The 71,115-nt window shown below is 41.3% G+C and overlaps 5 protein-coding genes and 3 long non-coding RNA genes across 11 annotated transcripts; 6 read left to right on the top strand and 2 right to left on the bottom strand.

Annotated features, from left to right (window-relative positions):
- Positions 1-2,381: 2,381 nt before the first annotated feature.
- LOC138407230 (uncharacterized) lies at positions 2,382-10,319 on the bottom strand. The gene is made up of 2 exons (XR_011240647.1): positions 6,734-10,319; positions 2,382-2,830 (listed from the first exon to the last, which is right to left on the bottom strand). It is a non-coding gene; the product is annotated as an uncharacterized lncRNA (long non-coding RNA).
- Positions 7,172-12,500, top strand: LOC138407232 (uncharacterized). Its single transcript, XR_011240649.1, has 2 exons — positions 7,172-7,312; positions 10,331-12,500. It is a non-coding gene; the product is annotated as an uncharacterized lncRNA (long non-coding RNA).
- A 9,998-nt stretch (positions 12,501-22,498) lies between these two features.
- On the top strand, positions 22,499-27,309 carry LOC138407229 (uncharacterized). Its single transcript, XM_069522322.1, has 5 exons — positions 22,499-23,058; positions 23,784-24,772; positions 24,880-25,041; positions 25,134-25,229; positions 26,462-27,309. Exons 2-5 carry the CDS (start codon positions 23,804-23,806, stop codon positions 26,771-26,773), a joined length of 1,539 nt encoding a protein of 512 aa, XP_069378423.1. The 5' UTR covers positions 22,499-23,058; positions 23,784-23,803; the 3' UTR covers positions 26,774-27,309.
- Positions 27,310-32,202: 4,893 nt separating this feature from the next.
- On the bottom strand, positions 32,203-57,966 carry LOC138407231 (uncharacterized). Its single transcript, XR_011240648.1, has 4 exons — positions 56,727-57,966; positions 53,971-54,089; positions 43,537-43,594; positions 32,203-32,361 (listed from the first exon to the last, which is right to left on the bottom strand). It is a non-coding gene; the product is annotated as an uncharacterized lncRNA (long non-coding RNA).
- On the top strand, positions 45,268-47,326 carry jun (Jun proto-oncogene, AP-1 transcription factor subunit). 3 transcript variants are annotated; one of them, XM_069522323.1, is made up of 2 exons: positions 45,268-45,450; positions 45,687-47,326. In XM_069522323.1, exons 1-2 carry the CDS (start codon positions 45,306-45,308, stop codon positions 46,601-46,603), a joined length of 1,062 nt encoding a protein of 353 aa, XP_069378424.1. In that variant the 5' UTR covers positions 45,268-45,305; the 3' UTR covers positions 46,604-47,326. The 3 variants fall into 3 exon arrangements, with proteins under 3 accessions (XP_069378424.1, XP_069378425.1, XP_019936937.1); XM_069522324.1 differs by having other exon boundaries at positions 45,340-45,450; positions 45,683-47,326; XM_020081378.2 differs by having other exon boundaries at positions 45,362-47,326.
- On the top strand, positions 48,983-53,940 carry caiap (CARD- and ANK-containing Inflammasome Adaptor Protein). Its single transcript, XM_020080596.2, has 4 exons — positions 48,983-50,950; positions 51,078-51,261; positions 52,261-52,483; positions 52,813-53,940. The coding sequence occupies exons 1-4, from the start codon at positions 49,774-49,776 to the stop codon at positions 53,557-53,559; spliced, it is 2,331 nt and encodes a 776-aa protein (XP_019936155.2). The 5' UTR covers positions 48,983-49,773; the 3' UTR covers positions 53,560-53,940.
- A 789-nt stretch (positions 57,967-58,755) lies between the features above and the next one.
- On the top strand, positions 58,756-61,296 carry LOC109625495 (uncharacterized). Of its 2 annotated transcripts, none has more exons than XM_020080732.2 (5): positions 58,756-58,913; positions 59,036-59,076; positions 59,171-59,245; positions 59,339-59,528; positions 59,834-60,184. In XM_020080732.2, the coding sequence occupies exons 1-5, from the start codon at positions 58,847-58,849 to the stop codon at positions 59,899-59,901; spliced, it is 441 nt and encodes a 146-aa protein (XP_019936291.1). In that variant the 5' UTR covers positions 58,756-58,846; the 3' UTR covers positions 59,902-60,184. The 2 variants fall into 2 exon arrangements, with proteins under 2 accessions (XP_019936291.1, XP_019936290.2); XM_020080731.2 differs by lacking the exon at positions 59,834-60,184 and adding an exon at positions 60,413-61,296 and having other exon boundaries at positions 58,757-58,913.
- A 1,243-nt stretch (positions 61,297-62,539) lies between these two features.
- On the top strand, positions 62,540-64,478 carry faslg (Fas ligand (TNF superfamily, member 6)). Its single transcript, XM_020080837.2, has 4 exons — positions 62,540-63,035; positions 63,574-63,616; positions 63,692-63,754; positions 63,843-64,478. Exons 1-4 carry the CDS (start codon positions 62,652-62,654, stop codon positions 64,259-64,261), a joined length of 909 nt encoding a protein of 302 aa, XP_019936396.2. The 5' UTR covers positions 62,540-62,651; the 3' UTR covers positions 64,262-64,478.
- The last annotated feature ends 6,637 nt before the right edge of the window (positions 64,479-71,115 follow it).

The raw sequence follows: 71,115 nt of genomic DNA, 5'->3' as shown, positions 1-71,115 counted from the left end.
AGAAAATAACAAAAAAGGGAACACATTGTGCCCATTCTGTTGAACAATGCTTCACAAATGTGCATTCAGGCAGCAGCACAGTAAAAGCAGTATTCAGGAAAGAGGCGGGCGGCAGAAGGAGGCCTGTGAGGCCATTCAAACCAGCAGTGTGTGGCTGTGGGCCTAGAAACAGTCTGAAGTACATTTCCATAACAGGAAAGGTCAGTGTTGTGGTTTTAGGGCCTTTAGAGACACAAAGACAATCCATTCTGGGAGTCTGCTGCTCTGTAGCTCTACCTGTGTACTACATGTACTATGCTATCTAATATTACACACTGTATTGTATATCATCAGCTAGACTCAAATGTGTATTTAAATTAAATATAGTGCACATTAATCTTAAGGGAACTTGTCACAGATCTGTATTCTCAAGTTGCTGTATCTTAACAATAAAATTTACATACATAAAAATAAGAGTTCTTTTTTTTTTACTACACTACATTCAATTGACACAAGTCTTTACTAGAACCTTACAGATTATGGAAAACATGGACATTTTATTAAATGGGGCACATTTTTTAAATCAGCAGTAAAAATTATAGCTCAACTCTGACCAGACACAACATTAAAATGTGCTTATTCATTATGATCTAATGATACTTAATACTACTTATAATAAAACTACATAATAATAAAACGTTTACTTTACTTGTTCTTACTTTTATATGTACCTCCACGCTTTTAATTGGGTAATTAAAATTTACAGCACAATATAAATAAAGTATGATAATATTATACTACAAATTAGTACCAAAAGTAGTAAAAGAGTGTCATACTTTTTCCACCACTGGGAGATGAGACACTGCAGCACACACACAACCGTCAACCCATTTTCACAAACCAAACACTTGACTCTAGTGAATCAAATAAAAAAAGCTAATGCATTCCAAGCCTTCTGTTCTCTGCACAACCTGCAAACACAATACACGTTCATGTCTGTACTTTAGAAAGCCCAGCAGAAAACGTTTTCAGGTTTGTGGGTAACCTTGTGTAAGAAAATTAGAGAGAAACACAGTGTGCACATGTTGTGTGGTTGTCTCTGTGTGTGTGCGCGCACCATAGCTGTGGTCGCATGTGCACTCTGACGCACAGTGTTTGAAGTCATGTTCCATACAAAACAACAGTGGAGGAAGTTGAAGCAGCTTCTGGTCTTTCTCTTGGACCAGGCCCCGTGGCCTCAGGGGGCCCATAGGAATAAAAGTCTCCTTAGCGCAGCCTCATATACCTCAACACCTGCAGCACACAAAAGCCCTCTGTGAGCAGAACAGTCACTCAAAAGTCAGAAACGCTCATGGACGACAAGGAAACAGGGAATGTTGGGAAACAAAATGTCACTGGTAATAAGACTGACTAGGTTTATCTTCAACCAATGACAGATAAAACAGTTAAATCTATACATTCATTTATTATAAACTCTGTTGACGAGAATATATTTTCATTGCTTTTTGTCATGTGAGCAGAATTATGTTAAAACAATTAATTCATTTTGATAAAACTTGGTGGAAGGGTGGAGTAAAGACCAAGAAGGAGCCCATTAACCTTTGGAGCACAAGAGATGGATTTAGTGTTGATCTGGCCATTCATCCAGATGTATCTGATCTCAATATATATATATATATATATATATATATATAGTGATAGAGTGGCCAATCAGCTTTGGAGGAGGTATGTGCTCTCTGTATATGTATATGTATATTCATGTGTCTCATTTCAGAGGCTGCATCCTTCATAGGCTGTATTTGAAGACTGATTGTGTCACAGCAGCACGACTAGGCTGTCCCAGTTCAACGGGTCGTTCCCTCTCAGGCCAACCTATCCCAGGATTCACTGTGCTTTGGTGACAAACCGTTTTTCAAAGAGGTATTGGCACCAGCAAGCAACGAGATATAAGATGCTCGAGTATCACGCTTCATCTCAATTGAACAACTGAAAAACTGGTAGAGATTAGAACTTCCTTTCTGAGTCCTGCAACAGCTCTGTTGCTAGGTGACAGCAATGAGGGCGGGACAAGCTGGTGGAGCAGAAATCCTCTGTAACACATATATAACTTCAACTTTATTTATATAGCACTTTAAAACCCAACATTGTTGATCCAAATACTTTACAATAAAAAAATTACAGCAAAATAAGAATAAATGCAAATTATTATCACTACTATCACCAATAATACAAGACCATTTCAGTTTGGTTCAGCCTTTGTGGTCCAAGTGGCCCAGAAAGATCTGCCTCCTTCATGGGCCGCACAGACCACTTCCTGTGAAGGGGGTGGCCCCAGAACTGAGACACAGTCACTGACTGTATACTTGAATACTTCAGGTTAACAAACACAGACAACAACCTGAAATCTTCAAGTGTCTTTTTTATTTTGGCAAACAAAATTCATACATCTCACACACAACGCTTTACAGCAAGTCTATCTCACATCCACAGTGCAGGGGCTACAGAGCTTTCAGAGACTGAAACAATATTGACATTGGAGCACCTGAAGAGAAACCACAGCTAATAGATATAATTATCTGACACAATTATCTCCAGTAAGAACAATACTGCTCTTTCTGGGCGAGCGTTATTTTGTTTTGTCTCAAAAGATGGGCAGTGCCACCTCTCCACCCACTGAGCCCAGCCAGGCCTCACCTTCTCTGGGTGTGGGAGAGTCTGATCGCAGCCTGTTTGGACCAGGTAAGGCTGAGGTTTGCTGCGAAGGTGCATTCCACATTTGGCATGAGCATCTGTCGACTCTGCTCTTTCCTAAACTGTGGATACTTCACCTCGTCATAGGCCGAGTGCAGAGCTAAGAAACCAAAAACAAAAAGAGCACTGGGTAAGTATGTATAATCCGCAGCACAGTGAGATTTTAATAACATTGAGCTGAACCTCATTAATTTAAGAAATTGTTATGACAGTGCTGGAGTCCAGAGAGTGGTTTCTCTGTCTGGTCCAGCAGACTCAAGTCCATTTACCTAATTAAAAAAACAAACCAGCCGTCTTGTGTTTACTGCTGTGTGATGGAGGGGATAAAATATAAGCAGCGGTAGAAATGCAACTAGAAGAGAGGGGGATATTAGAGTAGCTGAAGGAAAAAAGGCAGAGGACAAAGAGGACACATAAAGTCATGACAGAGAAGAGAATGCCGCTGTAGACTGATAAGTTTAATTTATATTTGGTGATAAATGAATGTTTTAATTTTTAGATTAAATTGCTGTTCGCCATTTTCAGTCTTTATGCTATAAGTCAAGCTAGTTGACTAGTGGCTCCTGGACAGGCATCAGATTTAGTTGGATATGTACAGGTAAATGGAAACCGGCAGAGTATTCTATCCCTATTTTTCTTTTTGTAGATGAAGGCAGCATGAATGAGCCTTAAGTCTCAGCAAGGCAACAAGTGACTGCAATTCTCAAAATGTTAAACAGTTCCTTTAATTTGAATTTAGTTTCTAATGAAAGCAAATAAAAGGAAATCTTGTGAAGCTGTTCGTTTCTGCCTTTATCAAAGGTCTTCTTGTGGCTGTATTAATGTGCTGTTGTGTCTTTCCCTAGGAATTTTTTTTATTGGATTCATAAAATACTTTTATGATTTTCATCTTATGAGAAGAATTTAAGGATCAAATGACGGATCGAACAAACAGCCACTGTCTGGAAAGGTTACAAAGAAGGAGAAATGTGACAGTATCTGCAAAAGAGGTCTGAGAAAAGATGTGAGTCGATGGTGAGGAAAGTGATGAGGAAGAGAGTAGTAGAACGAGATAAGGCTGAGGGAGGGAGGGAGGACAGGGGCGATGACGCTGCAGTAAGTACAGCAGTTAAGCTCCAGGGGAGATGATCTGAGCGTGTCTCGATTCCAGTAAGAGGCATCACAGCATCGCCTGGTGACTCACCTGCTTTAAGACTGCATCAGCCACAGTATGAGATCATCAGGTTAATCTCACCCCCAAGATCAGCACAGGCACAATGACAGAGAGATATGAGAGATACAACCAAACAACTGTTCACTTTGGCCATTTTCATTGCTAGTGTAATATTATTATGGTATTACTACCAGCAAAATGAACGTCCCCTCGTTGACTGTAAGAAAGTGATATTGTCTTTGTTTTTCTTCTCCTATTACTAAATGCTGACTCAACTTTCTACTATTGGCCAAAAGTCAGAAATATTAAAAAACTGTAAACGATCTGAACCATTGTTCAGTTTGACCCGTACCGAGGCCAACTCTTTTAGTCAGGTTAATTTTGTTCCGTTGGTCCAGGGCATTTTTCACACCACCTTTTTTTGTTTCAAACTTTAACGTCAGAAGATCGAGACCAAACAAGGTGGATGTGAAAGTTATCTTTAATCCCAAATCCTTAGACACAGATGGGCACAAACACAGCTCGTAGCATTGGTCTGAACAGGGTCCGTAAGTCTTAGAGGATTCATTACAGTCTTGTACCACGAACTGCATTTACAGCAATAAACTGAATAATTCATTTGTCTAATCTGGGTTTCTGCTGATCTGCATGGGTTAGAGCGAGGCACAGAGCACAGAGTACTTAAGCTGCAGCCCAAATGACACTTTAGAGCTCTAGGACAAGTATTGGGTTACATGGGAGCGGAGAAGCACTTCAATTATGTTAGAGGGAGAAATGAAGCAGGCTGGAGGAGGAGGAGCAAATGAGGAAAGCAGGTATGAAAGTGAAATATACGCTGCAGTTTAATAAAATGAATCACTGCCAGATGTCTGTCTGATTGATCATGGACACAACAGAGCTGTTCTTTTTTTTATTAGTCATTGCAGTGATGCTGGCTCACAACTGTTCATGGCAGGCCAGCGTTTTAAGAGGTCTGCATCTGTTCAATTACTCTTTATTACTGTTGCTCTGAAAAAAACCCATGTCCTACTGTGGTTACATGTATTTCAGTAAACCCTCAAGGAATATTTACCTAACCTAAACTTATCGAGAACCAGGGGATACTTTTCCATAATTCTAATTATTTTACTGAAACGTGTTAGATATGAGAGCAGCAACAGCTACAGAGCTTCCTTTTAAAAACACTGTAAGTTTGCCCGGATGCTGGTTTCTGGAGCTACTGGCCTGAAAACACAGACCCACAAACCCAGAACCCAATCCACCCGGAACTAAAGCAAACACCAGATTCCCACCGGGGACGTATAAACTAACGTGCGGACATCCTCCAGGGAACACAAACCAACGAGCTTCCATGGAAAGTATTTAACGTCTCTTCATGCCGAGTGCATTTTTCCTCCCGCTCTACAAAGCTCGAAGGCGCTGCGCTCGGAGAAGGGCCATAAAGTCCATCAACGAACTGTGCAGTTATGGTTGCAATGTGTTTATTTAGTCACACTCCCAGGCTGCCCAGGCCTTTGGATGCTGCTCGATCAGCCTCAGCATGAACTGTGTCCACTGGGGATGAACTGGATATGTATGACTGTATAACTTCCAAACCCGATAATGTCTTTCTCATAATAATAATAATTCACATGAAAAGAAGGAATGATCTCAGATGGGATTGTGGCGGAGTCCATCACTACTTCTTTTCTCAATAAAGAATTTAACTGAATTCATTTTCACTGATCTACTGTGTTTTCAACAGCTGTTATACAGTGTTATAATATTGCTCCTCTCTTTTCTACAGGCATATTATAGTTTTATCATCCATCCATCATCTATACCACTTATCCTTTGAGGGTATTGGGGGGAGCTGGAACCAATCCTAGCAGACAAGTGATCCGAGCGGGGTTCACTCTGGTCCCCAGCGTATCACAGGGACAACTTACAGGGACAACCACTCATACTCACATCAACACCTACGGTCACTTTAGAGTCTCCAATTAACATAACCCCAATCTCCATGTTTTAAGAATGTAGGAGGAAGCCAGAGGAGAAAACCCTCAATGAGAAAATGCCCAACAGACCCCTGGATTTCTAAACACTATGAATCTTGCATCTTTTGGACTTTTGAGTGGTTTTATTATTAAAAAGTGAGATTCAGAAAATACTGACTTTCTGAAGTGAAAAAATCTTGGACCACAAAAGAGTTCAAACAAACATGAAACTGGAATGACTGAACTCTCCTGATCCCACACCCACACACAACCACTGGATGGTTAGTCACTGACCACAGTGGCCTCAGTCTGCAGAAGACCATAGAAAACGAAGTAAGAGTGGAGTCAGGTTAAATGATCACCTTCAGTGTAGAGGTCATTATTTCATTAGATTTTATATTGAGTAGAAATCTTGCTATCTTAGGAAATCACTTTGAATCCCCCTGATTCTCTGAACAGGCTGGTATGTAAATGGTGCTCTGGCAGTGTGGGTGTGTGACTGAGTGGGCGAGAGACAGCTGGGCTAGAAGTTCATATCTTGGTATTAAATCTGTGATCAGTCAAACTAACTCAAAACTCAGTGCACCTCTGGTTTTAAACACACAACTGTCTGATTCTACAACATCATCTAGGCTGACAATATTCAAACACAGGCAGATGACTGAAGGCCGTCTTACACAAGGACCTCTGCTGTCACAGTTAGGGTCTGAATGTCATTTAAATTACATGGTTAATTTATATAATCTTAATTATGCAACAAACCATCATTTTTGAAAGTAAAAGAGAGAAAATGGGCCCACTTTGTGATGTATTAACATTGCACGTATTCTATCTGTATTAAGGACAAGGAAGGGAGGGATGGTTTCACACTCACTTCTGGGAATTGCTCTCATGCAGCAGGGTGCGTTTCCAGTCAGTCAGGTGACCAGCTCAGCTCAGGGATCTCCCGATGATCACGTGACGCGATGCCTTCCCACTCTCTCGCCCTCCCTCTCCTCCCTTTCTTTTTCATTTCTGACAGCCATCTCTTCTTTCCACGCAGGCGCCCCACCGATGTAACACTGCTGCCCACCCCTCTGCCTCGTCAATGAATTCTCCCTCAGCTCCTCACATCTAATGGACTTAACCCCCCTCATGTCCCTTCATCCCGCTACCTCCTCCTCCTCCTCCTCCTCCTCTACAGGCACTTAATCCACATATGTCCCTGCCAGCTCTTTGAATTATTCAGTGGAGTGCTGCTGCTCGCCACAAAGAACCCGTCTCTGAGTAGACAGAAAGAGGGCAAATCGCAGATAGGAGGCGTGATGGTGGAGCGGGAATGAGGTGGCAGCGGTGGCGGTGCTGATAGAGTGACGGCAGCAGATGTCTGGCAGGGAGCTTCCCAGGAAACCCCACACTCTTCTTCCTCGTGCTCCTCTTCCTCCGCCCTGGCAGCCTTAATCGCATAACCCAGGTATAACGAGCTGTCACACCAGGTCAACTGGAAATAGACAGCATCCTTGACGGCGAGTTTGACCTGATACAGAAACCAGCGGGGTGCAGGGTGCTGGGTGCGGAGGGGATCGTGTGTCCTGGGCAGCCATCATGACAAAGCAAAATTGACCTGCTGAAAGTGAAGCAATGGCAGTGTAACACCCACCTATTTCATCTGAATTGATTCTATCTGGACGAGATCAATAAATAGACCAACATTTTGGGAAATAGGCTTTGTGGTTTTCTTATGAGAAGAAGGTTACAGCTGGGAAAGAGTCATCTTAAAGTATAGCATAAGGACTGGAAACAGCTAGCTGTCCGTCTCTGATGATCCTCGCGTGTCTTTTCACAAACACCATCCAACACCAGCCGAACACGAGAGTTTCTCTGCTGCTGACTCTGTTACGCTTGTGTAAATGTGTACTGATCAAAACCAAGTTTTAATCTCTTTAATAATAACACTTATGTGACCACTCACATTTGGTTGTTAGTTGAAGAAAGAGCGAGGCTACAAACAAGTAAACAAACAAATAACAGCACTCCCGCTCCCCACCTCCCCATTTGGTGTCTGTGAAGTCTGTCACGTCAGGACTGTGTATCTTTAGACAGTTTATATGTAGTCCAACGGTTTCTAGCTTGAGAGGGAGCTCACATTTACAAATGTGACATTATTGCCTTCATGTGATCAACAAGAGAAAATATAACCTGCTTTCAGACATGCACTGAACTCCAGACATGTTTCTGAAATTTTTCGAAGGGGCTGTGAGTAAGAACACAGATGCCTGAGTTACTTGCTCCTGATATTTTACTGCCAGGCCCCGAGTAAGATATCTGGAACATAGCAGCAAAATTCACAGCAAGCGAGAAGGTGTATCGATAATGTTTACAACATGTGACACAAAACTTGTAGTATAGAATTATCTCAGGATGAAAAAGAGATGTCTTAAAATAAGAAGATGCAGACAAAGATGTCAACTAAGCTTTTGATGATGATGGCCGAAGCCAGTGTAGATGTGCTGTAAACATAAACACCTGAATTTATACGTCATGTCCCGTCTCCTGCAAGCTCTACCCAGGTGCCACCCTTCCTAAATATTCCGTTTATTTTCCTGGTATGAACACGTCTGATCTGGATAATCTCCTGCTGCGTTTTTTATATGTGAAAGGGAAACTCTGGAAAACATCTCGAGAGTCTGAGTATGTGCCTGAATATCTGGTTACCAGCCATGGTGATATAAATTAAGTTTAAATGTTGTCAGTGTATGTGTTGTTCTGTTTTTCAGGAAATACCCCAAATTGTCAAATGTTGAGGGGAAAAGGTTGAAGAAAACCCCTTGTTGTCAATGAGGTGCTTCAATGAGCACAGAGGGGAACTATAAACACATTGGCTCTGCTGTGGGAGGTGCTGCAATGTCAGGAACTAGAGGCTGAGGAACTCCTGACCTTTCCTCTCAAACTACACTTTCTGTCACTCAGACGTCTGTGCATCACCCTGTGTCATTGTGAAATGTTGCAGGGCCGGCAAAATGTAAACTGAATAATAAACGTTGAGGGAGAAAATGCTTTCAGGAACCAAAGCATTGCATTACGGTCTGGATCTGTGTATTCATGTAAACGCCTGTGCAAGTGAGATAAAGAACGAAAGAGAAATTGAAACAGAAAGGAAAGTGGGGGACAACAGAAAAAGAAAGATGCCTGCTTACAAATAAGATAAAAGACAAGTGGAGGTTGAAAAAAAGTGACGTAAACACAACTGAGTGGAAAATATCAGCAGGAATACCAAAAAGAGCAAATTTTCTTTGTAACTAATGGCATATGCTAAAACTATATCGTGCTGCAGTGTGATATAAGTGGATGAGGTGATGTTTTTGGGCAGAGAGAGTGTATGGTAATACCCCAGACTGGGGTTATTCCTGTACTGTCTGTAAGCCTACTTGCGTGAATGTCCCACAGCGTGTGTGTGTGCGTGTGTGTGTGTGTGCGCGTGTGTTTGTGTGCGTGTGTGTGATGTCGACCATGCAGAGTCAGTCAGTCTGCCGTGGGGCTATGGGGGATTCCTGTTTTGTCCTCCAGTGCATGTCTGGGGCCTCACTGCAGGGACCAGCTTGGGGGTGGAGGGGATGACTATCAGCTGGCCTCACTGATGTGTCCAATTCCTGTCGTTTATAGTTCCTGTCACCTCACTCCACCTCTCTCCTCCTCTGTCATCCCTCCTTTAGCCTTTGTTGTTAATAACAACACATAAACCGCACCTCGTCAACAGCTCTGCCAAATATGTGCCCATGCACTTCACGCTCCGTCCTGATTGTTTTACCACTTTCATCCATGTCTTGCTGCTCATGTCTCGTCTTGTGAGAAACTGTAAACCCAAACCTTGTATATCAGTGAGGGTTGTGTGATTGCTGTCCAAACAAAACAAGGATATTATTTTCCTCCAAACACAATGTTTGTACGATATTGCTGACTTTTCATTTGTAATTTTAAACTATAAAGATAAATCAATTTGAATTCCAAATGCTAAATAAGAAAAGCTGCATTCCTGGATAAAACAGGATGTGCCTTCAGTTACAGTTTTACCCTCAGTTGGGAGAAGCTGGGCCTGGGAGGGGGGGTGTGTTCTTAAATTAGCATTAAATGCTAACATTAGCATTTCTTGCCATGTGTTGACTGCTGCTCTCCTCACCCTTCACTGCCACCTTCTTAAATTAGTAGCAAAGTTGCCTCCAGTGTATTTAGAAGTGTATTTCAAGATACTGCAGACATTGAAAGAGTCCTGATGTAATTCAGAGATGTTCAGGCCTGTGTTAGTTGTCCTGTGCTAATCAGATAATGTTGTCATCTCTACCTACCAAACAAAATATCAATAAAAAGTCATTTGGTGCACAGTTCCTATCATACCCATTGTAACTTCTGCTATTCTGCAGCCACATCCTCTACACATCACTTTGTTCCTGAATGCTAACATCAGTTATTTTTCTATTCTTTATCTCCACTGCAGATGCTCTGACCTCCACAAGGACACGCTGAAACCCTCCCTACATTGATCTGTGCCCTCCTCTGTCTGAACGCTGAAATCTCAGATATACACATGTTGTGTGTCTGCAGTCCCCATGACCTCGAGGGACCGCTGCGAGGTCAGAGGTGAGGCAGCTACTTCTGCTCTTCACAACCTGACACTCCAGAAACATGACAGCTGAGACTGGGATGTGTGTGTGTGTGTTCACGGGGAGCTATTTGACCTGCTCAATAAATAAAGAGCGATATGTTCTGTGGAGAGATTGTTTATTTGAAAGGAAGCCGAGTAGGTCTGTGTGAGTTGCGTGAAAGCGTTTGTGTTCCTTTGTGTGTGTGTGAAGTGGGTGTGATATTGTGAACGGAAAAAAAAGACTAGATAAATGCATTGTTAAATAAACAATATGAGAGGAGAAAGGGTTTCGTTTCCCTGTGTGGATGGTGACTTCTTTATATTCTCGTTTATGTGGTGTGTGTGGTTGTGTTCAGTACGATACATACTCACTCTCACACATACACACACACACTCACGCACACACACAAAGAAGCCATGCTGTCAATCAGAGTTCAGTAAGAGGTAGTAAACAGACAGGCTATTCTGTCCATTGGCACATGTCCCTAAACCGTGGCCTGGCTGCTGCAGCAGAGAGAGCACTGTGTCACACGCTACAGATACAGGCAGCCCTCTGTCACACACAAATAAAACCTCTCTCCCTCCACCACCATTCTATGTGGGTGTGTGTCTCCCGCTCTCTTTATCTTTCTGCCACAAATCCAGCATTCACTTGTGCATACACACACACATTCACAACATCCATTCATACACAAAGAAATAAGCTGGAAAACCTGATTCTGGGATTTTAACAACAGCTCAACCCAAAGGTGCTGGAGCTCTGTAAAAGCCAGTCAGGTTCTTCCTCCAAAACTAGGTAAGCTCTTCCTTTGAGGCCCTCACTCACTACATGCGGGTACTATCATGCAGGAAAGGGCACAGAAGTGTGTGTAACATAGTTCTCTTCAGATTCTTCTCTTTACCTCAGTTTCTCTTTTCCTTATATGCTCCAGTTCCTTGATTTAGACTGTCCATGAAATTTGCATCAGCTGAGGTCATATGAGTTGCACTTCTGGAGCGGTGGTGCTCTGGCAGCAAGAAGAGTGGCTCCGACAGACATTACATCATTCAAAAACACACATTTAGTCAAACAAACCCACAAACAGACACATGCGTGCAGCTCAGCTGAATGAAATGAAAAGTCAATGCTTCCATATGAATACACAGATGTGTGCACAGGGGGATGAAGCACCGCTTTCAGTCTCATCCCTGAGTGATGTGTGTTTTTTGGATTTGAACAACTCTGCATGCATGCGTGGCTTTGGAAGACTGACGCTGCACTGACCAGCAGGGAGAGGCTGGTGATGGGAAACAACTGCACATGGAAGGATCAGGTAAACATGAAGACAGGTGGTCAATGCTGCACTTGTGTTAACGCTTGATTGAGGCCGTGCCCAACGTTTGGTGCTGGCACAAAAAACAATCAGAGTTGTAGGCTTCGGACACTCTACATTGCTATCTTCCATGATAACGTGCCATGCTAGCTATCAATGCAATGCTAGAGAGAAGTACACAGGAAAAAATATCCACGAGCACCTGCGGCAGCACCTGCACTTGAGTTTGATTGGCTGATACCTAAGGTGCCGCATGACAAGTTGAGCTCTTCCCGACTGCTCTTCTTCTGCTGTACACAGCGCGAGCAATACAACACAATGGAATTGAACAATGCAGTTCAGCAGGGAATGAGCAACACACTGGTTGAAGCCTCTAAAGAATATGTGTGATTCCATGGTTAAGCTTTTGGTCTTTTACACTTTGATTCAGTGAAAGAAATTAGTAACTATGTCAGTAAAAATATTATTTAACAACCACATCATCAATATAGTTCGCTGGCAAATGAATCGTAAGAAACATCTCAACAGGTTGTATTGTGTTCATCTAGAACACAGATCCCACGTCAGATTTTTCCTTCTTATCGGCGACCTTTTCCCCAAAAATTCATTCTCACAAAGGGAAACTACAGCGGTCAGACTGGCACTGACCCACAAGTCAAGTCTTCCAACTTACACTGAAGCCATAATGAGGCTTTTCCTTCTAGAGGCTTCTCTACAGTCACTCCCCAAACCACCGCAGGAAATGGAATTTTCTGAAGGGATCAAAACAAGTCGAGAGTTGTAAATGGTTTGAGTTTCCGACAAAGACAATGTGCCAGATTCCAGAGCCTTAAGGGACACGACCAGATCACAATGAATCCTCTGTCTGCCTCGAACGTGTGCACATGCAGGAACACACCCACTTGTTCACACACATGCACACACACACACACGGTTTATATTTTTAGTTGGGAGATGCTGTGAAACAGAACAGTACTCCAGTGGTTTTCCAGTGGAACCGTATACATACCTGTCTGTCAGGGCTTAGTGAAGTGCATGCCTTTGCATATCATGCATATCATCCTGGTCTAAGTGTGTGTTGTCCTATGAGCCTGAAGGCAGCCTTACAGTTGACAGCACTCTGATTTTTGTTTGGGGCAAGGTTCATGCGAGTAATGGAGAATTCAGTTTCTTCATGTGTGTGTGTGTGTGTCCGGGGTCAGGCAGCCCATTAGCAAGACATCCCCTTGTCTAATTGCCTCCTTCCAGCAGCCAGTTTGACAGCTCCGCAATCTACAGTTACTCACAGCACTCACCATGTTAGGTGCATGTGTTTGTGTATGGGCGTAGACGTGTGTATGTGCACCTTTGGACTTTGTGCATGTGTTTGTGTGTGTGTGTGTGTTTGTGCATGCTTGCGCCTCGTCATAACCTCTTTAAGACCTATTCCAGCATAAACAGGAGCAGTAGACCTCATGGGGAGCAAAGCCTGGTCCTAATGAGTTAAAACATTTTTTCTGAGCTCCTGGTTAACGATGAATTGATTATGATTAAGGATAAGGTTTTGATTAGGCTGACAATGAATGGAAGTTAATGCAAATGCCAATGAGCAGTGCAAACCTGTGTGTGTGTGTGTGTGTGTATTTTCGGGAAAGAGAAAGACAGTGATGGTGGATGTCTAACAACCTGTCCATCCCATGCATTCTGTGTTTTGTCATCCGCCTCTCTCTATCTTTCTGTCTCTTTGGTATTTTGGCCTCTTTGGCTTCAGCTGTGTTACCTTCATGGCTGTTAAATGTGTGCACATTTTACTGTTCTCTTTGTATTATCTGCGTCCTAACCCTGGTCAGACAGACGGTCTGCCGGAATGTTTATTTCCCTGTTCCCCAGAACAGGTGCTATCTTCTTGGAAATCTCCTGATGGCTGTAAGCACTCACACCACACACACTGTCTTATTCCACTATCCCCGTGGGGACACTCATTGACCTAATGCTTTCCCTTAATCTCAACCTTAACCATAACAACTGAATGCCTAACACCAACCCTGAACTAATGCTTTCACTAACCTGAACCCTCAAATCAAGTCTGGACCCTCAAAAACCTTTTTTGTCCCTGTGGGTTAGTGTGCATTGACTGTAAAGTCCCCACTGGGATACAACAGCAAGAACACCACACATACATACACGAAGCCAAGGGGGATTCCTGGGACTAATGTTTAACTGGGAGATTTTGGACTGCACCATCAATTTTAGCTCTTTCTGCAGACACTGTGGTTTACTCTAGATAGCAGGGCCAAGCCTCAGAGATAAGACAACTCTCAGCCTGCCTGTGGGAAAGATGAAAGCATTCTCTTCAGCACTGACTGCTCTTTCTGTTTCTTTTCCATCCCCTCTCGCTGTGCGTCTGTGAATGTGTCTGTGAGAGAGCAAAACTGTGTGGCCTGAAAACCTTGAGAGAACCAGTCAGTTGCAACCGTTGAGGTGCAGAGGGTTTTCTGCAGGTACATTAACACTCGTGTAAAGATCCTTCTAAACATTTCAGAGATTATCATCAGACATGATGAAAACATCTGCATGAAATGAAACATTTCCACAGTGATTTAGTGTCAGCTGTAAATTGTGCAGCTGCAGGACACAATTACATTTTGTATATTTGCTCACATAACCAGTGACTCAGAGGATGTGGAGGAGAATCTGATAAACTTTTGAATCCTACATAGAGTATATGAATGTTTAATACTATTTTAAAAGCAAAGGCAAAATTGGCTTTTTTATCTCTCTCTTTTTACCTCCAAGTCACATTCTACACGTTTCTAATCGGACAGCAAGGGCAGGTATGTTTCAGGGTATGGTGGTGAATCAGATACTTGCTACGCTAACCAAACAACAAACACACACACACACACACACACACACACACACACACACACACACATCAGGAGACAGTAGAACTTTGACTATGATAAGTACTGTGGAAAACAGCTCCATCAGTTAGAGATTTCCTCTTTTGAACACAACACACACAGCTGCAAGTATCAGCAAGCCTGAACTCCTCAACTCTCCCAAAAACACACACACACACACACACACACACACAGACACAGCATGTAAGTGTGCTAAAGTAGAGAGGTGATGTGGGAGAGATTTCTCACGGCCAGACGCACAAGCCCATGTGCACTCATCTGAAACACAATCAACACATCACCAAAGGAAACCACTTGCATCTATTGATTTGATTGTCAATAAACATTGTTGTGAAACAGGAGTTTGAGAAATATGAGGGGACCAGGTTTCTACAAGTGTACAGATTCAGTCTTTCCACTTTCCCAGGACTCTCTCAAAACATTGTTTTCCAGTCTTGACAGTTGGTCGTGTGTGTGAAACAAACCGCCTGTTTCACTCGAGAACTGCAGCTCTCCCAGCTCTCTGTTTTATTTTGGCCGTATCCTAGCAACAGTGCTGTTTCTGCTTACTTCTCTCTCCACCCTCTGGCCCAAAATGCTCCAGGCTGCTCTGCTCTTCCACGTGTGTGTGTCTTCTATGTGTGTGTGTGTGTGTTACACATCTGCTTTACATTGCAGAGGATCTCGGCGCTGACTGCTCTCTAAGCCCCTGATTCTGTTACAGCAGGCCAACGAGACAGGGAGGCAGCATGCGGGGGAGTCTGTGGTGGAGTGGGTGTGAGGGGTGAAGCTAGAGAAAGAGAAAGCAAAAAAAAAGGGAAAGAAACACAGGGAGATATAAGAATAAGACAGTGCTACAATAAAGTTGGAGCAGCTGGGGCACATGCAGAAAAAATGTGACTGATTCACATAGAAGAAAAAAAGAGGTGGGGGGGGGGGGGGGGGGGGGGGGGGGGGGGGGGGGGGGGGGGGGGGGAGGTTTAAATATTTTGGAGCTATAAAAGTTTTCCAGGGCTTTCATAAGAGCAGCAGAGGGTCCACACTGGACCTCCTGCAGGGCCTGGTGAGCGGTCAGGCGGGCCGGCTCATGCTGCTCCGCTGAACAGAACCATCAGCCGGTATGTTAGGTGAGGCTCAGAGAGGCTGGGACGCACCGGTCTGGGATGGAGATGGTTCTTTGCTGCCATAAGAGAAGGAGATCAGAGAGGAGGGAAGCACTGCTAGAATGAGAGGGGTCATTGGGTTTGCTTGGCTGCTGCGACGGCTGCTGTTTCTGCACGACTCCTTCAACCACTTTAATCTTTCGCTCCCCTCCGTCTACCCCTCCGTTCTCCACCTCCTTCCCTCTCTATCACCTCATTTCTGTGAGCGTATCCTCATCTCGATAGCCCTCTCACACCTATGCCAGCTAATTACTGGGCTTCACTTTGCGATTATTTATTGCACGTGAGATTTGAGGCTGAGACGTGGAGAAGGAGCGAGAGAGAGCGCGCTTACATGAGAAATGGCTGCGGTCAGTTCCCCATTGCAGTGAAACATTTGGCAAGGGCACTGAACAATCAAAGCTGTGGGGGCTGTGTGTGTGTGTGTGTGTGTGTGTGTGTGTGTGTGTGTGTGTGTGTGAGATAGAGAGCAGTGATCCAGTCTGGCACTAACACAGGATATCAACTATTGGGTGCTTGAACTTTGGAGAGCCGAGGCTCTGCCAAGAGAGCATTGCGTGCTCATAAAAAATATTATACAACAGCTTTGGTGTTGGTGTGTGTTTGCATGTGTGCTGTGTGTACTTGCATGCTCGTATATATGTGCATGTCCATGTAATTGGTTCAGCTGTACGTTGCTGCAAACTATGTCTACTTGAGCATCTTTTCAATCTAACTAAAGTGGAGAGGGTAGCGCCAAGAGAGCACTTTAGCTTTCAGATGAAGAGTGATGAGAATAGACCCATAATTACTAGTGAATCCTCTCCGTCCACAACCTTCATCTGAAAACACAGATTTTGTATATGCGTGTGTGTAAGTGTGTGCTTGTGTGTATCCCATTCATCTGTCTACCACATTGTGAGTCATATCTTCAAGCCCACGTACAAACTTTACACAAATTTCACATGTCATCCATGAGCTGCCACCTACATGTACACACTGACACATGCTCAGATGTAGCGTATGTACTCTTCTATTGATTGTGTGCACTTACAATGCATATTATCATCGCACATACTTTTCTGTGAGCTCCGCCTCCCACCTATATCTTTACGAAGTTGTATTCCCTGCTCATACCAATTAGGATGACATTCAAAGTTGTCTGTCTCGTCCAACGCTACTCGTTCTTCTCTGGTATTTGACAGATCGATGAAGTAGTTTATCACCACCTACAGGTCTGGCGTGCATGTTTGTCATCGTTTTTGTGTTCTTGTCTGGACGAAAATATTTTTAACATTAAGATTGTATAGACAGAGACTATTATCTTTAATTATTCGCAGTTATGAAGTCAAGGCCTAAAACTCTGTTACTTCATATTAGCCTTTTCATATCTTTCCTCCTTTATGAGAAATCAGTGTTTCATTATAAGAATAAACATTATCATTATTATTCTTACTCTATTATACTGCACTCTCTATTACAATAGAAAATAAACGTAAACCTATAGCACCAAACTGAAAACTCTACTTCAAACCATACACTACTAAGTAAAATCTTAACAACCATTTAGTAACCAACTCGCACCAGCTTAACATTCAGCATCCACACTGTGAAGACTAAGTAACCTCCCGGTAAACTTAGCAATCACAAAACATCGTACTAACACTGTGTAGTAACACTTTGGAGGGATGTGCGCCAGAAAATGTTGCCCAGGCAGAAAGAAAGCAGGACTCTCTGCTTTGTTTGATTTACATCTCTTCTCTTCTATCACCTCGCTCTCTCCTCTGTTTCACTGCTCCTCCAGCCATGCTGCTCTGTGTGGGGGCCCCATCAAAAACATTACAGGAGAGTCTGTCTGCATGATCCTGACTTAACTCAACACCTAAACTGTCTGAGTGTGTGTGTGTGTGTGTGTGTGTGTGTGTGTGTGTCCAGCTGTTGCTGTCTGTCTGCTGAAGGCTCTAACTTATTTTATGAACAGATATGATCTGAAGATATTTTAAAATACTGCACACTCGTCCACACGGAAATGCACACACCCTTCCACATGCACCTATCTTTGTGACACAATGCATTACCTATAGCTGACAAACCTTAATCATCATAACTGGGACATTAAACCCAATTCTAACCCCAAAACCAAGTCATAACTCTCAAACTGGCACTTTTACATGTGGAGAAGAGGTGAGACAAAAGAGTGAGCATACATGAGTGAGCTTACTCCCTCACATACACAGACACACACGTGTCTGTTTAGACAGACACATGGATTGTAATAATATCCAGGTGTGTGTGTGTGTGTTCAGAAGGTCTAGTTCAAGACAAAAATCTGGTCCTTGTCCTTTCTTGACCTCTGCATATACACACAGACACACAAGCAAACGTGCACAAACACATGTACACACATGCAAACGTGCACACAGACACACGCACACACACACACAGGCTAAAGGCCTGTGGGCAGTTGGTGTTTTTGCAGCACTTAGCAGCCCAGTATTCTCTTACCATAATAACATCCAATCACCTGCCAGCTCCAGACCCCTGACCTCTGCTACAGAGCCGGGGATACAGGGGTATAGACTGAATACCAGTGTGGGGTAGGGTGGTCCGCAAGCCACAGAGTTGAAAGGCTTTGGTTAGCCTCCAGGCAGAGAGACCTCAACAAAGCCTGTAACCTCACTGCAAACATGATTGATTTGAGAGAGAGGGAGAGGGAGAGGGAGAGAGAGAGAAAGAGAGAGAGAGGCTGTTAGCTGTTCATCAATACACTACATTAGGTGCATACATGGATGAGTGTCTTTTCATTACATTTGTGGACAGATGAACCTCCCTGAGGGATTTCCCATCCCTTCACTCCACTATCCCTGCTGCTCATCTTCCCCTGATCTGAAAAACACCAGACTTGCTTAAACCCAGGCATTGGGTATATTATACCTGAACATGATAACTTTTTACTGTTGAGTTTACTAAATCTGAACTAATCTGGTTTCAGGTAATTTTGTCCACCCCTCTCCTCCTGTAAACCTGTCTTTACTCCTCTCTGTCTAAAATCTAGATTTCATCCCTTTATTTCACTCCACCCTGCAGCCATTTAAAGCAATAAGCTATAAATGGACAATTTATGGGATGAGATTTGAACTGTAAACAATTCTCATGAAATCAGCCTTTTTATTTAATTACTGATATACCCAAGGGCATGCACACACGCACAAACACACACACACACATACATACATACATACATACTTGCACTCATGCCTTGCTTTTATAAGAGTGGTAGAGAAGAGCATTGGTTAGCAGGCATGTAAATTCCTTAGGCAATAAACAGCACTGGATAACAGTGATGTGTCTGTGTTTGCATCTTTTTCTTTACATGCAGACACACAGCCCTGTTTAGTAGCACTGATGCTTTATCAAAAACAAAGACACATTTCACCATGCCGGGTGCATTTCTTCAAACCAGCATTTAGGCCGAACCACTTTCTCATGTCATACACAGGAAAATATAAGGATGTCGCAAGCAGTACTGTTAAAGTGTGAGGAGGACTTTCCTCCAGCATCACTTACTGTTTCCAGTCACTCAGCAGAAAGACCAGAACTCCTCTATAAATTCAGGTGAAAAGAGCCAAGTACGATGACTGGAATTGAGAGGAAAACATTCCCATTGTCTGTGAGTCATGAACAGTTTTATTGTGGGTTAATACAGGCTGAATGTGCTGCTACTGTCCTGGCTGTGTCAGTGTGTGAAGTTAAACTCGGAAAATAAAGATTAATGGAAGGAAAAGTACAGTCCAGTACATACATGTTTTATTTTCTGTGTATGTATTTATTCTGTATGTGCTGTGAATGTGTTTAGAGGAAATACAAGGGAACATGATGACAAATTCAATAATGAGAGTTGAAGGGGGGAAAGATCCTGATCTTCATTGGTACAGTGAAGTGTGTGTACATGTGTGTAGCGGGGTGAGGCGGGAGGGCTGGGGGAGACTGGATTGTCACCCCAGAGCAGCAGCTGTCTGTCTGATGGCCTCACCCCCCCTGGCTCCATGTCCCCAGCCTGACGTGTCAGAGGGGCTAACAGGGGCTAACAGGATATAAGTGAAGGATTAAGCACCTGGACATCACACAGAGCGTTCCGCCCGCCTTGACACGAGATGGATGTCATCACCTCGATAAGTGATGCAGGGGGTGGAGAGCAGAGAGCAACAACAAGAGGAGAAACTACAGGGAGGGAAAGAGGTAAGATACAGTAAGAGGTTAAAGTCTCAGCCAGGGGAGGGCAGTGGATGTAGAATAGTTCTGATCTACAGGAGTCCATCAAATCAGCCTGATGTAAGGTAGAAGAGGTTGCACAAGACAGGGGTTATACCTGTTACAGTCAAATTAGCAGATATATGCAGGTTTTTTAAACAAAGGTAAACCAGCTGAATTAGAGGATTAACTCCTCTCTCATTTCCAATAGAGGGGTTTCCTTATTGTTTTGCCCCCCCCCCCCCTTGAGTCATATTCAATGTCACAAATATGCCATAAACTGAGGCACCTCACATTCTTGTCAATGTAGCAAGAGAGATGAAGGAAAAAAATGCATTCACACATTGTAAAGAAATGATTAGCTTGTTCACCAAGGTGTCATGTTTCCTTCACTGCAGATAGAAGCTAGAGCTGATAAAGACCTGTGTCTAATGCAGAGTCATTTGACCGGGGAGTGATTGCAGATCATATCCATTCCCATGGCAAGCAAGAGCCAGACGAGGAGAGGAGAAGAGAGGAGAGGAGAACAACCCCCCACCCCCCTTACTGTCAGCAGGGTGCCATATCACACCTCTGGGCCACAGTCTGGGCCTGCGGTCAAGTTCAACAGCCTGAGGTTCAGCACTGTCACTCACCAGACTTTCAGCTGCTGTTGCTCTGTCTATCTGTCTGTCCTTTCACAAGTGTTTTTTTTTTGGGGGGGGGGGGGTAACTTTCCAAACATCTAATGATCCATCTTTTACACTCACTTCACACCATGATGGGCGACTGTGTGGAGGTAACCAAGGGCCCTCTTTTCACGTGAACCACCTGCCTCTACCCTCTCTCTATGATGGCTGCCTACTAATGTGGTTGTGTAGAGACTTTTGTTTCGATTTTGATCAGATAACTACTTCTTGTAGAACATAATGCAGCCTTAGGAATCTACAGCCATGGCAGAAGTGCTGAGGCTGCACTTACAGACACAGCTGTGCTTTGAGCTAAACAGGTGAACATGCTCACAATGACAACTGGCACCTGATGATGCCAAATTGACCTGCTGGATTCTCCTGCAAAAAGGTTGGGAGATCAGCAAAACTGTTAAGATTCATCCACTGGGAACCATGAGAGTTCCTGGCATTCCAACAGTCTGAGGTCCAGAGGACCAAAAACAAACAATATCGTTAATGAAAATCAAAATGAGATACTGTCACTTACTTTGGGTGTTTGACAGAAAAGTTCAAGTGTTAAAAATAACACAGTTAAGTCATGATGAACAGATACATGTATATATTGTTTAAAAGGGATGTTGAGGTAAATAAATGACAAATCTAATTTGTATAAAGATGTGTATACATGTGTGTTTGTGTGCATGTCTCTACTCTTGCCTCTCCGCCTGTTCTGACAAACTGCCAAGCCAGAACAACCCAGGTGAACTGCAGCATCAAAATTATTTATGGTCTTGTTATTGGTATGTCACTGCTGAGTTGCTCAATATTAATAGCCAATGCTTCCCTTCGTGGCTGCGTGCGAGAGAACAGCAGGAACGGAATGAATATGTCTCAGTCAAATGTAAAATACAAATCAATAAAGGGATCTTTTCTATGGACGACACAGTTATAAATGAATAGAGAGGTCAGGTAGGTAAGAGTCAGAGCGGAGAGATTAGCTGCAGATGGGCCTCTTGGTTTAAAAGGGGGAGGACAAATATGCAGCTCTGTGGTCAATGCTCTTCAAAGCTGAGTGATTTCTGCACTGTAAAACCTAACAGTACATCTTAATAAATGAAGTAAGTTACAGTAACTTAATTTACAAAAAAAGTTGAGGCCACTGTTTATCAATAATTTAACATAACTCAAAAGTAAATAATTGAAGTAATAACTTAGTTACTTTGAGTGCGATTACATTTTTAGATCATTTTGAGTACTGGTGACATAATTCAATTTGTTTCATTGACTAGTCTTCTTTAAGTTGATTTTATACTATTAAAAAAAATGCAATTCCCATGTGCTGCTATTTTCCTATATCTTAGGATTTTAAATTGTATTTTTGTTCTTGTTTATAAATCATCATATTGTGCATAAGTATGCATCCAGATCATCTTTAATAATCCTCCAAAGTGGAACCTTAGTATGGTTGTTTGTTACATTACGTACAAGCAGGTATTTTTGCAACTTGATTGACAGAAAATGAATTGCCAACTAATATGATACATGATTCATTGTGTAGCATATGTACATTTGAAAGTATAAATGACAATTGTTTCATATATTCAGCTTCTATGAGAATATATTGTTTTATTGTTCCTTGTCTTATAAATCTTTTAATATTTTTGAGTGTTGAAGGATGGGGCAACTACATCACTGTGGGCTGAACTTCTGTTCATGATTTCCAAACGATTTTCCAGCCCAAATCATTGTCATATTTTATAGTCCGGACCATATTTCCTGCGTGTCACGGCTGCCTGGTTCCTAGTATTTCCTCGAATAAAAGCAGGGCTCTATACGCAAGTAAACGTCAAGACTCCACGTTATTACTCCGTGCATCTTCCGCTCCTGCAACAATAAAACCTTGTTAATGTAAATTAATCGATTCAGTCAACAGAAACGCGAGGGTGCTTTTACTCTGAAACGGGCACAGGAAGAATTGATTGCTTTAACCGGAAGACACGGCGCTGAGGTGAAGCGGCTCTCCGGCCAATCCACACCAGTAACATAGACAGCGAGGCCCGGGAGTAAACTGTGTCATATATTTAGAAAAGCTATTTCAGCGTTTACAGACTCATTCAACTTTATGCGCCAACGTCACGTAAGTCTGCTCACAACCGGTAACCTGCCGTTCACCTGCTGTCGCACACGGTACCGAGGGAGGCGTAGGGCGGGACCAGCTCAAACCGGTCAGCACCAAGTTTGCACTCGGACCGGAGTGATGAAAAAGATCGGCGCGAAGAGTTTTTTGCTGGACAAACTTCCCTACTGACCGAGAACCCCGCGACGATACGTCTTCCACGCAAGGTAACGTTGTCTTTTATTGCTGCTTTTCATGCTTTGGTTTTTGAAATATACAAGAAAAATGTCTGACCGCTGAAACTTGCTAAGGAGTTCGGTTAAATGGCGCTAGCTTGAAGCGCGCCCAATCCCGCTTCTGAAAAACATTCAAAAGTTAACGGTCCAACGTCGTGTAGTTTAAATTGGCCGGTGTTGGATTAACATTAGTTTGTGAAAGTGTTCGGTCAAGCTCCAGTTATAGTTCGGGTTCGGTAACGTTAAGGTAATAACTGTTCAACTATTTTAAAAGCACAGAATGAAAGAGAGAATGGTGGTGGAAACATGTTAGCTTGGCATGGTGCTTTCAGGCCCCACCCTGTTAACGGTCATTGTGGAAAAGTGGCAGGTGTGTGAAGACTCAAACCAAACTCAAAGTTTCTGCCGAGACTTTGAGTTCTACTTTCTAAAGTCAGTTGTTTTAAGGAGAGCAAACCATGTGGAAATGTAAATTGTGTGATTTTTCTACTGCCCTACAAATACAGTTATTGAGACATTACAGACTGTATCATGGCCAGTATTCCACAATTTCCCCTTTACCATGCCTGTTTAACAACTGTTTGTGTATACAAAGTTAAATGGAAGAGCAGCAGAAAAGTGTGCAGCCAATTTACAGATCATTGTGGTTGCTCTATTCAGCTAGTAAAAAACAAGGAGCCTTCACCTGAATTAACTATTTGTGTTTTGTGTTGCAGGTCTTCCTAATACAGAGTAAATGGATCCGAATGCTGTCCTCAAAGTAAGGGTCATCCTAGATGATGTCAACGCTGAAAGGCTTATTTTGCCCTCTCGTCCTGAGACTGTAAATGCCCTTATATTGGAGGTGAAAAACAAGTTGAACTTGGCCTATGACTTTCGCCTTCAGTTCCAAGACCCAGAGTTTGACAATGCTCTCTGTAATTTAGTTAACGTAGAGGACCTTCCGTCCAAGGCCACCATTAAGATAGTTAGATTTGTTGATTTAGATCTTAGTTCAACCAGCACAGATGACACAGTGTTCCTGTCTGATAACACAGATTCACCAGAGCGTCTTTGTCGATGGCCAGAGATATTTGTTGTTCCAACATTCTCATATGAGGTGGAGTATGCTCTAAGAGAGGGCAACCTTGCATATGTTCAGGAGGAAAAAACTATCAGGTTGATCAGGGATCAAAAACACAACATATTAGATGTAATGGCTGCTGAAATATATAAACATAAAGCATATCCTAGTACCAAAGAGATAGTCAAAGCTGCTGAGGCTCTGGTGAGCAAACACCCCTGTCTGACAGAAAAGGGTTCCAAAACGGGGTACGAGGGTTGGAAGAACAGTTTGCGCTTCAAAATGGGCAACTACAGGACAAAACTGAGCAAGGCTGGCATAAAGGATGTGGCCGTGAATGCAGGAAAGCGCAGCAGGACCAATCCAGAGGGTGCAGCATCCAGGGCAAACATCAAAAGACCCAAAAGAGGGGAAGTCAACTTCCTTCCTAATTATCCACTGGGAGAAACTAAGGACACATTGGAGACCATGAGGCTTGAGATGGTGGAGCAGTTCAAGAGGACATCAATTGAAAGAGACGCGGTTCTTATCCACCAACTCATGCAGCGTACCTTTGCACTAAGGCGCGAAGAAATTGTGAATTCAGGTCCTCCCATTGCTGAACTAAAAGACAGATGGCCTGCACTCTTTTCTGAACCCCAAGTGAGTAAACAATTCATTGACAAAACACTACTTGACCTGGAAAAATTTGCTTGAATTGTTTAATATAATGTCTATTTGTCTGTCCTATGCTGTTGTTTCCCATGCAGCTCTACACTGAATTCCACAGGATCACCAATCAAAATCTGCCACATTCCTTCTATGCTGCCCTTGACAAGTACACACCACTGCTGCTAAAGCTCTACAGAAAGAAGAAGGCTGGAAGTGTTGCCAAGAAGATGGAAGAGGTTATAATGGCATATAATGATCAGGTAAAATATTTTTTGTGTATTACATAATGTTAAATGTGAACAGGATGCCCCAACATCCATCTATGCATAACCTGTGTATGTTGGTTCAACAGGACAAGAACAACATCACTGCAGCTCGAACGGCAGCCCTGGCCGGCCTACCACTCTACTTAAAGGAGGATTCATCAGAGGTCTTCAAAACTTGCAAGGTATGTTTGCATTCTTTTCCATCTCCACAGCTTTTTCACCAAAACCTCATTATCTACTCACCACTATGCCGATGGAGTGATGGGTGAAGTGTTGGAGTCCAGAAAACACTAGGAGTTTCAGGGGCAAACAGCGTTGCAGCTAAATCCAACACAATTGAAGTAAATAGTGATCAATCCTTCAAATGTAAAAAAAAAAAAAACTGCAAAAAACCTTAACATACCTCCATACTGTGCGTGTGGTGTCATCCAAGTGTCCATAAGCCTGTACATTCAAATTTGATTTGAAATGGCGTCATTTAATCCATGTTGTTATTCTAAATCTCCACGATATCGTCTTCTGGAACCGTGTTCATGTTTGCACGCACACAAACTAACAGCCAAAGGGTACACGCAGGGTGCGCTTTAGCATCGCTACTTCCGGAAGCAAACATTTAGGCTACAAACCAAGGTATAAGTGACACCGTCTCGACTTCAATTGAAATGTCCGGGCTTCCGAACACTTGGATGACCCCACAGGAGCATTATGGAGGCATTTTCAGTTTTTGTTCTGTTTGAGTTACTTCAATTGTATTGGATTTGGCTGCAACGCTGTTTACCCCTAAAACTCAAGGTTTTTGTTGGACTCAACTCTTCACCCACCCTGCCATCAGCATAGTGGTGAGTAGATAATGAGTGAATTTTAACTTAACAATATTATAATATCTATTTCCCAATTTTTCTTTTTCTTTGTTAAGTCATGAAATATATTATGCCAGCCAGTGTATGCAGGAGGAAGGGTCCAGGTAACAGAAATCGTTAAAAATTTGCTTAAAAATCTGATGTCATCAAGTACAGACTAATTTAACAGATTATCTGCTCCCAAGTTTGGGATACAAATTTATAAAATAAGATTTGGCTCCTTACTCATCCCTTCTCATCTCTGTGGATGGTGTATTTTTGTGCTTCTCTAATTCACAAATGTCAAAGTGGTTACGTCTTGAAAATGTATCTGTAACTAATGACTTAATCAGCTATTTTGAGCAAAATATAAGCGACAAATGTATACCCAATCCAGAACTCTGCCCTCACTATATGAACAACTCAAAGGTAATGATCCACCTAAAAAATCTTGCACTCATGGAAGGTATTGGTGCACCACATAGAAGAACTAATGAATTAACCTTTTTCACAGCAATCATGTTATGGTTTGTAAAAGTACACCCAACCACAATGTAAATGTATTCCTTTTTCAGGATGAGTTGGAGGCAACCCAGGAGGGAGCAGTGGCTCTGGTGGCAGTGGTGGATGAAGCGGAGGTGCCTGCAGGAGTTCCCTTTGAAACTCACCATGTGTCGATCGTCCTTGAAGATCAGGTTGTAATGTCTCACAGATCTTGGACTGATTCACTCGTCATTTTGTTTGGACTGATCTATGCTCTACATTTGAGCTATCCTGAGAAGCTGAGTGGCTTCTTTGAGTTCATCCAGGTTGTCCTGTTAAATCTTGATGATGGGAGAAAGCAGCTCAAGCCTAAGTTACAGTCCTTGAGAAATGAGCTGGAGTAGGTTGTCAGTAGCTTTTACTGTTGAATGTCAGCATCGTTTTTTGCTTGCATGCCAAATACTGGTAGCTAATGACATGTATATACAGTAAACTACGGCACCTCTGATTTGTGTGTTAAAATAGGTGCTATTCTTGGTTCGCTTCTGTGGTGTTCTCATTTCTCTTCTTTACCACATGGCAATATGTTTAATTTTTATTTATATGCTTTTTGTATGAGCCTGATTTTCATTGTTATGTCCAGCATATGAATGTAAATGTATACAACATTTAATTCAACAGCTTTATTGTAAAACAATATTGGCACAGAAACCAAGGGTATCCAAATGTTTTCTTTTGTCAGCCACTGACACTTTGGGTGAACTATACCTTTAAACTGTTAACTTGAAATATGCCCTGCTTTATGTTATACAGTTGATAGTTAGTGCATAAGAAAGTGCTAAGTCTGCTTTAGCCTTTAAGGTTGCATATGTGAAAAATCTTCGAATTTCAGCAGCTGGTTGCACTGAGATGTGAACAAAAAATAAATTGCTGAAGCTGAGTCATGTGGGTGTTTTCTTTTTGAGTTAATAGAGCTGAACGGTTTAAGGCAATCAGTTTCATCAAATGAACTGAGTAGCCATAATAAAGTTTTAAGTTATCACAACTACAATGTAATAATTGTCTTAAATGGAAGACAACTAAGTAAATTTAACTTAAGTGGTAACATTTGTAAAAAGGAGGTTAATTTAAGTTAGTTTTACTTAATTCGCTAACATTCTGTCAACACATTGTAAATAATTTTGGGTAAATACTGCATATGAGTATCAAATACTGAATTGAATTAAGTTCAGGTAAGTTATAGGGATTGGCAATATTAACTTTATTTACCCAAGTTGCCTCATCAATAACTATTTGAGTTACTTTTGCTTAAATCAAATCATTGGTAAACCTTAAATTGTTTGAGTTAATCAACTTAAATGGTTCAAGGCAATCGGTTTCAGCAAACGGATTGAGTTGACCTAACTTGTCAGGTTTTACAGTGTGGAGTGAGGGTAAAAGCAGATCTGAGACTTCCTTTCCGTATCGGAGTCTGGTAGACAGAATGTTCTCTTTGTTGTTAGGTCAACACTGTCTGTAGGGACGGTGTATTCAAACTAATCCAGAAACTCTGAAGTGTGTGCATACCTGAGTTTATTTAAATGTGTGTACATTTGCACCAGTGCCTTGTGCACATGGGAGAAGAATATAAGGACAGCTGTCGCTATCGGCAACTAGCATGCAGACATGTGGGTGGCATTGGATTTCTCCCTTTCATACACTCAGTCTCGCTCTTCTCTCATGGCCTTTATCTATAATGTCAGTTTCTCTTCTCTCATGCCTGCCTTCGTGGCAGCAGAGGAGAGGAGACGCCTCTGTAAATGTTTACAGTATAAGAGTTTGTTAAAGATGCGACTGGAGAGCGATAAACACAAAACATCTGGACACAGACCCAACATCTGCTGCGTAGAGGGAGGTGGATGGAGCAAGCAAGGCCACAGGAGAAACACTGAGGGGAAGAGAAAGAGAGAAGAGAAAATGAGAACAAAGAGGGAAGAGGAGGAAAATAGTGGGAACAGAGGACTTGAGCTTGCAAAAATCAACCCATGCTGATCTCCTGACAATGAAATAGAAACAATTTACTGGAAATGGCTGCTTTAAAATTGTCCCGCTCCCTTACTCCATCTGTTTCTTCCTCTTCTTTTTCATAGACAAACAGCAGAAGAGCTTGGGAGTCCAGCACCCAGTTCAAGGGTGGGCCCAGCAGAGGAGAGAAAACAAAGCCAACGAGGAGCAGATGTTCCAAAAGACACACACACACTGACACTTGGAGCTAATTTTCTGTCTTAGAACTGAGACCATGACCACACCCCTGACACACACACACACAAACGCACATGCGCACGTACACTAATGTAAAAAAGAGAAGTTAGAGAACAGAGATGCAGACGCATCCTCCTCATGAAAAAGGAAACTGCGACTTTGCAGAAACCTCACGTTTCTTCCAGCAGCTTTCACATTTTTTGCGGCCTTCCCGAAATCCCTGAACATGTGCGCAAGTGTGCATGTTTTTTTCTGATCTATAATCATCAGAGGAAACAGCTGCACGGGACTGTGTGGGTTGAAAGGGGCAGGGTTTGCAGATAACCTCTAACATCTCAGACAGGAAGCTTGGAGAGAACCTCAGGAAATTGCTCTCAGGACCAAAGTGCAAAACAGAGCTTGCATGTACAGCAGTGAGGAAAATAAACACAGCATTCAGGTGCATAAGCACAATGACTGGAGTGTATGCATCAGTGCCTTTCCTTAAGTTGCGCAGTGTGTGTAAAAAAGAAAATAGCAGTTTGTGCACTGGGACACAAACCAGCCGCATAATAAGGTGGTGTGTTTTTTAATGTGTTAATGTAAGACCGGAACAGCTTTTGCAACACCTTGACAAACAAAGTCGTCAATCAATCTGTCAACTACCCATCAAACTATTTGCTCTGTGTGTTCCCGAACTCTCTATAAAAAACCCACCTCGGGCGAGAGGAGGAGAAACTGGCAGCGTGCCGCCTTTTTTCAGAGCTGCATGCACAGAGGGGAAGCAGCCTGGGTAGTTTCATTGTGAGTCCTTCCTGCTGCTCTCAAAAGGCAGAGCCCAGGCTCCACTGAGGCCTGTCCTTGTGTCAGGGTTTTGTTTACATCAATCACCTACGGCACATGTCCGACACAGCACCGTCACAGCTGCAAAGTAGGGGTATGTTGGCAGAACAGAGCCGAAAACTGGCACAGGGTCGCGAAATGCCACTGTGACAGTTGATTGTCTAAACAGGTTAGGCTCCTGGGTAGCAGTGCATTCCTCACATGCTTTATGTTCTTCATGTGCAACATCTAAATGTCACTGTCAACATATAATCAATAAACTTTAATCCAGGACTGGTGCACTCTCTGCTGTTGGCTACATAATAAAGAGACAGCTCTATTACATTATGTTTTATTTAGCTGACACTTTTATCCAAAGCGACTTATAATAAGGGCATCAACCAAAAGGGTACAAACCCAGAACAACAAAAATCAAGTAAGTACAATTTGCTTCAAAAAAAGCCAAACTACAAAGTGCTACACACACACACATATATATATATATATATATATATGTGTGTGTGTGTGTGTGTGTGTGTGTATATATATATATATATATATACACATATATATTTCTTTGAATTGGTTATCACCTGCATCAATGTGAAACAACGTCTCTTTTAATCTTTGAATTTCAAGATCTGGTTAGACAGGGAGAGAGGATCGCACCATCTCTCAGGCTGCAGTGGTTTCACTTCTCTGCTCTGCAAAACCACACATACAAACATGCCTCCTCAAGTAACCACGTCGACTCGCAAACGCACACGCACAATAGAGGGGGAGCTCACGTCAAAAGCAAAGAGTGGAATCCAACCCTCCTATAGCGTCAAGCGCCCACTGCTTCCGAGCAGGGCTCCCATACAGATAAAGACAGCAGGGCATTTGTGATGAGCTGAATGAAAGTGTGTGAGTGTCTGAATACTCCTACATCGACTGTCAGTGACGTCTGTCCACTCTCCACCTCCATTCGTCTCTTAATTTCTCCATCCCACACACTGCACTAACAGAAAGAGCACAATGGGTTAGATGTCAGTGGAGTAGAGCTGAAATTTAACACATATATAAAATAAAAAGGAAAAGAAATAACAAACAGGGAGTCATTCAGTTCCAATGTAATCATTCCCAGGCCCAAAGGAATAAGACCCAGCTGTGTTATCATTGGTGTCTCCATCCAGCCTGTCAAAGATTCAAACGCACCAACACACACACATGCACGATGTATAATTACTGCCAGTTTGACCACTCATTTATCGCCATTACGCCAAAATGACTTCCTCCACTGTCCATTTGAATGCGCATCAGTCTAGAAATGCCATTTAGATGTACGGGCTTGACAGACCAGACATAATTTAGCAATTAAAGTGAATTTATCAATCAGGTGTATTTGACTTACCACTCGCTTTAATTTGTTCACAAATAAGAGCAGAGCAGTCGTGACACAAATGAATCTTACATTTATCACCTGCACCTGTAACCTCTGACATTCATGTCAGGCTGTTTACTGAGGAACAGAAAAGATCTGACAGATACTGTAAAGATTTCAAGAATGTAGACGCAAGTAAATTTAAAGAAAAAATTGTCTTTAATTGAGCATTTGTTTATAATGTTCATCAACATATAATTACCTGAAACTAAGAATTACTAGATGAGCCCTTCATATCTACTTCAGTCTAAAACAACATATTCAGTTTATTGTACAGGAGTTATATGCTTTTTTTAAATCTGGTTTCACATTGGCATGGATTGCTATCAGTCCATCTATCCATCCATCCAGCTTACCCTTTGAAGGTCGTGGGTAGAGCTGAACAACATACAGAGACAAACAACCATTCACATTTAGTATAATTAACCCCAACCTGCATGTCTTTGGACTGTGGGAGGGTGTACCCAGAAAGAACCCACTCAAACACTGGGAGAATGTGTAAACTCGACCCAGACAGATCGAACCATAAACTTCTTGCTGGGCTACCAACACATTACACAGTAAATGTAGCTTATTTAGGTGCTTATCTGGGCTGGTTCTAATGTTAGCAACAGGGCTGAAAATTTTGAGAATTCTTAGTTAAGAATTGGCAGAGTTTCCTGTTCCTCCCATTCTATTTGTATTGTGTGATATTACTGATATTGCAGCATAACTCCCTGCAAAACCACAACTACATGTATTAATGCAATAAACGATTGTTTGTATCCTTGAGGTCCAACATCTTGCAGACATTCCCCCCCTTTATAACACATTCATAAAACAGATTATTTTGAACATTTTAAAACGTGCATTGTTTATGTCCATGTTCACACTGCTAGCAGTCTTCATCTTTGCTTTGGCATGTTACTGCCAAAATCATCAAAACAGTGAAACCATTGGGAGGAACGTGTACAACGTCACACCTTTGCTTTTATGTGTGTCTCCTGTCAATATGCACAGGATAACCAAAGTGGTGACCTACTCATAAGAAACCCTGCTCCATAGTGCTACTAGTGGTAGATATGATCCTAAGGTTACCTTTGATTAGTGAGCTTTGCAAGTGGGTGGAATTTATTGCCTCTAGACAGAGACAGTGTTTCCTCTTTGTTCACTCATCAATCTAAGCTAACTGGCTGTTGGTTGCAGTTCCATACTCAAACTTTCAAAGTTACATCATGACGTCAGTAATCACGGCTCATACTGACAAGTAATGTTAGCTAATGAGCATGACAACTGGCAAAAACTGACGCATGAAACAATAAATTAAATGATACACACACTCTTGAAAGTCTGGTCTTTTTGCAGACAAGAAAAATTATTTAAGAACGCTTATTTTGTACATGTCTTCTTTTGTTTATTTTAAAACAATTTTGAGGCCAGACAAGTTAAGGCTGAAGATGTGTGTTATGTCCTTTGTAATCAGGCAGAAGATGGGGCTGTGCAGAACCACTGAGGCATCTGTTACCCAAGATTTACATGGTTGTTGACCTGGATTCAAAGACACAGAAACAAAGAGAAGGGAAACAGACACTTGTGGACATGTATTATTAAAACACTCTGCACAAATACACGACAACACCTGTGAGACACAGGAGTGTAACAGAAGCAGTACTGCAGGACAGAGAGAGACAGGGAGAGGAGAAGTAAGATAGTCGTGCTGCATGTTGACCTCAGGTAACCTGAGGGGCTGCAGAACGGTTCTTGGAACAACTTCATACTTGTCTGTCAACCATACATATCTCATAGTCTTGTGGAAACAGAGCTGTCATTGTGTTATCTCAATATGAGAGTTTCTATTACTTGTATTTACGTTAATATCAATATCAGTATTGGTATTAGTATGACAATAAGTATTGGGTTTGTTTGTACTTGTAATATTGTGTTTTGGTTTGCTTTCTTTAGTTTCCATGTTTACCATGACGTGTCAATAGAATAGAATAATCAATCGAACTTTATTGATCAAGACAAAACTGCTTAACAGCAGACAAGCCCATCAAAGGCAACAATGATCATTTGCAGTGGTTTATGGGATGTGTAGTGTATAATCTTTTGTCCGAATCAAATTCTTGTTATGCTCAGGATTCATCTTGCAACTGGGCGGCGTTGTTTCAGGTTTGAACATCTTTTTTATATAGATTTTCTGAAACGTCAATTGAGAAAATAATTGGGGAATTTACTTCCTGAATCAGAGAGGTCCTTAAAGTGGGCAGTCACTGTTACATGCTATAGCTACCGGGTTATGGAAAAAGGAAAATAGGCTTGAGGCCGTTTAGGATGTGTCCATATTTTAATGCACCTCACCACAGTTTCTACAGCTGCTTTTAATCTCACTGACACAGGTTGGTGATCAAAGTGTTGCTCAAGGATGCTTGGTGTTAGGGTGTAACAAGTGTAAACCCTCTGACCTTTCACAGCATTTCACCTTTCAGCTGCACAATGACAAGCAAAACGGTCTGAGGTAGTGTCTGAAGAATCCTACAAACCCACTGGGAAGGGAGGAAGATCACATCAACATCCCAGAGAGGTTATTCATCAGGCCTGCATACCTAATTCAAACATACAAATATATCTGGGCCCTCTCGCCAGACCACCTGACCTCCGACGCCATCATAATGGTCTGCCTGACAGAGCCAAAACACACAGCCTGAGCAGTCCCATGGGCCAGTCTGTGTTTTCTCAAATACGAACACACGCACGCATGTGCACAGGGTTACACAAACACACATATACATGCACACTAATGCCTGTGCACAAACACAGTCCCATTTCGTGATAAGAGCTGAGGCCCTTAACCTTCTAAGATAGAGGCGGACAGGATTGCTGCGGCTCACTTAATCACTGAGTGTGTGTGTGTGTGTGTGTGTGCTCTTGTGGAGCTATCTTTGTGAGGACCAGTTTTAGCCTACAACCTACGGAATGAGGACATTTTGGGAAAGTAAGGACATTTTGGGCGGTCCTCACTTTGTGACCCCCCTTTAATGGACTGTTTGGTTAGGGTTAGGCAATTAGTTTGGATGGTTAGGGGCTACGGAATACATTAGGCCATTGAGTGTCCTCACTAAGATAGAAGTATAAATGTGTGTGGGTGTGCATGTGTTTGTATGGGTGCGTGTTGGTGTGCAGCCAGCATGTATGCCTATGTGCATGTGCTGGAGTCAGTTTCGACTGAGACATATTTTTTTTCTATTCAACTCTGGCAAACCAGTCTGACCACACACACGCACACGCACACACACACACGCTCACACACGCTCACACACACACACTCACACCCAAATACACACAGGCAGAGAGGTGATGTGGGAGAGATTTCTCACGGCCAGAGTGCCCTGAGCTACACTGAGTAAATACAGATTAATGATTGGCTCAGAGGCTGGAAGTGCATTCCGCAGAATTAGCCACTGAAGTGGTCACCTCGATTCAAATGATGTACAAATACACACATACTATAGATCACTATCTCTATGGATCACTAGAACTTTGAAAGAAAGTTTTAAATAAAAAAAGAGCTCTCTCACTGAACATGCTGATTATTCAGAGACACAATGGGTTAAAGTTAACTCAAAGAGTATTGCCTGATTTAAGTATCACGGTCACTTAAACTATTACATATTTAAAACACATTGGACACACTAAATTATAAGAATCTGAGACATCAGATAGAAACACAGATATTAAATCAGATTAATTTGTATATGAGCACTGATCTCATAAATTCTCCATCCCACGGCAGGGGGATGAGCTGAATGCCTCATAGAGCTCCTCTGCTCCTGGTTTCTATCAGCATGTAGACATCCTGCAGGACTGCACACTACAACAGCGACACTACTCCATGCATGCAAGCAAAAGTGCCAATATCTTAAACTGCCTCTGTGTGTGTGTGTGTGTGCAAGCTTGCACGTAAACCTTTCTGCAGCCACATTTCTCTGGCCCAACTTGGTTATCACTTGTCATAAGTTTTGTATTTGACACTGAAACAGGATTTATCAGCGATCAAAAGATTCAGATTCATAAAGCACGAACAGGAAGGAAGTCTGCAGAGTTCAGGTTTCTGATGAGGCTGTCACAGCCAGTGGTTGTAGGGGTATCCACGTTCATTTGTAATCCTGGGAAATGGGTCCAACAATAAAACTGGAAATTAAAAATGTGATTGACTGATTCAAAACTTTACACCAAAATTATGGGTAAACTTGTTTAAAAAAAACTAATTTCCCACTGCCAGTAGAACACACATTCCAGCAGAAAATTACAATAGGAAGAGAGGTCACTTGATTGTCCTACTAATACGGAACCAAAATTCCTGGTGACACAACTGCGGGGGTCAGCCCTACAGGGTGAAGATGAGAATGAGCTGCTGGCTGCTAGAAGCTAACCGTAAAATACCAACACTGTTGCATCAAAATACTTTGAGAGTTCACAATGAAGATGCAAAGTGTTAGCTCTGTGAACGAGACTTCTGGAAACCTAACATGACAAAATTGAAAACCCACAAAAGCACGTGGCACTGGTCCCACCACTTGCAGTAACCTCTGGATTCATGTTCCCAAACACCCTCCAACCTGAAATACCTGAAATACAGAGACAGAGCAGCATATGACAGATTTACATTCAACAGTATACTGCAACGTGCCGATCAGAGCAGCCCTGAGGAGAAACAGCCATACGCCCCATATTCCTCCTGCAGTCAGCAAAGTTCAAGCTGCATGCAAAGTTTATATCATGATCACTCTAATGCCAACATCAATGGTCTTCTTTTTCATAATTATTAATATCACCAAATAACGCTGCTTCTGTTACACTCCTGTGTCTCACAGGTGTTAAGTCTCAAGGTACAGTATATTTCTCCTTGTTGCATTTAGTAACCAATACATTTTCACAGTAAAGGTTACTCTCATACTTGAAAAATAAATCAATATACTGGATTTCAGCATAGTCCGAAAGGAAAAAAAACAATCAAATTATATTCAATTTACCCAAGTACAAAATGCTCGATTCAAAACAAAATTATGGTTTTATTAATGGTTTATTATTAATGATTAATTAACATGCACACAGCCTTTGTCAATTTTGCAGATGGTGCACATAATTTTCTAATTTTTTGGATAGTTTATCAAATTAGTCAATGTTATGTTCTGTATCAAATCAAAATGTAACATCCTGTCAAATAAAAAAACAATGTTTGCACAGTATATGTTCAAGTATGAAGTAACTCTTAACTTAATGTAAGAATAAACGCACCTGCGATACATTTTTGTATGGATGCATTAATAATGAGAATTGTTGCTGGAAGTGGATCTGCTTCTTGTTTGTGTACTTCACATCGCACTGACACCAGGTCAGGGTTAACAGTTTACATGATCTTGAATGCGTCATGTCTGTTACTATCAAGTTGTATTATGTGAACAGAGTTTATACAGCCCGATAGGGGAGTGGCAGTAACATTTGTAGGAGGTTTAGTCTTGTTAGAATTACATTTAGTCAGTTACAATGACAAAGATCTGCATCAGTGCCCAGTTACAGTGTGTGCTCCTGCTGTTAGACAGAACCACTTGTCCCGACTGCTGTTCTCAAGTGCATTTAACCAGGAGACAAAGAGACCATTTATCTGGAGGGAGGCAGAGAAGAGGAGGAGAGACAGAGGGTGACACAGAGAGAGGGAGGGAGGGAGGGGGAGAGAGAGAGAGAGAGAGGGGGTTGGGCGTTGGATTGAGAAGGAAGGAAGGAGGAGAGAAAGGCATTTGACAGAAGAAGTTTCCAAAACAGCCGATCCTGGAATGTTGGTGGACGGTGCCACATAGCTCTAAATATTTGTTGCTTGGTCGGCACGGCAACAGGAAAGCCAGCATGTTTATTAGCTAATCCCTACGATGATACTGGAGAGTCAGGGAGAGGAAACACCCTGAGCAGGAGGATGAAGACTGTGATACAGGGCCAGAATAATAATACAACAATGAGATATATCAGCTGAACAGTAAAAGAAACAATTTAAAGAAATCAACCACATTATTTGTTCACTCATCTGACGTGACTTTCAGCACTGAAGCTTCAGTACAGTTAAAGGTGGCGTCTGAGTTTCACTGTTGACTTAACATTGTGAAATGGAGGTGCACGTGCCATCACAACCCACACACACAAACACAGAGAGAGCAAGAGAGAGACAAGGGTAATACTGGAATACAGAATAAACTGCTGTCACTCAACTAAGTGCTCCTGCTTCCTCCCTTCAGTCTCGCCCAGCCTATCCCTAAATAAGCGTGTGCACACACACACACACACACACACACACACACACACACACACACACACACACACACACACACACACACACACACACACAAATACACACACACACACACAAACACACGGTCTCTGGTGTCAACATATACTTTGTACAGTAAAGTGTTCCAATTAAGGAAAATAATCAATGACATAGCGTCCTGCTATGTCAGTGCAGTATTTTCCTATATTTGGACGCCATGGTCACCATGGCAACTTACCCAGGAAAAAAAACAAGAAAAGTAAATATGAACAAAATAATTTCTAAATTTTTATGATGGCCTTTGGGCTTCCACCTTTACTGATTTTCAGTTTTGTTGCTAGGTTACAGGGCATTCTAACACTTACCATTGAAGTTGAGTCTGTGTAACTTTACAAAAGGAAATAACAAATTCTTTCTCTTCTTATAAAAAGATACAACTATAAGTAGTAAATATACAAATACAAAAACAAATCCACATTATATTACTTAGTAATATTACCAAGTGCCTGCTCAGCCTGGTATTAGCAGCAGCATACCGCTGCTATATTTGGCAGATTTTGGTTAGATATTGTTGTGTATGTAACATGACAGAGTCAGATAACTGACTTTATTATTCTTCTCTTGAGTTACTGTTTAAACATTTACCAATGATCTGTAACCATCACTTGTGGCCACACTGGCTGCTCTTCAGCAAAGTGGCAGCTCGCTGTAGGGAACACGAAACAGTGATCTGATCTGAGCCATGTGTGCGGTGTGCTAGTATATCATTTTAATTGACATGTGTAAGCCAATCAGAAAAGAGTGTTTTCCTTGGTGTTGGTACAGTGTACAGTGGTAGGAAAATGCCAGGCAATCATCACAGTCACTGAGCCCCCCCCCCCTGCCCTACAACCATAATACCACTCACTATTGATATGTGATCAGGTTTCATAGTCGCCTCAGAGGAGGGTGGTGAGGATGATCTGTGTGCGAGAGGAGAGGAGGAGAGGCTGATTTTCTTTTTGCACTTGCAGATGTCTCTAGTTTCATAGGACTGCATTCTGCCAGATCAAGTTCACTTATACTTATTAAATATCCAATAATGCTTGAGTATAATTTAAGGCAAATATTCACAGCTCTCTCACTCTCTCTCTCTCTCTTCGTGTGTGACAAGCCCAAATTTAAGTTCTCTCCTCTTCAGTAAGTGCAAAAGAACAAACTTCCATTGTTCCTTCTTGCGATCTCTCAGTTTCAGACTGAAACTGCTCAACATAAAACAAGTGCTCAGTCCTGTCACTCTCTCCCCTCTCCCTCCCTCCCTCTTCTCTTTACTTTTTATTGCCTCTGAAAAGCCAGGCTAGAATAACCGGCAAGTCCAAACTCACACTGACAACCTCCCCAGTCACACTTAAGTACACAGCAACAACACAAATTCTCACACATGAACAACACAATCACACAAATGTAGCCACACACACACACACACACACACACTTTACAGAGGTAAATGGGGTGGAACAGGTTAGCGTTGCTGCTATATAGTGCCCCACCTGTACAAACACAGAGCTCGATCATGGCTAAACAGACACACACAAATAGTCCTCCATCTGGACTGAGGCACTGGTGAGTTTTAATAGCTATCGATCATTCTCCCTGGTGACACACTCACCTCCCTGTTACAGGCTGAGCAGAGCCAGCTGAGGACTTACACACATACACAACTCCTAAGCAGTGTCAAAAAGGCCATTTACTTTGCCTGCCTGTATGCAAGTGTGTGTTTGTGCTTCTGTGTGTGTATGTGTGTGTGTGTGTGTGTGTGTGTGTGTGTGTGTCCTGCTGTGGCTCACTCTGCCTTTCATTTTAGATGATGTTATTTAATTTTCATAATGAGGCGCAGACTCACTCTCGTAGATTAAATTACTCTGAGACAACAAATAAAACGCATGCAGACATGCACCCCCACAAGTATACAAGTCCTCGTCTGTATAACCCTTTAACTCAAGTTGTTCTTTTTCTCCCATATCAATGATTTTAAAAAGGCATCTGCGGCCTAAAGGTGAAATCAGCGACTTGCAGTGTGCTCACCCCTGCCCAATGATGTCATTGTGCACCTGCCCTAGTGAGTTACGATGAGCTGAAAGGGTCAAAATGAGAGAGATTGCCGTTGATTGATTTTCCATATGATTCTGACCAGTATATCTAAGTTTTGATTAGTCCAGGTAGTTAGTGGCGATTAATTATCAAAGCTAATAAAGTCTTTTGTCACTGAGGGTACCAGAGAGGCTGCTGGGAGTGATGGCTAATTTTACGGGCAAATTAATTAAAACAGCGCCTGGATAGAGCCTGTTGGGCATCAAACACTCGTTCCACACTTGGTGAAGGGCGGAACAATGAGACATCACTCAGGGAGATTCAATGTGTGTAGATGCGTGTGTGTCAGTACGTGTCTAATATCCAATCACAATGATTCCTTCTTTTACCATGTTGTAAATCCTGACAGGAAAGAGTGACGTTTGTCATTTTTAATTATTAAAATGGCTGCCAAAGAAATAGATATATAGAGATGATTGAAAAAGAGGTGTCATTGGGGAGAAGAAAGGACAAAGAGAATAATAATGGAAGGAAAAACATGTCGATCAATTTACTGTTTTCAACAAAATTGTTGATAATTCATAGAATATCAGTGTTTCTGTCTGGGTGTTTACATAAGAATACATGTGTTTATTGTAATGGAAGTTATAATAAATATAATCATATTATAATTTTGTAGGTTGGTTTGTTCATGTTTTTATTTGTTTTACATTTTGGAGTGTCAGATTGATGTTTCTGCCTTTTAAACACACACATATATATAGTATATCACATATTTATATTGATATTATTATATATCAAACTAGCTACTTCAACAAAAGTACTTTAAGTCATTTATCAATAACTTTAAGCTTTTTAAACACACCACAGGAGCAGTACGGAGGCATTTTATCTTTTTTTCCTTTGTTTTTTTTTTTTATGTTTGAAGAAGTGGTCACCATTTACTTCAATGGTATTGGATTTGGCTGCAATGTTGTTTACCCCTGAAACTCAAGAAGTGTTTTGTGGACTCAAACACTTCACCCACCCCTTCATTTACATAATGGTAAGTAGATAATGAGTGAATTGTGATTTTTGGGTGAACTATCTCTTTAAAAAAATGTATTTCACCCCTTAAAGGTACAGTGTGTAGAATTTAGTAACATCTTGTGATGAAATTGCATGTTGCAGCTGAACACCCCTCACATCACCCTCCCCTTCCAAACATGACAGAGAACCTGTGGTAGCCTTCAGTTCTCATAAAAACTCAAAAGGTGTTTAGTTTGTCCAGTCTGGACTAATGTGAAAAACATGGCAGCCCCCATAGAGAGGACCCCCTCAATGTAAATATAAAGTATTTAAATATAAAGGGCCTTTTCTGGGGTAAAGAAAACAATTCATACAATTTTGATGAAACACACAAGTGAAAACATCATGAGGATTATTTTATATTCAATTAGTACCAATAGATCCCTTTCACCTAAATCTCACACAGTGAGCCTTTAAAGCTTTTAAGTTAATCAACTCAAGTTTAAATTTTGCATTACTTAAAATTTTAGGACAACCTATGTCTTCAAATTCTTTAGGTATGCTCTACTTATCCGGGCTTACAGTGTAGTTACACATTTCAAAATGTTTTAACCATACGCATTACAGCTAATCTTAAACATTTGTCCAGGACATTTGGCTAACTACCAATGTCATATTCACTACATTTAGCCATTTAGTCATCATATTTTAACAGCCATGTCCTCCTAATCACAACTTGTGGTATTTATGTGTTATACCTGTCTCAAGATTTGAATATATACCATGATTTGTGTTTCATCAATAGTTTTTGCATGTACTGTATACCTTTGGGGTTTCCTTCTAAATATCAGTGAAGTGACACTCTGCCATTAGAGGAATGACAGATCCAGATGTACACACACACACAGCTAAGTGTATAATCTTACTAGAGGCCAGTGAAACACACAATCTTCACAATGTGGAACATTTTTCCTTCACATAACAGCTGAAAACACAATTGTTCTCTGAGGCTTTGACCATTATGAGCGAACACTGTCTCAAAGGCTTTAACAGTCTGTCTGCCTGTCTCTCACTCACCCTGCAAACCGCAATGAGTGTTGAGTTTGACAGAGAGACCAAAAAGTTATTTTTTTATTGTTTCAATGACTTTACATGCTTGTCATTTGCACTGTGCTGTGCTCAATGCACTGGTTTAACTTTTAACAATACCAACAAGAAAAACAGAGAGAAGACTGAGATTTTACTGAAAAGAGCTGCTAAAACAATACAACTGAGCCACAGCCTGTTTCCATCACAGGGGAAATCCTGCTGCCTGGACGAACACTGATAGGAGTAAGATGAGAGGGAGAGGCAGGAGAGAGGGAAAGAGAACAGAGGAGGAGGAGAGAGATAAGAGAAAGGCAAAAGTGTGTGGGGGGTGTAAATGGAGGGCATTTGGGGTCCAGTCCAGAGAGGCAAATAGTGGAGGTGTATTGTCAGGATAGAGTGAGTGAAAGAGGTCAAAATCAGGAGAGGAGCAGAGGGGGGATTATGATTAAACAAGTGTTAATAGAGATGCAGGGGTTGATGGGAGGAAAGGCTAAAGACTCTACAACTCAAAAGGCCCATGTATACCATTCCAGGTCAGGATGCAGCTGAGCAGGAACACAGTGCTTTGAAAAAGTGTGCGTTTGAGAGTGTGTGTTCACTCATAATCCTGGAAAAAAAAACAAATACAGAGGAAGAGATGTGAAGAGTCGAGTCACCACCACTGGGAAGTTAGCAGAGATTTATCCAGAGCAAACATATTTACAGGCCAACAAAAACCTGGTCTGAAGTCATTTGCACAGCACTTTCATTTTAGGGGTGTATTAGCAAGATTGTAATAAAGGTGGGTGCACAAGGAGAGGTGGTCTGTTCAAATACATTCACTTGTGCACAGACACAAGCAGATCAGTGTTCTCTGCAGAGGAGTGTTTGTTCTTACTACCTGGAAAATCTGGTCTCTTAATCCCACTCCACCCATAAACAAGTACACCAGGCCCTTACAGGGGATGGGAGATGCCGCTGTCTAGTTTACTGCATGTTACACACCCATTATTAATGACGAGACTAAGTACAACACCTGGAGCAGCAAGTGTTCTTCTGCTGTTAAACCTTAATGCTCTCACAGCGTGCACTTCACACCAGGTGCTTAGATCATTAAAGTAGAGCCCTAAATCTTGTCACAAGTAAAATTTGCATGACATTGACCAACTTCTGCACATAAACTGATTTTGTTTCCAAATGGCAGCATAACTGGTTCTGGACCCTCCATCAATGCAAAGTAGTGAATTAATATTAATGCTGTGGTATTTTTCTTTTGTTCTCAAACTTCATTTCCAAAAGTCCTGAAAGTCAATAATTATATAAGGACACCTTGTAACTAGTTAGTTCCATTAATGGCTGAATGGGTTAAAGTCAAGAAATACAGTGTGCTGCTTGATTTGAAATCTATAAATCAGTTTTGTGAGACAAATAACTGCGTAATTCCATATTAGAATTCAACTGTCGGACATCTGTGGCTACATCATTTCTCCAGGCTGTAACTAATTGCCCTTTCCCCCCCTGGGTCCATGTCTCTATCCTACAAAATGCAAGTACAATACTGAATAAATTCTCTCTGTGACCACAAGTGAGCATAAGTCCAGGCTCTGGACCAAGGCAGCAGCAGGGTATCCCAGCCTCATGTTAAATAGTCACTTAAACAGCAGGGCTTCTCCTTGCTAATCTTCCAAACATTCCTACACAGAAAATGACTTTGGCAAACGACCACGCTGTGGTTACCCCTTTATAACTTTACGCATGGTGACCAGGGAAGAAAAGCAGACCCAATTCACACAGCGCTCCAGCCATATTGAAACATTTAGGGGTTCTGTATGAAACACAATTTAAAAGTGCTGTATATAAAACTGAATTTACTAAGGTCTGACTTTTGCCATGGGATTTGACTCTGAAAAGAGCTTTAATTTAAATGAGATAACAACTTTAAATTACTTCATATGTTTTGCCTTAAATTTGTTCATCTATTTAAGACAATGGGTGAAATCATACATAAGGATCCCTGCTGTGTGGTGGTGGGCACTGGACCACCTACTTATGATTCTTTTATGGACATGAATTCAGAAGTAAAGCAGTCATAAATAGATGAATGAGGCAAAGTGGATAAATATTTCAGAATTTGCCAGTGAAACACTGAGTGTAAACACGAAACTTTCATCCCCAGGGCGAATGTTATAAAACCACAAATATGAATGAAATTTAAAGAAACTGAGGGTAAGTGTATAGTGTGCATTGGAAAGACTCACCTTGACATGTCCCTCCATTGTGTTTGACCATAGGGCAAAGCGTTTTTTCCTCAAGCACCTAAATCAAAAAAGAAATTGCAGGAGATCAGTTAACTCCACCAATTAGATCAGATTATTTACGACTTTATTGATTACCACAGTTTGACATATACAACAGTAGATAAAGACAACATTAGCAGTCATAAAAAGTCAGACTCTGGTGGTTTTTTATGATCTGCTTGATCCTCCTTGGGTGCCGCTCTGAGCCAGCCAGCGCCAGGGGGCTGATTTACTCGTCACACAGGGGGGACATATTTAGACGTGGCGCGCAGGAGATAGTGGGCAGTAAAGCTGGCAGGGCAGAGGGTGACCCAGACAGTGGGAGTGTGGAAGGCTGGAGGGGAGCCCGCAAGACACACCAGTTAACCCCTGCCATTAAACCAGCCATGATTTCTGACCAGGGGCCAGGGGACAATGGACTGCACTACACTAATTACACCCCCTGACATGGATAATAGGAAATGTACTTGCTCTTTATGAGGATTAAGAGACAGTCTGTGGATCTATCATGGACAATTTGTAGTTGTAGCAATAATAAAAAGGTCCTAAATGTAGCTTTTCACAGATGTGTGGTCTTTACGGTAGTAAAAGCAAAAGGCTCCATTAAATCTGTCTCCTGACGACTGAATTAACGTTAAGATCATTTTAAAAATGAAAGAAAGACTGTTACCAGAACACAAAACTCAATAAGTTGGTCTTGAGTCTGCTCTTCAGGTAAATAACAGAGCTTTAACACATGTCCTGATGAATATGTCTGTTTGCGGTAACCTGCACAGGTGTCAAATTTTAACTCCCTCAGCATAAACAAAACTTCAAACTTTTCTGTGTATGTATAGGCAATTTATAATGGACCACCAACCAGAGACCACCATGGTATCCCAGACCAAGAAGCAAGTTTCCACTGTGGGCGCACATACACATGGAAAATTATAATATAATAATATATAGGTTTTCATTTAACAGTTTTCAGTCATTTGAAATGCACAACAATTAAAATATTGTCTTCACACAATTCTTCATAAGTTTAATTTTCATTACTGTAAATAAAATGAATAGATTAGATTTCAATATAAATAAAATTGTGTATAATCTTTTATGTTATTGCTAATGCCATATGTAAATGTAAAAAGACAGAAATGAAAAGGAGTGTCATTGTCATTACTGTACAGAATATAATTTACTTTTGATATTGTTATGGGCACTATAAACCCAAACTATTTCTAAATATACATGTGAACAATAGTTACATTTTCTTAACTATAAAGAATAGAATAAAATGTGAATTTATTAAATGTTACTGTTTCATGACTGTTATAAACCCATATACATATAAACTTGACAATGGACACTTTTTTATTTACATTAGTATATAGAATAGAATTTATTCAACTCAAAGGCTGTTGACAATAATTAATTGTCTTATTATTATATTTAAATACTTTAAATAGTTTCTACAGTTTAGAGGACATTATTATGCTTGTAAAGAAAGTTAAGGGAAAAAGACAAAGTGCAGTACTGACTGTCCCGCCACTGACAGCAGAGCGGGTAACCAAGGATTCAAAAACAATACGTGAGCCCACAATGCACCGCGTTTACACTCTCGCTATCCAGCATTACCTCATCCCACAATCCACCGCGAGATTAAGATTTTTTTCTGGGTGGTCTTCCAGGCAAGCGGGGCGGGGTCTTACCGTTGCGACACGCCCTCCAGCCAATGGGAGAACCCCGTCATGACATCATGGCTATTTTTAGCGAGGCAGCGGCAGCAGATAAGGTTTGGATCCACGCTGCTCAGATCAGAGTGTACACACGAGAGTCACAGCGCTTTTCATTCACACAGCGTGGACACGACTCTCTCACCGCCGGCTCGAAGAAGTAAGTCCTGATCCCTGCCGAACCAGGGCGCACTCACTCCGGAGGCTTTTACGCACAGAGGACGTTTGGAAACCAGTCTCCTCAGCTGATTTAAACCAAGTTGAAGCGCAGGGGGGACGAAAGGTGTTTTTGTAGAAGACCTTTATAGCTGCACTGGTTTTTTGGTTTCTCTTCTATGTATACCAAGATGGAAACTACTTTCTATGACGACTCACTCAACGCTTTCTCCCAGCAAGACAGCGCCGGCTACGGATACAGCAACTCCAAAGCGCTGAAGCACAACATGACCCTGAACCTCTCCGACCCGACGGGCACCCTGAAGCCGCACCTCCGCGCCAAGGCCGGCGAGCTCCTCACCTCCCCGGACGTGGGCTTGCTGAAGCTGGCCTCTCCGGAGCTGGAGCGGCTCATCATCCAGTCCAGCAACGGGCTCATCACCACCACGCCGACCCCGACCCAGTTCCTGTGCCCCAAGAACGTCACCGACGAGCAGGAGGGGTTCGCAGAGGGGTTCGTCCGAGCTCTGGCCGAGCTGCACCACCAGCACATGCCGGCTCCGGCCAGCGTGAGCGTCACCTCAGCCCCACAGACCAGCGTCAACAGCGCGCTACCGCCCGTCTCCTCTGCCGCTGGTGTCACCGTGTACAGCAGCAACACCACCATGCGCTCCGACTCACCGGTCTATGAGGACTTGAACACTTTCAACCCCGCCATCAGCACTGTCTCGGCTCCGAACTACACATCCTCAGCCCCGACTATGTCCTTCCCCGCTGCCCCGCCCCAGCTCCCAATCTACGGCCAGCCCAGCTCCCTGCCCCGTCTCACAGCTCTCAAAGAGGAGCCCCAAACCGTGCCCGAAATGCCCGGGGAGACCCCTCCACTCTCCCCGATCGACATGGAGAACCAGGAGCGCATCAAGGCAGAGAGGAAGAGGATGAGGAACCGCATCGCTGCCTCCAAGTGCCGCAAGAGGAAGCTGGAGCGAATCTCGAGGCTGGAGGACAAAGTCAAGAACCTCAAGTCGCAGAACTCGGAGCTGGCGTCCACCGCCAACATGCTGCGGGAGCAGGTGGCCCAGCTGAAGCAGAAGGTGATGAACCACGTCAACAGCGGCTGCCAGCTCATGTTGACGCAGCAGCTCCAGACCTTCTGAGGGGCTGTCAGCGGCGGCGGAGAGAGCAAAGACTGTAGTTGAACGAATCGGACGCTTCCTGTGATAGTGAGTGGCTGGGTCTCCCGAGATCGGGACGGGATTTGGGATGACCGGCACCGGCAGGATCTGTGGGCCGCACTGAAAGTTCCAGACCGCGCTCCCGGGGGGCGCGTCCCAGAGATGAGCTCGGGACAGTAACAGTGGCCGTGATCCAGAGGGGCCATGGCAACAAGCAGGATACATTTCTGTTTCTGTTCCGTGCTGCTTTCACAGAACTGGACTGAACTTTTCTTGATTTACACCCATCTCTGCATGGACCTTCTCACGAATACCAAAGGAGAAATTCAGTATTAGAGGATATAAGAACCTGCAATAGAGACGTTTCTTGCTGTAGCCATAATGGCCTCACGCATGGGCGTGTTGACCAACTCTAAACGGCTGAAAGTTGTAACTAAAGCTGCCTGACTTATGAGTTACAGTACAATGTACTTTCTTTTCTTAATTGTAAGAATTTAAGTTGGAAAAGCTTCAAGATTTTACTTGTTTTTTTCTAAAGTTGTTTGATGGGGTTTCACTCATTGTTATATGTACATAGGATCAACTTGGAGTACTTATATTTACCATTTGTAATAAGAATACTGTATAATTTTTTATGTTGTGTTTTCTGAGCACTTCAGAAACTAATCGATATTTAAGAAAATAAAGCAGATGAAAAGACACAAAGCTGCCTCTGTGTTCTTGTAAAAAGTGGGTGTGCCATCTCAGGAGCTCAAACAATAAAGCATGTTGCAACATGTTGCAAGAGCTGCTAGGCCCGATACCTCAAGGTAAATTCCATTAGTGCTGGTATTGATCCAGGCTAAGTGATTGTGTTACAGCTGGCAGACCAGCGATGGCCAATTCTGCAAATTAGGACATGGAGCTTCATCTCTCCTCTTTGTTATCCCAACACACACAGGTCTGCCTGGAGAGTATGAATATGACACAAACCTCAGGTGTTAACACTATATAACAGTGATAGTATAACATCTTAAAAATCACAATAACATTCAACAAAGTTTATGAAAGTAATACATTTCATACGGTGGCACATCATTTGCACCATTCAGTTATTCAACATTACTTCCTGTCCTGTTGTAAATTAAGAAACCCCCAGACACACTGTTGAAACTCAAACACAAGTAGTTTCTGAGGCAGAACTGTATCACTCATCAGACATAAGATACATTATCACTGACACATTACTGATTTAAGTACCACTGTTGGTCTCAGAGAGTATATTATATTTGTATATAATATACTTACACAATAACTGTGTACAACATTACATATAGTGCACTTTCAACAAGTTTGATGCCAGCTCCTCAAAAACACAATATCATAAATAATAATTCAGATTGTAAACAAAAGGACACCACCATAAATCTAACGGAACTTACATTTTTGAATAAATCACTGACAGGACATAAAGGACAGTTAGACTACAAGACAAATACTCAACATAAATGATTATTTTCTAATGCTGATAAAAGCTGATGTTTTTAAAAGGTTTAAACCAGTTTGGAGATTGAGGTGATAGTTAAATTTAAGAAGCAGGTTGGGGACATGTACACCTAAAAATATGGATATTATGACTAAATATCCCCTTTAACCCCATCAGATACTATAGGCCCAGTGTAAAGTACTGTATAGACAGCAGGTTACACGCCACATACAACAGGTTAAAACTACAGGTTTATACATTACAACTTCTGTCACTAGTGTGTAATGTTCATAATGACACACTAGAGGGCGACACAGACTAAATTACTTGACAGATGAGACTGGTTCTCTCTGTAAATCGACATCAATCACTGCATCTTGTTTTGAATCATCAGTAGTGATGAGACAAAGAATAAACTTGAGACAAATGGTTGATATTGTCTGTGTTAGCAGCTTTAATATATAGCAATTTCTTTCTTTCCCTTTCCTGTTTACTAATATAATTACTAATAACTGATATAATAGAATTTACTTTTCTTATGAACCCCAATGCAACGTGCAGCCATTTCAACTTATTTTATATATTTTTCTATCCCAAAAAATAAAGAAACGACAGCTAACGAATTTGATATCCGCTCTTCACAATAACACAATTAATGAGTTATACAAGTTGATGTTCTGGAAGTATGATATTTCTACAAAATAAAGTAATTCAAAACGTTTCATTAAACGCTAATTCTTATTATATCTGCTCTAATGTCATTTTTTAAGCATGGGGCAGCGTGACGTCACCCCGGAACACGGTGTCCTTCCTGACCATATAAGGAGAGGGAACACTCGGAATATCTACGTCACGACGGAGGGGGCGTGTATTACGGGAAGTGAATCGACTCAGTAATCTGCATAATAAGGAGCCTGGATTTACTTCACCAGGTCAAAACAACAAGCAGATCACAGCTTCAGACCTATTTCATGTTCAGATTTAATAATAAGAAAACAAACGTTATATGCAGGGAAAGGAGGGAGTAAAATAAAATGAAGACATATGCACTATAAAGAGACAGAGAGAATGAAATACGATAAAATAAAGTAAATAAAGAGACAAAGAGAAAATAAAATAGACAATATACAGTGTAAAGAAAGAGAGAATTCGAATAAAACAAAATAAAAAGTTGTATGGTTTAAAACATTTAATAGAGAACATGTCTGATATAATATAATACAGTGTTATAGATTAAAGCAGTGGCTTAGTGGAAGATATTCAATGTAAAAAGTGCACACATTTAGATTTTGTAATTTGTTATCTCACTAATGTTTGGAATATAAATTATGACACATGCAGACCGAACAGAATGGGGTTACCCATGGAGTGCACCATTCTGCACCCACACATGTTGAGTCATGCACACGTATCTGCTCTCTCTCTCTTTCTCTCTGTTTTCTTTGTAAATTAAAAAAGATAGTCATATTTCCACTGGGGGTTTTAGAGGCAGCTGGCAGTGACTGCACAATAAGTTTGTCACATAATCTCACAAAAGGCAGGTTGATCTTCAGTGAATGGCTTTTGTCTCGAGTTGCTAGGATGAGGTATTTCACCTAGCAATAAGGTATCAAACACACACAGTCACACACAGCCGCCAGAACCACAGGTTATTGAATTCTTACTTTACGTTCTCAAAGTCTTTACAATGTTAAATATACAAAATGGTTTTGATGCTCAAGCATCATCAAACCCTATCAACCCGTATGCTGTGGATGTGATCCGGGCAAAGAAAAAGTATCTGGTCAATGGGATCTCACATACTGAGGATCTACTGGATCTACTCGTCACAGAGGGGGTCATGACAGTGGCTAAGAGATCCATCGTTCTGACCTTCAAGACTCGGAAAGATCAGAACTCTAGGGTCCTGGAAATCCTGGAGGCCGGAGGTGAGAGGGCATGTAGGAAGTTTTTCCATCCCTGTCTCATGCTGGCAGAGCCTGACCTTTATCAGCGAATCAGAGCCTATGTGGGGAGCGTGAACGAACATATTCGAGATGCAAGGAGACAGCTGATTGGCTATTTGCTTGAGAAGGAAAAGGAGGGAATGGTAGGAATAGTCACACTGACTAATAAGAAGAAGGCAGGTGGTTTATTTGCCTCAGAGAAATCTAAAAGATTTAGCCCTGAGATAGAAGACAGCAGTCCTGTGCCACTTGAAAAACTAGGGGATAAGGCAGCACCACATCAACCAGACAACTTAATACACATGATCGCGACAGATTGTGATCTGGTCCTCCTGGAAGAGCTGTTAAAGGACACCGATATTAACACTTTTCATTCTTCCAATGAGACGCTATTACATGTAGCTGCTAAACACAGGCACCTTTCCATCACTGAGATCTTGATCCGTAAAGGAGCCAGATTGGACCTGCAGGATAATCATGGTCACACGGCTCTTCACAGCGCAGCCAGCAGGGGTCATATTGAGATAGTCAGAGCCCTGGTAAAGGCCGGGGCCCCCATCCACTCTTTGGATCTCTTTGATAAAACCCCCATTGACTTGGCAGCAGAGCATGAGCATGTGGATGTTGTGAAGGTGCTGCTGAAGGAGGAGGCCAAGCAAACTGAGAGCCACACGCAGGACATGATTCTCCACAGGGCAGCCATGCAAGACAACTGGAGGCTGGCTGAGCTGCTGCTGCAGAGTGGGGCCACTGTCAATGCCAGAAACAACCATGAAAAAACCCCTCTGTTTTATACAGTTGCCAGGAGCAACGAGAAAACTACGACTGTGCTTCTGAATGCAGGAGCAGAAGTTGACCACGATGTTATAAATGAAGCCATTGAACACAAACAGGAATCAATTCTACACCTGCTGCTGGGTGAGTTCTTTCCCCCCAAAGACTTAAACACATAGAAATCTTGAATTAATGCAACATCAGCATGAATTCCTTTCTGAGTTGTAGATTATGTGCAAACACATTAGTTCACACAGTGTTTTGTTCGTAGCTAATGCCAGAGGAGCTCTGAGTGAAGAAGAGCTGGGCTCTGCTCTCTTCTCCGCTGTTAGACAGAACCAGCATGGAATGGTAACCACTCTGATTGACAGTGGAGCAAATGTGAACTTGTGTGACACACAGGGATACACTGCTCTCCTGTTGGCTGCTGAGCTGGGACACTTTGAAGTCTTCAGGTAACTGTCTCCAACAAGGATTCTGTCTTGTTACGACACACATGGAATGTGTCCTCTACACATTCAACTGCAGGATTATTCACTCAAGAAAGATTCTTGAGTTTGAATTATGCAGGTATAGTGGAGGATAATGAATAATCTGCTAGTACTTTTTTGTAACCACCATTGTAAAATGTATATGCTAATTCAACCATTAAGGTCTAAATAGAGCCCAGTTGATATGGACTTTTGAGAGCTGATGCTGATATTAAGAGTAAAACATTTCTGCCAATGTTTCCCATGCTGTTATTATGAAAACATGATAATAAAAAAAAGAAACGTTAATGAGAACTGCAATCTTTATTATAAAATAAATTTGATGTAAATGTAAGCATAAGAGCACATCTTTTCTGCATTGTTTATTCTGTAAAATAAAAGTTCAAAAAATGTCACTGGTTCCTGTCAAACATGTCAACACAGCTACAGATGTGTGTGAAAGACTCATATCAGCAAACCAATAAAAAAGTCATACTCATCCAAATTTGAATTTTGAAAAGAAAAAATAAGGACCACAAAAAGGAACATTAAAAATACAAAAAGAGTAAACGGGAAGACAATCTTAATTTTTTTAATAGTAGTCTGTTTATAGGCCTCAGAGTACTTTTATTTAGCGAAGTCTATAAGTTTGAAAATGATACAGCTGATGGGTTTGGTTACTACTGTATCTCTGAAGTGACTCTCAGAGGTTGAGTTATATTTATGATTCTGCTTAGTTTTTATCCTTAAAAATTCTTAATTTGAAATTTGTATCCACTTTACATTGTTACTGATTATGTACTGTATGTCCATGTATCTCCATTTCACTTTGTAGAGTATGGTTTTGTTGGACAGTACATAAAAGCTGCTTGATCGGTTGCTAATTAAACCATATTCTTTGAGACAGTCATCCGTGGATATGTCAGCCTGCCTTGTATGTTTTGGTTCATTGATTATAAATAGCATTTAATTTTTTTATTTCAGAGTGCTACTAGAAAAACAGGCCAAAATGGATGCTACTTTACGTGACCGCTCCTCAGCCTTGCACCTGGCTGTTCACAGTGGCAGTGTGCCCATAGTTCAGACGCTGCTGGAAAAGGGTTCAGACCCCAACATTGCTGGACCTGAAGGCCAACAGGCTCTACACCTGGCAGCTCAGTCTGATAGATCAGACATGGTGGGTCTGTTGATAAAAGCTGGAGCACAGGTAAAAAGTTCACTCAGTAGAGCGCATACCTCCCCCATGAAACCTCAATTAAATTCACTAGACCCAGTTTTTATTTGGATCTGCACCAACTGTCCCACACATGTCAATATCAGTCCCTTAAACATGTGATTATTGAACCATGAATTATTCTCTGAGAAATCAAGGAAATGTCTTAAATTATCTTTTGTTGACTTTTGATAATTCGTCCAGTAGTTTTTTAGCAATCCTGCTAACAGACAAACAAACAAACTCTTTTGCAGAGATTGGTGTCAGTTTTGCATATTTACAGTATGTTTTGGGAGCCTGAGAGTCGTGGGTTATTTCTTCAGGTAAATGCAGTATCCCGGGACGGACTGACCGCTCTTCATTTGGCTGGTCAGCAGGGCCATGCAGACACAGTAATCCAGCTTCTTCAGAATAAGGCAGATCCAGCAGTCAAAGATAAACTGGGCAGGACCGCCCTGCACTGGGCAGCCTCTTCCCCTGTAGAGAGCAGGGTGGTGGACTTGATTTCAGCCAAAACCAACCCAAGCACCACTGACAATGAGAAGAAAACTGCCCTCCACCTGGCTGCCATGGAGGGGAGGTTAAATGCTGTTGTCTCACTGTTGCAACACAAGGCAAAGGTAGGTGCTAAAGACATGGATGGCTCCACACCTCTGCACTATGCAGCAGCTGGCGGTCATGCCAGTGTGGTTTCAACTCTTCTACAGTCGCTCAGCAACAAGGTGTTAGAGGAGAGAAATGCATGGAGGAAAACAGCGCTTCATGCTGCAGCTGAGAAAGGCCACGACAGTGTGGCTGTGCTGCTGCTGCAGGCCGGGGCAAAGATCAACGCTACAGATTACAGCAGAGACACTCCTCTGCACTGTGCTGTCCGAGGTGGACACCAGGAGGCAGTGAAGGGGCTTATAAACTGGGGCCAAGCTGCGCACAGCAGGGGGTGGAAGAAGGTGAATCTGCAGGCTCAAAATAAAGTGGGGAAGACTCCTCTGCAGGTGGCAGAGAGTGGAGACACACCAGAACATGAGAGCATCACAACTTTACTCAAGAGAAAGATGTTTCTTGTCAAGTAGAGGGCGAAAAGAAATGAGACTGACATGAACAGAGAAGTTATCTTAGTGATATTACCTTTGATAGATGAATTCACATATCAAAGCTTGATCACAACAACAAAGTCATGCTCCTGCATACAGTCATTAAAACTCACTTTTAGGACAGGATGTTTGGACTTTTGTCCTGGTAAATCCAGAAATAGTCTCTGTCCCTCAACAACCACTCATTCAACTAACTTCATGCTTGGAGCAGAGGAAGTTCAGTGTTGACTGTGTTTTTTGGATGTTCTCAAAATAACTTTTTTCATTTTACACTGCACTTGATGCTATGTTAACCATGTATACACACAACCTATACATTTGACAATGGAGTCACATAATCAGTGACTTCACTCAAGGTCAGGTTTTTAGTTTGCAATAGACAGTCCATACCTTCACAATCCAGAGTTGAGACCAGGAGGCAGAGTCACAGTCTTACATGCTTCTCTGCGCTTCTATTTGAACAGTCACCCTCACAATATCCTATAGAAACTGTGTCTCCCCCCGACCACCTAAAATCATTAAATCAAAAGTAAACAGGAGAGGGGTAATACATTCAAATCTAATAAAAGTTAACACAGCTAATATACCGGTAACAAAACACAGAATTATAAAATGCGGTTTATTAAATATCAGGTCACTAAATAACAATATAATAACAATAAAAACGTTACTCTTTAATGATCTGATTACTGATCACCAAATCAATCTATTATGTTTAACAGAAACCTGGCTGCAAGATGGAGAATATGTAGGTTTAAATGAAGCGACGCCCCCAAACTATACTAATAATCATATTCCTCTAAGCACAGGCAGAGGTGGAGGGGTTGCAGCAATCGTTAAATCTGACCCATCTATCAACCCTCGACCAAAGGAAAGTTATAACTCCTTTGAAAATCTGATAATAGGCCTCATACATCCAAGCTTCAAATATCACATAAACCAATTAATCTCGTTATCATATATGGTCCGCCTGCCCCTTCTATCAGAACTAGTTCTTAGGACAGATAAAATCATCTTAGGCTGTTGCCAACGAGAGCCTTAGTTCAGCTTTCAAATCATCAATAGACTCAATTGGTTTCACTCAACATGACTAAACCCACTCACTGTCTGAATCACACTCTTGATCTTGTTCTGACATATGGCATAGACATTGAACATAATCATATTTCAACAGAACCCTCTTCTGTCTGACCATTTTTTAATTACATTTGGATTTACAATTATTAATTACACAGATTCTGGACATAAATTCTATTATAGTCTGTGTTTATCTGATAAAACTGTGAATAACTTTAAAGAACTGCTTCCTTCTAGACTTACCTCACAGCCATGTGTCTGTACAATACAGGGAAGTTATCAAAACTTTACTCCCACATTAGTTGTTAACTAAGTTAATAGAACAGCAGCTTCATTAAAAACAACCCTTGACACTGTCGCCCCGCTAAAAAAGAAGATAAATCAGAGGAGATTAGCTCCATGGTATAATTCTCAAACACGTGTTTTAAAACAGACATCGCAGAAACTAGAGAGGAAGTGGCGTTCCACCAATAATCATGACTTTCACCTAGCCTGGAAGGATAGCCTGATAAATTACAAGAAAGCACTTAGAAATGCCAGAACCTCTTATTATTCATTATAAATAGAACAAGAACAACCCCAGGTTCCTCTTCAGCACTGTAGCCAGGCTGACAGAAGGTGCCACCTCTACTGACCCATCTATCCCTCTAACCCTAAGACGCAATGATTTCATGAGCTTCTTAACAAATATCCACCACCTCCTCCCAATGAATAGCACATACATAGATACATTGTCTGGTCCTGAAACCATAGAATCAGATTTATGTTTGAACCAATTTTCTTCTATTGATCTTCCTGAACTGACCTCATTAGTTTCATCATGTAAACCAACAACTTGTCAATTAGACTCTGTCCCAACTGGACTTTTTAAGGAAGTTTTCCCCGATTGACAGTTTCTTATTAAATCAGATTAGCATGTCTTTGTTAACCAGCTATGTACCACATGCTTTTAAGGTAGCTGTTATTAAACCTCTGCTCTATACTATATACCCTTACTATACTACTATACTCTTCACCTTATACAGTATATGCTCCCCTTGCAACATCATGAGAAAGCACCACATACATGCCCTTAACAATCAAGCCCCTTCATACATCAAAGACCTGATAACACCGTATTATCCAAATAGATCACTCCGTTCACAAATCACAGGCTCTCTTGTGTTGCCAAGAGTCTGTAAGAGTAGAACAGGATGTAGAGCATTCAGCTACCAGGCTCCTCTCCTGTGAAACCAGCTCCCACTCTGGGTTCAGGAGGCAGACACCATCTCAGCATTTAAACTTAAACTTAAAACTAGTTCTGGATCTGGTGAGTCCTGAACCATCACTTCGTTATGCTGCTATAGGTCTAGACTGTGACTATGTGACTTTTGTCTTAAATGTAAATACAGGTGAACTTCAATGATAAAGCCAACAGTCTGTGTTTATTAAAAAGTTAATTAAAAGTTGCTGCAGTGGTCTGGCACACCTATCAGCAGGCTGGTGTACTGGAAGTATTCTATCTGTGAGTAGCAAAAACTATGCACATGTTAAACCCTTTTCCAAACAGGAAACACCAAAACTACTACCAGTGCCACAGCAAACCACAAATGATAATAACCAAAAATCAACAGGTGAACTCCCACTGCACCAGCCACTCCTGTGACTAAAGGCCAACATCAGCTGGCTAGACTAAAAACAATAAAAAGTCAGATTACCACTGTGCTTTACACACTAAAACACAGGAAATCAAACAATATAAATATGAATATAAAATAAACAGCAACCAGTACTCCTCGACTGTTGCTATACCTGCTTTTTCATTGCTTGCTCAGGACCTTTGTGTGTTTGAATTTACCTCCGGGGATTAATAAAGTATACCTGATTTCTGATTTCTGATTCTGTTATGACCCTTAACAAAAGAAACAATTGTTGGTAGATGCACACTTTGTAATTAAATCCCTATAGTAAACTCTAACACATTCAATATTTACATAAATCAAATATACCTCAGGGTACATTTGCACCCCTACATTACCCCCAACAATTACATATTTCTAATTAAAACACAAAAAGTTAGTTTGGCTCACCAAGAGGACATGTGCAGAGGCGTGATCACCGGAGCAGGAATGACTGGGGACACACCTGTGCTCCATCAGCCTCTTAACTGCTCAGTTGCTCTCCCCTTGATTTGCCAAATTGTGCCTGGGTCCTAGTGTAATAATAGTGATTGTAAGCTTTGATTTTAGGCTTTTAACACTTACTCTCAAACTGTCAGACCCATTTGTAATATTAAAAATGTTTTGCTGTGCGGTCTGTTTGAAAATTCTGTTGAAGCTTCATTAACTTTTCCTCCCGGTTCAAAGTAACTATCACCACAACCACCAGAGACCCAAGATGTCACGGTGGAATGTTTTTCACATTAGTTTTATCACAATCAGCATCTTTGCACGGTTACATTTTTTCCCTCCCACATCCAACACCACCACCACCACCACCCTCACAACCTCAGATTTCCATTCTATAATTCAAACGTCTTTCATCAGAAAAAGCCACAGACACAGAATATCAACTGTCTTAGAGGTTAAGTAAATCCAACTTTGATAAATTGTTTTATTAATTTATTGATTTATAAGTCTATAGTATTTAGGTTTGTGAGTTTTGGGGGTTTGTGAGTGGTAAAAAGTAACATTTTTTTTATACAAATATATAACCTCATAACTGTGTGTAAGAAAAAAAAGATCAATGTAATGGATAAAACCCTTATAGCATAATGGAATTGACAAAGAAACTATCCTGATTGGACATGTCATGATCACATATCTGGACCTATCAGCACTTCTTGACATAGTTATGTTCTTCAGTGGCTCAAGAAAAATGCAAAATTAGATTAGATTAATTCTAGCTTTCCATATTTACTTTCTTAATTTCCCATCTCTTGTTTTGTTTAGCTTGTTTCTTTAAAAGAAAACAGGCCACCACACAAAGCATAAAACAAAACACCTGAAGTCAGCAAAATGTCTGTAGTTTCCTATGACCAACAAACATGCTAAGGGGCCATTGTGGTGAAACCATATGTGACCAGAATATCACTGTGAAGCTTTGAAACACTTTTTACAGTTTAATAACACAAGGAAGAAAAACAAGTTGCACCAACATCTGTTTTGAAGATATTTGTTTATCCATTAGGGTTGATGAGAATGTAATGTTTTTTGTTGTTGTATTGGTTTTTCTATGATTGAGTGTGAATACAGCTGCAACATGATGCTGATTAAAAAGACCAAAAAATGCAACATTAAATGTCACTGTCTAGACTCCCACCACAAAGCTCAGAGGGGAAGGAATGTTCCCCTGATCAAGGTTGAGGTAGAATGAGTGACTGAACACTACTGAACTGCCCCCACCTTACCACAGGTAATTAACAGGACTTATATGATCTGTTTAGATTTTAGAGCAGCTTGCTGCATAACTCTGCATATTAATGAGGGAAATCTTATTTTCAGACATTGCTGTAACAAGTTAAGCTAACAATGTAGGATTGATAATAAATATGCAGTATATGTACATGAAAGATATTTTCTAGTTGATGAGCTTATTGGTTTGATAATAATAATTTTATAAAGAAAATGATCAGATTTGATTTTGGTGGGCCTTGCAACAAAAATGTTCATATTTGTGGTGTAAAAATGATATTATTTGTAATTTGAATCAGTATTCCTGATGACAAATTAGCTGATTCAGCTGCAACATGCAACATCGACACTAGCGGTCGCTAAATTCTACGCACGGAACATTTATATATTTTTTTTAATTTCCACTGTAAAATCTTCTGAAACTTGGTATGCAGACAGAGGGGCTCACCATGAACTAGATAGAGATGTAAATTCTTAATCACCTTTTAAGGATGAAAAAAAAATACCATTATGAAAATTGAGGTGAGTTTGCCTTTTTACCGTAACACCACGAACAAATACATTTCTAAGCTGTATGACCGTGATATAAAATTTGAACTGGCAGATCCACTGATCTTGAACTCTGGATTTGTGAGGTATAAAATAATATAATATATAATACATATTTGGGACATTTATGTTTACAATACACACTCTAGCTCAGAAGGTGGCAATGCAACGACAACTTGTTTGCAATCAAACATTAGCAGAAGAAGAGGACGTGTGCCACGTGACATTGTTTACTGTGAGCGTGAACCATGGCGAGAAACGAGGAGAAGCAGCAAGGGAAACTGAACAGACTGTGGCTGCAGAAGGAGAGAGAAGGTAAACAATACTTTCCGAACATCTGAGTGATGCACACACTTCCTGCTCTGCGGGCAGCTAGCTTTAGCTGTGAGCCACATCAGTGCTAACTCTGTTTGCTCCTGTGGTTTGCTCCTGTGCAGAGGGACGACTCAGAGATGCTCATGAGCGCAGACCTAAGCTGGTGAGAGAAGTTATTCACGCTAAACTGTTGCCTCTTCATCTCAGTTCACTTTCACCTGCAGCAGCTTGTCTCAGTCAAACCTTCTCCTCCACAGTCTACTCTCCATTCAGCCTCGTCTGTGACCAAGTGGATCCCCAGCATCAAGAATGAGATAGAGTATTATCTGCAAGTAAGAGGATCTTCTGCAGTGTGCTGAATATAAATGTAGATGCATGTGGATGATGGTGACTTTACGCTCCTGTTCTTGTCCCTGTCCTCTCAGCAGTCCCAGCTGTCTCACTACCCAGAGAGGAAGATAGCTGAGTTCCAGCTGCACATCGAGGCTCTGGAGAAGGAGTACAAGAGCTTCATCGCCAAACTGCGAGCGCTCGACCCTTCGCGTAAACACAAGCCATGGACTCCTCGAGGATACTGCAAGAGGAGAGTGGAGAAACAGGCCTCTCAGAGAACAGGTCAGTGTGTTAGAGGCGACTCAACGTTCATATGCTCCTAATACTGTTAATATGATGCAGTCAACTGACTATTCAGTAACCCAGCGCACCACTGTCTCTCTCCAGCTCTCTGTCACAGACACACTGAAACGTCTGTGTTGTGTCTGTGTTGGCTGGTTAAACCTAACATTCAGACACCAAACCCTCTGCCTTGTTGGTCAACTGTCGTCATTGTGATAATACTATTTCATTAACAGCACTGACCATGGGATGCTCACCTGTACACACAAATTCTGTATTTCCTCACGCAGCCCTCTCTCTCTTAGGTCATGTGGCGATGGCAGAATGGACAGGTTTATGCCAAACTGGCTGTTATGCTGTGTGGCCTGGTTAATGCTCTTATCTTTGTAAAAATACTCTTTAAAAGGTAACTCCATTAAAAAGGTTGTGACAGTTAATTTTTAAATGTCACCATTTTAAGACAGTTACAACAAATTAAAATTTGACCATTTGTTAATTTCTCACTTTTAGATACTAGAATATGCAACAAGTTGTATTTACCCCTTAGACTCCATAAGAAATCTGCAGGGTAACAAGAACCTGTCTTATATTTTCCAATTGGTAACAAAAAATGCATTCTGTATTTTTTCACATATTAAACATCAATATTTACATCACTTGTGTGCAGCACATGTTTTTAATGTGTCTCCTTGGCTCTGACGAGTACAAAGATCCCTCTCTGCCAAATACATCTATCACTTTCTATTCTATTGCCTGACATATCAGCTTTGGACATTTCTGACAGATCATCACTCATTTTGGTAGCACAAGTCCTTTAAGACAGCTGTCGCTGACAGTCTTTTAATTTCTCTTTCATTTCTCGGTGTTGTCACTCTGGTTTACAGATAAACACCCTCTGCGCAGTGAGTCACATGAGGACAGCAGTCAGTGGTGTGGAGCTGCCTCGGCTAACAATCGGACAGGATGTCACCAGATCTCAACCGCTGAGAGGCAAGGACCTCTCAGATATTCAGAAGCCAGACGTCAAACCCCTGTCCCCACCACCCCGAGGTCAGAAACCTCAGAGACAGTCTGCGCAGACCAGGACCAGCCGCTCTCCTTTGACCGCACGCGGCTGGCAGTGGCCACCGCTGCGTTCAGAGGGCCGTCGGCTCAGCTCAGCCCCTCTCAAACACAGAGTCTTGCCAGGGTACTGCAGTCAGGCCTGCCAAACCTCAGTAATTCCCCGTCAGGTCAAATATTGTCATCACTCAACGGAGACACAGAGAGCGATGTCAGGACAACAGAGGGTTTGGTTTTCGGACAGAAAGGTGCCGTCCAAGAACATAAGTCAGAGTGTGAAGCAGCAGAGAGGATACCTGAGAAATCATTGAACACATGGACAACAGACGAGAGGACTGGTCACGTCCTGGGATTAGACTGTTACTCTTCATCTGATGGGGAGTGTGACACGTGATATTTTAGATCATCAAATATAGTCGTCTACATTTTTATATGTTTTTTTGTTCTTTCAAAGGCTGGCAGGTCATGTGAACAACAAGATTTATATAAGAAAAGTACTTAAAACTTTAAAAACGTTCTTCACCTTTTTAAAAATCAAATCTGACTATATTTTCTAAAGTGTTTCTCAAGTATATAATATGACATGCTTTGTGCTTCTTAGTAAAATTTAACAAACTCTTGTATACACGAAGATGAGGAATCAGAATAATTCTATGTGAGAATGTTAAATGGAAAAAAGTTGAGTTTAATAAATGAATCAACAAGATGCATTTCAGTTTTGAATTCAATTCTAAGAGGACCTGCTGCGTAAGAGAAAGATTAATTTATGTCATTGCGACCACAGCTCAAGCAGACAGGATGGGGAATGTGTGAGAAAAACACAATAACTAATAGAGAAACTCGCTGATTCAGGGTAAGCCTGGTTGTATTAACTGGAGCAGCAGCTCTGAGTACAATCTGGTTAGACCCCAAACGCCTATCCTCCCACCTAACCCACCCTGAGCTGCTGCTGCTGCTGCTGCAGTTGCGAGGACCGTTGACGCTTTCTGCATGACACTTCTGGGAAACAGAAGACTTGTAGAAAGCAGACCCTGTGCACTTCATGGTTACGTCTGATGCAATCAACTTCTAAGTTAAAGGTTCCTATGTGCATTGCAAGGTGGGTTTCCCTCCGTCTCCACAGATGCCTGGAAAAATTAAACTGCAACAAATTTTTGCAACAATGGAGCTTTGGGTCAAGTGCTTTCTTTGCGGTTACCAAAATACATATACACAAAAAACAAATCTTAATTTGACACAACATACAATACTGGCCTAGCTTTAACTACAGACATCACCACGATTTATGTAAATAGTAGTGAGATAAAGACCGCACTGCTGCAGCCTCCCTCCACTTGAAGAATGTTTCCTTTATTAAGCTCCTATCTTTGAGGTCATAAAAATGCATCTTGTCATAACCAATGAAAGCCAACTGGAGAGAGCAGACTGATTTGGAAACCTAGTTTTCTGATCAAGCAACACATAAAACTGATCTCATAATGGAAACTGAAGAAGCAGCATCATTACATCATATCCTAGGTAATGCACCCCCCAAAAAATGTGTGTGTGTGTGTTCAACTTTCCTGTAAGCTCATCTCTGAAAGGTATTGGTTGAGGTTAATTGGTTACATGTCGCTGTACACCCGCTACCGTTTTTTTCACAAGCATTAAAGCGTAGACATCTGTTCTTTTCATGTGGCAGCAGCATCTTCCCACTAAGAATACGCTGTGTGCTACTGAAACTGCTGCATCAACAATGTTTACCAACAATACTGTGCCTCATAAAGACGAATATCCAATGAAACATTACATTTTGATTATAATGCTTTTTGGCTTTGATGCTGCTCAAACTTTTCTTTTGTGGCATGCTTCTAGATTCTTTCTGATGAAACCTATTGCTTCCTGTCCCCTCAGCCTGAACGACAAAGCACATAAAAGATCCAAAACTGAGATAATGCCTAGTAAAGGTTGAGTGGGGATAAATCCAAAAAGCAGCTCAGAGAAAAATCAGTGGTTAGTTTAGAGTTTATAAAAAGTGACGTGCACTTATCTTCTGTGGTGGGAGGGCTCTATGGGTGGTTAATGACTCAAGCTTGGTGTTTTAAAACGGAGGTGCTCAGGCAGACACCTCCTTCATGCAGAGGTGATAGATGCACGCACAGTTTGAAGTTCAGTACGACCTGCACCATGAGCTACGACCCCAGGTATCCACTCCCACAAGTGTTCCTCGTGGATGGAGGAGACAGTTCGGTGCATCCTGCCCAGCCTCCGAATCTTGTGCCCTGCTGGTCGGCCCTCCCTGCCCAGGAGAAGGTGAGGAGCCATGAAAGGAGAGGGGGCTTCATGGGCATCAGCCCCTGTTTGACTTTGATGGTCCTGCTGCTGTTCTTGCTGGTGTTTGCGGCCCTTGGCTTTGAGGCCTATCAGATTTATGGCATGCAAACAGAACTGAGACAGATGAGCCAGGTAAGGAGGTCGTGAAGAGGGTGGTGGGAAATGTTCATTTTATTTTATATTTTTTCCACTGAATTAGGAAGCAAGCAAATGGTGAACAGTGCAGTAACAGTAGTGTGAAGGCAAAATAAGGTGGTGACATTTTGCCAATTATTTATTAAGATAATGAAATGCTGGACAATGAAATTCATTATAATTATTTGTATAAGTTTAATGTGGACATATCTGTAAAAGGTTTGATTTCTCTCACTTTTGCACATAGAGAGGGGGACAGAGGTGTAAAGTAGGAGCGTGGAAAAAGTGGCCGGAAACTGAAACTCAGAGCTGCAGAGTTAAAAAATTAATTCACCAAGAGTCTACACACGTCAGCTCTGGCCTGACATTTAGAAATGCAAACCAAGTACCTGGCCGTTCTGTTTGTGGTCACCAGTCCAGAGAGACAGGATATCCTCTCCTCACTCACCCTGAGAAGTTAACTCAGAGAGGAAGAAAAAAACGCCTCTGTGTGATGTGGTATTGAGATTTCTCTGTTTCTTTCATTTCACGGAAGGGTACAGCTGTGACAGAGTTCAATATGCCTCAAAAGCAAATAGGTGAGTGTAAACACGTGACAAAGTGACACAGGAAAAGAAAAAGGTGAAGTGAATTTAATGTGAGGTTTGTTCAAGGTCTCTATGAACCTAAGCTGCATGAAGAAGACAAAGACGACAGACCTGCAGCACATGTGATTGGTAATATTTCTATTCAAATTAAAGCCTTACTCAGATTTTTGAAAAATCCACATGTTTTGTAACATGTCCCTCGTATCTCCTCTTCCAGGGCAGATTGAGAAAGAGGTGTTCCATAAGACTTTGCGATGGGAACCGAAGGTGGGTCGGGCCTTCTTATCTGGAGGAGTGACCTACCAGGTTGAGGATGGCGGCCTGCGGGTCAACGAGAGCGGCTTATATCATGTCTACTCACGGGTGGAGTTGATCTTTAAGAGCTGCTCCTCCAAGTCCTCGTATGAGCACTCCGTGTTTGTGAGGAGAACGGGACACTTGTCACCCCTCACCCTGATGGAGGCCCACAGAATCGACTTCTGCCCTCAGCAGCGGGAGCACTCCTGGACCTCTGACAGCTTCCTGGCCTCTGCCCTGAAACTGAAGAAATACGACAGAGTGTTTGTAAATGTATCACACCCCAGTTATCTCAGCCATGCACATTATGCCAACTTCTTTGGTCTCTACAAGATATGAAGAGTTTTTGCTGTTGAACTTAGCCTTTTAGTAAATGACAGAATGTAAACAGCTGGAGAACAAATATTGTGCCTTTTGTAAATGTTGACACTAAGATGCTGGTACATTTGTAGCATTTGTAAAATATTTATTTAGGCGTGGCTCTGACAATCATTAAAAAGTTTTTTATGAATATTGTTTTGTAATAAATAAAGAGATAATTTAAGTTAACATCTGATAAGGAAGTGAAGTCTCTCTGATTGAAAACTAAAGGGTGTCATGTTGGTGCAGTTTGTTAATATAGAGGCTCAACAGAGCACTAAGAAAAAAATACAAAAACACTTGAAAAAGGACCTGAGGAAACTTCTCATCACCAGTCCTCAGGACTTGGGCAGGTTACCATAGGCAACTGGATCTACCCACGTCCCTCCAGGTCGCAACACCTCCCACCCAAGAGGCCTCCCCAGCCCAAACCAACCAGCAGGGGTTGCAGGCAAATAACCTCTGTGGTTCATTTACCCATGTAACTACCCACCCATCAGCCATCAGCTGCCCATCCACACACCTGCGCAACTCCTGAAGAAGAACTGAACAGAAGAAGATATGTATGAAGAACACAATGATAAAATGAGAGAGAATAATCTGAAAATTATATATCTAGAAATAAAGTGAATAAATTAAATTAAATTGAAAACCAGACCAGAAAAGGTTTGCTTTTAAAATGGTCAATACTTTTCAAGAAGGCTATTGCAAAGGCCTGGTGATAAAAGGATGCCTCACCATAGCATTTAGTTCTGACTTTAGGAATAATAAAAGGGCGAAAGGTGTAATGAACACCTACATGAGGTTTGGTCATGACCACTGGAAAGTTTTAAGATAAAGACACCAACTCAGGCTTTGTGGCTGAATAAGAACTTGATTTCCATATATTCCATTGAAACAGACGTGAGGTTTTAATTTTAAATCTGTTTACAGAGAAGCTAAAATGTGGCTTATGCACAGTTAACAGGTTAAATAAAGTATAAGATCAAGCCCACAGATCACTGTGCACTTTGCTTGCATTTCTGTGTAGCCTCTTTTTTCATCTAACACCATCGTTGCACAGCTCATTTTCTGAAAAACCACAGACACACATGTTAGTCGAGTACAAGGAGATGTACTGGCTGGGCACAGACGAGGGGATAAAATGGTTGACGTGTATTTCCTTCCTGTGTGAACATCACAGGGGTCTCATATCTGCATATTGATTTCTGTAAAAGAAAAAAACACAAAACTTCAAAACATGTCTTGCTTCTGAGCTTGTTTATACTTTGTCTCAGCATGAGCTGAGTGATCCTTTAAAACATTATTAAACTCCTATTTCAGTCGGTTGTGCCTAAACCACAAATGACTCACAAACTCTTGGTGTTTACTGATAAATTACACAACATATTACTGTGTAATTGTATCGTTTCACATGAGCACATCAGTGCAACAAGCTGATTTATAAGAGATGACGTGTGTAACTCAGCTGGTGAATCACCTCCATTCATCTTTCTGTGTCGCTGGGGCTCACATTGGTCACTCATTCAGAAAGCAAGGCATTCAACAGATCAAGACTTTCAAATATTATATAGTATATATATATAATTTGACAAAGGAAACTCAGTCAGCATTACTTAACCTGTGGTCATGTCTGCCATACTCAGTCTTGTGGTTGCAATTTGTTCCAAGAATCACTTTTTCACTCATCACAGTGCATATTTGCATCAAATGACACATAAGTAATAATTCTCATGTCTGGAAAATATCTCAATGCTGGAAATATTGGGGCTGAACTGCAGCTTTTCACAGTTCAGGTCATTTTACTTTCAATTTGCAGCCACTGATTTGTTACTTTCTATCCCTCCATCTTCACATAGCATTGCATTTGCTGGGCTTTATAGAATAAATTCAAATAAGTTATTTATGATCCCCATTGCACAAACTGAAAATGTTGACATGCTCTGTGATGTGTTGCCTTCTAAGACTATGTAAATACACATTTGATGAACTAGTGCAGTATCTGTTCTAAACCTGCCCATTCTCTTGTCTGGTGTTAATCCTCTGTACTCCAGAATGATTCTTTGTCATAAGTCCTCATCAAACAGTTCTACATGATCTCCCATGACGGAGATCAGCATGAGCAACACCTATAAATGTCTGTGTCAGTCCAATATGGTGAAATAAAAATAATCAGATTATTAAATTATCTGGCAGCAATTTCCACCCAGTTGTCAAACACTGCACTAGTTTATGCGAGGACGTAGAAGACACGTTCAAGTCGGTCAACAGACTGCTTGAGAGTGCTGTTTGTCTGTTTCTTTAAATGTAATCAATTTGATGTATCATATGTACAAATCGCAAATTTAAAAACTGCATGGCCCTAGACCACTAAGATGAGATAAGATTAATGTTTTTGAGATATGTTCCACAGATAGACAGACAGACAGACAGACAGACAGACAGACAGATAGACAGAGGCTTGTGGTATTACACCTGATGATATCTGAAGGCCAAAGCAAATGCTGCAGAGCAGAGGAGCGAATGTTCACTGCAGACATTTTCAAACAAAGTAATGCGATGAAGATTTAGGTTGAGAGGTAGAAGCATGATAATGAAAGACTTTTTACGAAACCAAACAGAGGGTGTGAACATCTACAGGCAGCATCGTGGCAGTGGTGTGAACCCCACAACATAATTGTCATGAAGGAGAGACGACAGAAAAACGATAAAGGACGAGGTCAGGAGAACTGAAAATGAAAGGACAAGTTTTGCGATTACATGGTAACGTGGGCGAAAACAACAAGACTGTCTGGTTTGGATGTGTTTGTGTCCATGTTGCAACACACCACTGTTAACCCAAGCTACTGAAATACAGTTGTGTCATAGTGCATTTTATCTTTTATTTACATTTAATCTTGTATGCTTTCAACTATAGATTTCATTCCATGCTCTGGCACATGTTGACTGGGTGGCAAGGTGCCAACACTTTCAGTCACTCACCTCATATACTCCTGCTTTCTTTGAGATTCTGCAACTGGTTTCCGCCATTAAAATCCAATGATGACAGAGTGAAAGAGGACACCTTCATACTGTGAGTCTGCACCAGTGCTGATTATCATACTGTTCTACAATTATGAAAATCATGCACAAGCTTAAAGCCAGTATACTTACTTCCTGTGGCATGTAAACTTGACTTGTGTTAACTTCAACCTGAATGGATTAGATTAGATTAGATTAGATTTCCTTTATTGTCCCTCAACGGGGAAATTCACATGTTACAGCAGTAGCACAAGATTTAACTCCAAAGAGAGGACAAAAAAACAAACAAACAAACAAGCAAACAGAAACACACAATATCAGGTAGTATATATAGCAGCAGTTGTACATGGGCAAATAGCAAATATTTTTGAGCCACTCTGAAGATTATAAGGAGTCACCAAACATCATGTGTGGAGTTTGCATGTCCTCCTTGTGACATTTTGGGCCCCATGACAAAAAAATCAAATTTGCCCCCCCCCCCCCTGCGCAGATGTTGTCACCACATCTCTAGGACTTAACTGACCCATCAAAAGCTTTACATAACTCTAACTTTAAAGGCTTGCAACTGTCTTGCTTGTTGTAGTTCAATACTAGTACTAGAACAATATTTACTGCTAGTGAGTTGTACATGCAACAGTCTGCATACAGTGTGCAATTCACTATTTGATGCAAGATTAAAAGCCACCATAAAAAATGTGCTAAGGCCATCTTTTACAGTCTTAATGTATTGGAAAATTTCAAAATGGAAAATTCTTTTAACATTAATGAAAGATTTTTTTAAAAAACGAACAAAATTAAACATACATTAACTTTTCAATCAAAATAAATTAACATCATCATCTCAAAATAATGAAAACAGCAGATTTTTGAAATGAGCTGCACATATATGCCAACAAGAAAATAAAGTTGACATGTAAACTGGAATTTCCTCACAAGGGTTATTATAGTGCCATAAGAGAGATCAAGTGATCACTAAATTAATAGATTTTGAGGTTTGCAATATGGTCATAACAAACTAACAGTACTAGTGACATCAAATTAAAAGGTAAAAAAAAACAAAGGACTTCTGGAAGCCCAAATTTTGCTCTCAAATAACAGCTCAACAAGTTTTTGGCACTCGAGCCATTCATCTTTTTTGTAATGGTAAAAAGAGCAAGAGACAGAGAAATCCCCACAGACTCCCAACAATGATGTTAAGTGGCATGTCATTGAACACAGTGTTGCTCACCCTCTTCACTGGGACAGGGAGGGGTTAAGGTGTGGGGAGACATGCTTCTGACTCATCTGTTGTTAACTCTGCTAAAAGGGGCAGGACAACTGTTTTAATATGAAGATCTTGCTAAACACTTCCCTGCACTGATTAAATGTTTGTGAAATGTAGGCTAACACTAGTCTGTAGCTAGCTATCTTATTTCACTATGGACATTAAACCAACAGGTTAATACCAATCACAGACTATAGGCTACCCACCTCTCTTGCAGAAGAACTGGGTAACAGATTGACACCCTTTCTTTTGTCTTTCCTCTCTCTCTTTTCTCTCTTTCCTTTTTTGAAAACCAGATTTTCTCTTACTAGGCAGCATGGCCATCACTGTTGTTCTGGAGCATCTACTGACTGCTACTAAACATTGTCACCGATAAGTGCTCTAAGGCAGGACCAAACCATTCCATGCAGATACATGTTTACTTTTTGGACAATGGGTACATTTAACTTTTCCTGCCAAAAACAAGTAAAAACAAAGAGATCATTAATTTTATTATTATATTATAAAAATATATATATATACTCAATGATGATGGTTTAAAAATTAAATATTAACTTTGACCTATTTTTTGGGGCCCTCAGTCAGGGGCCCTTGGAATTGTCCTAACTTTTCCCCCAATCCAACTTTCCCATCAAGTGTGAATGTGACTGTGAATTATTGTTAGTTTCTGAATGTTGGCCCTGCGATGCGCTGGCGACGTGTCCATGGTGTGACCCGCCTCTCACCCAATGTTAGATAGGATTTGTTCCAGCTCCCCCCATGGCCTTCAAAAGTATAATCCCTATAGATAATTGATGGATGGATTGATGGTACCATAGATATCCAATGAGTAGAAAATTGTAAATCTATTTCTAGTTCTTGTAATGGATCTTTACACCACCAGAGGGCAATCAAACATTATTTATTGCTAATGATAATCCAACAATGTAGGAAGTAGTAGTGGTTATATATTTTCAACGTGACACACGTATTCCTCTAAACAATAATATTAACACGATTGTTCTGAAGTTTATTATCTAAATGTGTAAACAGGCACACTGGCATTGAGTGAGAAATGATTGTTAGGTAAATATAAATGTCAAGTACATCTGGTGGCCACCTGATGGTGCTAATGACTCTAAATTGTAAATTTAAAAGTCAGTCCCAGTCACGGTTATCCTTTAGATTAAGAGCTGAAAATGATAATATGGTTTGATATGTTTTATTGATGAGTATAAGATGTTGTGATGCAATGTGATCTCGTCAGTAGCTGCTTCTGTCTTGAGCAACAATCACACAGGTGTCCATTTAAAAAAAGACAACATGAGCTGTTCCTCACCCTTTAAAAATTTCTACAGGAGACACCAGTGACCCAAACACAGAAGGAATAAAACTATTCTATTTATTTATACCTCATAAAATAAAGTATAATGTGTTTTTTCCTTGTTATATTTGTGTATTTGTATACTGGTCTGTCCCATTCCTGTGAACGTGATATCTTAAGAATGCCTTGAGGGAATTTCCTCAAATTTGGAACAAATATACACCATTGATTTAAGGATGAACCAATTAGATCTTGGTGGTGAAAGCGACAAGGTCACAGTGACTTTACAAAGCACATTTTTCACCTTGTGATGAGGACATCTCTGGAATCTTTTCACATTTGGCACAAACATTCACTTTGACTCACTTGGATTAATTCACTCAGAGCTCAAGGTCAGAGTGGTCTCATTATGTCTTTCTTGAAGTTCGGCTTGAGGGAATGTTTGGTAATAATATCTACTTGGACTAAAAGAGAAACTGATTACACTTTGGAACCTGGAGGTCAAAGGTCAATGTTATCGTGAATGGGATATATTAAGACTGTCTGTAGGGAATTTTATTACATCTTTTATTACATCTATTACAATTCACTTAAACTCACTGATACATTGATCGGAGTTCAATGATTCAAAGAACATGTTTCTGTGTCATATATGTCATATCTCCAGACTGCCTGAGGGAATCTCATTAACCTTTGATTAGTTGTCACTTGGACTGAAAGATGAAATGATTACGTTTCAGTTGCCAAAGGTCAAGATTAAAGTGACCTTTATATGATTCTGGAAAAAAGTGTGTAAAATATGTACACAGAAACTAATTTTAGCTTTCACCTGGACAATGGATGTAAAATAGTATTATTTCAAATTTGGTCATATTTACATCAAATAAACAAATAAACACATAAGTAAAACTACTGTGAAGTCGTGCATGTGAGGATGTATGTAGGAAATTGAGAGGTTCAACAGTGATAATCTCAATTTATCATATAAACATAGTTATAAATACCAATAGTGACTGTGAAAGTATACACATTTTGAGAAAAGCTGATCATGTGTTGCTGGAAAGCAGAGACTATGTAGAGCAATATGCAGCCTCTCAAACAAACAGTAAACAGTAAAACTAGTTTTGTAGGGTTGGGCATCAGATAAAGAGAAAAATCTCTGAATAATCTAACTGATATGACTCTAATATAAACATTACACTTCTTTTCTTCATGAGCAGTTTGTTTGTTAAGTGGGTTTGGTCT

The sequence above is a fragment of the Paralichthys olivaceus genome, chromosome 3, assembly GCF_024713975.1.
Source record: "Paralichthys olivaceus isolate ysfri-2021 chromosome 3, ASM2471397v2, whole genome shotgun sequence".
NCBI lineage: Eukaryota > Metazoa > Chordata > Actinopteri > Pleuronectiformes > Paralichthyidae > Paralichthys > Paralichthys olivaceus.
This window is presented reverse-complemented; position numbering and strand designations above follow the sequence as displayed.

Bases quoted from the DNA above. Each gene is read 5' to 3' on its own strand.
- faslg (XM_020080837.2), top strand. From the start codon at position 62,652: ATGACTCAAGCTTGGTGTTTTAAAACGGAGGTGCTCAGGCAGACACCT. The intron at 63,617-63,691 runs GTGAGTGTAAAC...GGTTTGTTCAAG, and splicing joins TATGCCTCAAAAGCAAATAG to GTCTCTATGAACCTAAGCTG. The intron at 63,755-63,842 runs GTAATATTTCTA...CTCCTCTTCCAG, and splicing joins ACCTGCAGCACATGTGATTG to GGCAGATTGAGAAAGAGGTG.
- LOC109625495 (XM_020080731.2), top strand. From the start codon at position 58,847: ATGGCGAGAAACGAGGAGAAGCAGCAAGGGAAACTGAACAGACTGTGG. The intron at 58,914-59,035 runs GTAAACAATACT...GCTCCTGTGCAG, and splicing joins GCTGCAGAAGGAGAGAGAAG to AGGGACGACTCAGAGATGCT. The intron at 59,529-60,412 runs GTCAGTGTGTTA...TCTGGTTTACAG, and splicing joins ACAGGCCTCTCAGAGAACAG to ATAAACACCCTCTGCGCAGT.
- jun (XM_069522323.1), top strand. From the start codon at position 45,306: ATGACATCATGGCTATTTTTAGCGAGGCAGCGGCAGCAGATAAGGTTT. The intron at 45,451-45,686 runs GTAAGTCCTGAT...TCTCCCAGCAAG, and splicing joins CTCACCGCCGGCTCGAAGAA to ACAGCGCCGGCTACGGATAC.
- LOC138407229 (XM_069522322.1), top strand. From the start codon at position 23,804: ATGGATCCGAATGCTGTCCTCAAAGTAAGGGTCATCCTAGATGATGTC. The intron at 25,042-25,133 runs GTAAAATATTTT...TTGGTTCAACAG, and splicing joins TAATGGCATATAATGATCAG to GACAAGAACAACATCACTGC. The intron at 25,230-26,461 runs GTATGTTTGCAT...TTCCTTTTTCAG, and splicing joins AGGTCTTCAAAACTTGCAAG to GATGAGTTGGAGGCAACCCA.
- caiap (XM_020080596.2), top strand. From the start codon at position 49,774: ATGTTAAATATACAAAATGGTTTTGATGCTCAAGCATCATCAAACCCT. The intron at 50,951-51,077 runs GTGAGTTCTTTC...TTTTGTTCGTAG, and splicing joins AATTCTACACCTGCTGCTGG to CTAATGCCAGAGGAGCTCTG. The intron at 52,484-52,812 runs GTAAAAAGTTCA...TTATTTCTTCAG, and splicing joins TGATAAAAGCTGGAGCACAG to GTAAATGCAGTATCCCGGGA.